Source organism: Amblyomma maculatum, chromosome 9 (assembly GCF_055883805.1).
Source record: "Amblyomma maculatum isolate TAMU_Amacu chromosome 9, ASM5588380v1, whole genome shotgun sequence".
NCBI lineage: Eukaryota > Metazoa > Arthropoda > Arachnida > Ixodida > Ixodidae > Amblyomma > Amblyomma maculatum.
The window spans coordinates 87,362,678-87,434,766 of NC_139352.1; the positions used below are offsets into that span (position 1 = coordinate 87,362,678).

The 72,089-nt window shown below is 46.8% G+C and overlaps 1 pseudogene; it reads right to left on the reverse strand.

Annotated features, from left to right (window-relative positions):
* Positions 1-16,132: 16,132 nt before the first annotated feature.
* Positions 16,133-19,032, reverse strand: LOC146179699 (uncharacterized; annotated as a pseudogene).
* Positions 19,033-72,089: the final 53,057 nt, after the last annotated feature.

The window sequence follows — 72,089 nt, forward strand, 5'->3', positions numbered from 1 at the left end:
GGAAGGTAATTAGGGCCGTTTTGTTAACATTTAGGGTCATTAACCAATTTCGACACCATTCCTCGACTTTTGCCAGACCGGCCTGAAGAGCCAATTTATCATTAGGGTTATGTATGGGACGGTAAATGACACAGTCATCGGCAAAAAGGCGGATATTAGAAGAGATGGAGTTGGGTAGGTCATTAATATAAATAAGGAAAAGAAGAGGACCAAGTACGGTACCTTGGGGTACACCGGAGAGAACAGGGGTGAGGCTGGAAGAGTAATCGTTAGCGAGAACAAACTGGGAGCGGTTAGTAAGGAAATCTTCGATCCAATTAAATACAGATGCATTTAAGTTAATTCTTGACAGTTTTAGTAATAGTCGCTTGTGGGGAACCTTATTAAATGCTTTTTCGAAATCTAAGAAGAGTGCATCAGTAGGAATATTAAGGTCTAGGTTGGAACTAATGTCGTTTAAAAACAATGCAAGTTGCGTGTCACAAGAAAGGCCTTTCTGAAAACCGTGCTGATTGGGATGGAAAAATTTGATGGATGTTAGGAAGTTGACGACATGTGAGTAAATAACGTGTTCCATGATTTTAGAACATACGCTTGTGAGAGAAATGGGGCGAAAAGTGTTACCTGAGCCCTTCTTAGGAACTGGAACGATCTTGCCCACTTTCCAGTCTTGAGGGACTGTGCCAGATGATAAAGACTGCTGAAAAATGTGTGTTAGGATTATGCTAGTTATATGCTTGGTGTTCTTCAAAACCTTTGTGTTGATTCCGTCAACTCCTGACGATGATGTGAGCTTCAAAGAGTCGATAATGTTTGCTATGCCATGAGGTGTAAATGTGATGTCCGTCATGTTCAGATGAGTTAAAATGGAAAAGGAAGGGAGGTTTGCGTTAGTCTCTCGAGTGAAAACCGCACTGAAATTACGATTGAGGACCTCAGCAATGTCGCCATCAGATAAAGGAATGCCTGACTCGTTAGTTAAGAAGACGCGTGTATTTGAACGTTTTGGGTTAATAATCCTCCAGAACTGTTTAGGGTTGTTGCGGATTAATAAAGGTAGTGTCGATGAAAAGAATAATCGTTTAGACTTTATTAGCAGCGAGCGAAAAAGTTTTAATGTAGAATGATACTTCTGCCATGCACGTGGGGTGTTAGTAGATTTTGCCGCTCTGAAGTGTCGTTTTGTTTTGTTTTTTAATCCTTTAAGAGATGATGTAAACCATGGTGATAAAGGACGGTCGCGAATAATCTTCACAGGTACGTACTTTTTGATTAGGTACTGCATTTTAGTTTTACACATTGACCAGTTTACATCAACTGAACGTTCTTTAAACTCAGAAAGGAATATGTCGCAGAATTCTTCGAGCTCAGTGTTGATAGATATGTAATCACCTTTGTCGTATAATGATATTTTTTTAGTTCTAGCGTTCGGACGTTTGCGCATGCAGTTAAATGTTCCGTGGATTACTATGTGGTCGCTAACGGCGTCAAGATAACTGAGGGAAGAGAGATTATCGGGATGCGATGTTAATATGAGATCAAGTATGTTAGAAACGCTCGCGGTGCTTCTAGTTGGTGAATTGACCATTTGTGATAATCCAAATGTTAAACATGTGTGAACGAAATGACTTTCAATGGTTTGCTTCGAGGTTGTAGCTGCGAGATCGGACCAGATAATTGACGGAAAATTGATGTCACCAAACATGAGGATGGGCGCGTTTGGGAATTGGGACGTTACAGCATGCAGGGCGTCGTGAAACTCAGGAAGAAAAGTATTGGTTGTGTCTGGGGGGCGGTAGCAAACACCGATGATTAAATGTGGATGCGCGGCATTGCATTTAATGAAAAGAATTTCCAGCGGAGAATTTATTCGGACACGAGTGCACAGCAGTGTGGGATGAGCACCTATAAGGACGCCGCCGCCTCTCCGGTTGAAGCGGTCGCATCTAAAAATGTCGAAATCTGGAAAGCAGGATTCAACTTCGGAGTAGTTATTAGATGAGTTCAACCAGGTTTCTGTTAGTACTATTAAGTTTGCGTGGGATGTGCTGATAAGGCTGTTTAGTGCATCACTTTTCGGCAGGAGGCTTCGGACGTTAGTAACAAGAAAAGAGATGTGGCCACAGTTATGAGGTTGAGCTAATACGGTTTGCTATGGTAAACGTTCTAATACTTTCTGGCTTTTATGATCAAACTTATAAGCTTTGTCTCCAATTTTTAAGACATCGTGCCGGAGTTTGTAGGTAGCATTTTGGGATTTTGCAAATTGTAGAAGGCGTTTTCGGGCGGAGCGAGTTCGAGGGCAGAAATCTTCGGAGATGCTAACGCCAGATCCCTTGCAGTCTTTGGCTACCCCAAGAACTGACTCCTTATCTTTGAAGTGGGAAAACCTGACGATTACAGGTCTGTTGCTGTCGTCTTGATACTGACCCAGCCTGTGCGCACGTTCGATATCGCGTGGCTGGATAGTGATTTTCAACTGTGTGGAGCAAAATTCGGCGACCTTTTTTTCGGACTGCGCCCATGTTTCGCCTACGGCGTCCGTCAGCCCGAAAAACACCAGACTTTGTCGGCGCGCCCTATCCTCGGCGTCGTCAAGGCGGCTTGTCAAAGCGGCAATTTCATTCGGCAATTTCAAGCGGCTTTTTCATTCAATATGAACATTGAATGAAAAAGGCAAAAATAAGGCCATACAGGTAGTGCCAAGCTGGTTGTACGATCGACTAATATTGGTGTCACCGGTGGACCAACAATGAGAAATACAGTAAAACCGATGAGAGTCAATGTAGGTCCGATATTTACGCCACTCTTTCCCATCCTTAGACCATCGTCGCTCCAATGATGGTGGGCTACTTGGGTCGGTTCGAACCTGACCACCGGCGCCTGTGTTTCGTAGGAGACGGAACGGAGGAGCATCCGTGTGCCGTGCGATGTCAGCCAAATGGTCGAAATCAATTCGCATCCGTCCACTACGGCATTCCTTTCTTCCTGGTTTCTCCTCACCCACAGACTCCCCTTCCCTTAGGGTGTGATTCAGGTGTCTACGAATAATGTGAGATGTGACATCTTTCGTTCTTGTAATCAACTCTTTCAGAGGTAATTTCCAAACTCAGAATTGAATCGCGAATCAGGCTCGGAAATTACCTCTCATAATAACAATTTTAATGGTTCACAGGAAAGGAAAGGCCCAGTGTTTGTCACACTTATTTCTATAGACGCCTCAACCGCGCCGTAAGGGAAAGAGGGAAGGTGGGAGTGGAAGTGGAATGAGAGAAGGGGCTCCCGTAGTGGAGGGTTCCGGAATAATTTCGACACCAGGGGATCTTAACGAAATTATTTATAGGAAGGAAAGGTGCATTCTGTCACACTTTGAGCATGGACACCCTACCCGTGCCATTTAGGCCATTTACAAGCCTGTGTGATCGTGCCGACCTGCCCATACAACCCTCCAGATGACCGATGAAGTGCCAACAATTGAGGGGTGGAAGGCTGCCCTATCTAGCTCTAGACTAGAGGCCCAACTGGTCCATGTCACACGGGCGCTGATAGCAGCGGCAGCCGCTGAAGGCCCGGACTCGGGACCCCCCTAAACATCCCTATTCTTTATCTCTACTGAATGATGTTTTTCACTCACTCATTCAGCACTGCATACGAGAAGTGTACGTCCAGACGGAAAAGCTTTCTTGTCCGACGGGTACAAGGGAGTAGACAACGGTCGTTAGCCATTGAGCTTCGGTGGCGTTCACGGCCACTCCGGAGGAGTTGTTTAATCGCCGGGTCAGCGCTGAACCGTCGTGTTAATGAATTCACTTGCTTGTGAAGCTTGAGCGCAGTTCCAGATCTCAGGTTGGCCCTATCATTACATTGTATGAATTTGTCTTATTATTGTCCTTCAGTACAAAACTGCAGTTTGAAAAATGACCCTTAGCGGAATCGTTTATACCAAGTAAAGGCGCTGTACCAATCACGCTTTTTCCGTCGACACCCAAACCGTCACGTAGAAGATATTTTCATGCCGGACAACTTTTAAACGATCTCGAACGGAATCCTCCTTGCATCCCCAGAGTACATGGTTGAGGGTAGCTCTCTTATCGCACAGTGTGCACTCAGGAGAAAATTGGTTCGGGAAAATATGTGACAAACCTACCGGCGCTGGCCATCTAGTAGGGCAATGTAACTCAGCCCTATATAACTATCCGGCTAAATAAAGGTTTCTTCTGTGTTTCTCTCTCTCTCCAAAACTAGGAGAAATCCTGCATCCAGATGAATCGGAGCCCTGCTGCGCAGCTCGGACCCGGTAATACAAGACCAGATCCTCAAGCGAGCCTATCAGGTCGCCAACAGGCTTGACCTACTGGCCGTCTCGCAGGGCAAGGTAACTCGGCCCTATAAAACTATCCGGCTAAATAAGGGCTTCTTCTCTCTCTCTCTTTCTAACAAAATGGTTTGTAAGTAGAAAAGGCGCCATTCAACCTTTCTTCATGACACCTTAATCACAGCGCTGAGGGGATTTGCAGGCGCTGTTGCCACTGCAGTAAGAAGGAAAAGAAAATGCAAGGTCCTGCTGGTAGTTGATAGCGTGCCTCGATGCGCGCGAGGGAAGTTGCGCCAATGCATCGGCCTCGTGAGGACAGAGGAGCAATTAGAGAAGAAAGACAGAAAAAAACGCGCGTCGCAAAAGCCATCGAAACGGCGGCATACACAACAGGTACAAACGCCGCGGCAAGCGAACACCCGCCTGAAACGAGTGAGGCTCTGGTTATCAGTCTCATAAAACCGGGAGCAGCCACCTATCCAAACGTTATTTCGCCTTCAGCTCTGCATGCAGTACATGATGCAAAACAGTACAAAATGGAGGTACCGCTCCCCAATCCGCCGGGGTGGCGCAGTGGTTACGGCACTCGACTACTGTTCCCAAGGACGCGGGATCGAATCCCGGCCTCGGCGGCCGCTTTTCGATGGAGGCGAAAAGCAAGGTGCCCGTGTGCTGTGCGATGTCAGTGCACGTTAAAAAACCCCAGGTGGTCGAAATTTCCGCAGTCCTCCACTACGGCGTCTCTCATAGCCTGAGTCGCTTTGGGACGTTAAACCCCACAAACCAACCAACCAACCAATTCGCTTCAAAAATGGAGAATACCTCATGAAGTTTACCTCAAATCCAAAGTCTGTGCATGGCTTACCAAAAGCGGAAAGTTTGTAATGCTACTAAGAGTGCCGAATACACTCACTTGTTATGAAAACACGCAGCTTTATTCCATATTCCGCTGAAGTGTGTCAGGCGGGGTAAATTTCATCTCTAGAAAACGCTCCTTTTGGATGGGCTAATATGCTCATATTCTATATAGTATTATGGGGTCCTGTATAAAAAGCTGTGGTGAAAGGTTAACCAGCAAAATTAAACTGGGCATTGCTGGATCTTATTAACACCACGCCCATTAAAAGGGGACGAATATGTGTATGTTCGAAACATTAAGCAATCTAGAGTATCGGTGGCGCCCACCGTGGCTGATGTTTTAACACTCACAGCTGCAAGCACATCCACATTAACAAATATTATTTAACAACCAATGCTTGAGATTTCAGAGCACGTAGCTTACCATAACGCCGACCCCCGAGGGTTTAGTTCCGTCTACAGGGCATTGCACGGCAGGCTGCTTCTGCGCAGTGAGGGACCTCGCTTTCGGCTGTCCTGAAGTGCGCCTTGGTTTCACCGCCCTCTCTATATCGGCGTCAACCTGGAAACAGCTCGACTTGCGTATTGTGCGCGTCGTGTACTCCGGTTCTGTGTCAGGGCTCTTCACATCTTCACGTGTGGCCATGATAACGTCACCAGTCACGCTGCGGGGGTCGGCACCGATGTCGTGGCTGGCTTTTGGGAGGTGTGCTTGGCCTTCGTTCGAAGGTGACTTAATGGCAGATTCTAATTCGGTAAGGCCGAGCACTTCTGGTCGACTTGCAGTGTTGAAGCACCGCTCCGCAGTCGGGAGGTTGGACAGCCTTTGCTCTTCTTCATTCTTGAGAGCACTGTGGTTGCTCGGTGATCCAACTTTCGGTCCCTTGCTAGGTGCTTCCTGCGTGCATGTTTGGCTTGAAGCTTGTTCCCAATGGTCGATGACTTCTTGGGGTCCTTTGTCGCCATGAAGGTGGAACGTTTTCTTACTCCGTAGTCGCTTCTGAGCAGTTCTCGACGACTCATACTCCCTCTCCGAATCTTGCTTTGGCTGGGGCACTTTCTTTTTCGCCTTCCTAGAGGTCTTGGACGACCTTGACATCTTTGTAGCGTCTTTTTCTGCAGAGTCGGGGTCCATGGTCAACCGATTCAAGGGCAAGGCTTCTTCTTCACAGCCACGTGAGAGCCCTCCGCGTGCATTCGCAGCCGCGTTGCTGCCAGGTGCAAAATTCCGAGCGAACATTCTCTTCATCCCTTGCAGGTAGTGACGACGCAAAATAAGAAATTGGTTGGAATGATCATGATGATAAAAAAGGGAGGATGAAGCGGGAAAAGTCGCTTGCCCAAAAGTCTCAATAGCACTGCAAGCCCGATGCCGTTAATCAAGAATAGGATGGGAGATATTATATTGACTACAGGGAATAAGCCTCCTCCTCAAAATAGGAACATCAGAGAGAAAGAAGATGTGGAGAAGTCTCTTGAGGATCAATAACCAGAATATTTGGGGCCGTGGGTTCGTTGGAATCAATGCTGGAAGGCTCCTTTGCTAAAATAGATTATAAACCCTAATTGCATAGACGACAGCAATAGAAGAAGACATGAAGAGGTGGCTGCTATGAAGAGCAGTATAGATGAAATCACCAATCTCATATAAAATGGACAGATGACCCAATAAGAATTTCGTGGTTAAATCTGGCAGTGGAATTGTCGCGGCTTCTGGCGCAAACTGGGGATAATGCAACTGGTTTTATCCAGACTAGAGGGAGGCCTCTCGCTATAGCCTTGCAGGAGGCAGAGGAAAGGTACAAATAATGGGGTGCAAGGGCTACCATGGTTATAAAAAGAACTCGAGAGCTGCTACCTTTGTAACGTATTGTAGCCACAGTAGTGCGTGAGCTACGAAATAAAGATGTGGAAAACGTGTTTATAGAAATTCTTACAGGCAAAAAGGGCGAGTCTAACACTTTCATACTAAACATATATTTCTCGCCTAGGCAACAAAAAACTAGGCTCAGGGCCATTATTGGAAAAGCCCTAAAGGTAGCGGGAAAGCAGCCCTGATAGATATGGGCGACTTTAATGCATGCCACCTTGAGTGGCGGTATGATAAAGACAAATTAAGGAGACAATGTTATGGGAGGTTTATCACAATTTGGGAATAACTCTCCTGACAAATCTGCAGTTCTCGACGAGGGAGGGTAATAATGTATGCAAAGACTCGTCTCCAGATCTTACGTTCAGCAAGAACGCAGGTGAATAGGAGTGGCGCAATACAGCGCAAAACCTTGCAAGTGATCACTGTGCTGATAGTCACGACGGATTTGAAAGGTAATCGTAAGCCCAGGAATGAGGCCCCTTTGTATGTGACATAGTGGGATAGCTTCAGGGAAATTAGAAGCAACAGAGATGATGAGTCCAAAGTTAGACTATAAGCTGTAGTGTGACAACCTCAAGCAGGATGTCAAAGGTGCCACAAAGAAAATTTACGTGGATAGCGCCCCGGATGTTGCAGACAGTCGGCTTCTGTATATGTGGTCGGCCAAGGAGAGCATGGAGCGCCGTCTGAAGAGGCAAGGCAGCCGGAATCGCAGTCTCAAAAGGCTCCTTGGTAGACTCAACTAAGAGATTGAAGACTATGGCTTCGGGCTGTGCGAACAGCAATGGAACAGTAAATGTGGAGAAATGGAAAAGGGCATGAATCACCCTAAAACTTGGAACTTGTTCTTGACCCGGAAAAATTCAAAAGGGAGACAAGGGTACACATGGACAAAATTAGACATGCGTGTGGGGATCTCAGTGATCACTCATTTCTGGAAACATCGGAGGATACATATATAGGGGACACGACCTCGATACAGCTTCAAGACTACGTGGGGGAAGTAAATTTGGAACAGTTAGAAATAGTTAACCTAAAGTTAGGTCGGCACCGGGCCCACCATGGCATTATTAACAAAAATTTAAGAAATCGAGGTGATAGCTCTATTAGGGATATCACTAGATTTATCAACTCATCATGGATGGAGTGGAAAATGGCGAAGGTGATACTAATCCCTAAGCCAGGAAAGAAACCTGGAATAGGAAATCTTCGGCCAATCTCATTGAGCTCGTGCATCTGGAAATTGATGGAACATGTTGCGTAGACTACGTTAACTAGGTTTATGGAGGGGAATGAGCTATGGCCGGATTACATGTTCGGTTTTATGCCGCACCTTAGCACGAGGGATGTTATAATGCTCCTGAAGCATCACATTCTGGAATGTAAGACACCGGTATTTGTCGGGGTATTTGCGGGCAAATGCCACATATGTTCGCTTTCAATGCGGTAAAAGTAAGATCAGCCCAATTGGGGCTGCCTATAAAAGGCCGCAGTGGACCCAAAACTGGCCGTGGGTGGGCTTACCGCTCTGAAATGTCTCCACCCTAACTTTAGGCCACCATTTTATTTATGTTATTCACGTTTTACCGGCCGTTAATTGCCTCTTTTTGAGGTTTCACATAACTGACCTAAGCATACCAATGCCATGAAATAAGACTAATTATTTTACTGTAAAAACTACGATAATAATGCAGTATTGGCAGAAAATATGCAGCAGTAACTCTTCCACTTTACAAGTATGTACTGAACTACCTCCAAATTTTTCCTGCGCCATTTATACAGTAGACACACAACCAAAATAAATATGTGGGCCAGCCCACATTACTCTAGCGTTGAGAATAAATTTCTTTTAGGTTACTGAGTGTAAATAAAGAGCGCTCAATGTTTCACACTTGATGATTAATGAAACTTGGGCAGCCCCCAAAATGTCAGATTCAACCCATGATGCCCTGTACGCGGGCCAGCTTGAAACGGTCTGGTCTCCGCAAAGCCCGCGTCAGTGCAATTCAGGTTTTGGAGGGAATAATCTACTTAAAAATGAAAACCTTGATCAATGGAGCGACACTGCCTGCACAAACGTACAACCCACTAGTGATTCTGGTATGCTACCCTCATTAGGCTATCTGGGCTGAATGCGGGCAGCCCTTATTGGGCTGCGCACACGCACAAAGATTGGGACCTCATCTACCATCCGTGTTGCGGATGGCAACACAGCTACTGTTTTTGGTATCTGTACTGCGCGAGTTAGCATTGCTGGCCGCAACAACCCTGTGGTATTTACAGTCCTCACCAATTACCCTGAAGATGTTATATTAAGCCTCGAATTTTTAACTACACACTCCGCTCTAACTGACTGTTCTTCTGGACTGCTTCATCTAGATCTGCCGCTCTCTCCTGACGAACAAGCTCTTGAAACTTCAACGCTTCGTCTTCGCGCCGCTGCATTTACTTGTAGTATAGTTCTTCCTCATAATATCGTGCACGTAGCCAATAAACACACTTATAGTCCCGTCCCGAACTCCAGCTGTTCTGTACAAGTTCTTCCTGAGGGCATTTAGCTCGCCGAACTGACCCTACTATCTGACTTATGTGTCTGCACTTTTACCTGACACTACTGCTGGAGTATCGACACGAATTGCTGAGTCCCCGCCTACGGAGGCCCGCATAGCAGGAATGGTAGCTCCTGACTTGTTTCCTGATCGTTCTGAAGTACTCACGCGCCTTCTGACTTCGTACAGTGACATTTTTTACTTTGATAACCGACCCTTGGGACAAACGTCCCTCGTTACTCATCGCATCGACACTGGAGACGCAAGACGAATTCACAGAAGACCTTATTTGAGTCGCCATTTCTGAACGTCACGTCATACAGAAAGAAGTAGACAAAATGTTGGTAAAAAATTATTATAGAGCCTTCGAGCAGCCCCTGGGCGCCGCCTGTCGTGCTTGTTAAAAAGAAGGACAATACCTGGAGGTTCTGCTTTGATTACCGACATCGCAACAAAGTTACAAAGAAGGACGTTCACCCACTTCCCAGGATAGATGATGCCCTCGACTGCTTGCACGGAGCCAGTTATTTCTCTTCGATTGATCTTCGTTCCGGTTATTGGCAGATCGCGGTCGACGAACGGGACCGAGAGAATACCGCCTTTGTCAAACCCGATGGCCTGTACCAATTCAAGGCGATGCCTTTTGGCCTGTGTAATGCGCCTGCTACATTCGAGCGTATGATGGACTATCTTTTACGTGGTTTCAAATGGATGACGTGCCTATGCTATCTTGATGACTTGATTGTCTTTTCTTCGACCCTCGAGAGACATCTTCACCGCCTTGATGCCATTCTTGGAGTCTTCCGAAGAGCTGGCTTTCAGCTGAATTCAAAGAAGTGTAGCTTCGGCCGACGTGAACTCAAGGTGCTCGGACACATGGTCAACGCCCGCGGCGTTCAACCCGACTCCCGACAAAATTCGTGCTGTAAGTGCATTTCCTCCACTATACCAGTGACGTTCTTAGTTTTCTTGGCCTTTACTCGTATTTTCGGCGGTTTGTCCCCAACTTTGCGGACACGTCTCGTCCACTCACACTTCTTCTGAAGAACGACGTTCCACCTTGCTGGGGCCAAGAACAATCTCAAGCCTTTTCTGCGCTAATCGCAGCCCTCACCAACCCGCCCGTCCTGGCACACTTCAGCCCCACAGCACAAACGGAGGTACGCACCGACGCCAGCGCTTACGGTATTGCTGCCATTCTTGTCCAGCAGCAGACGGGTCGCACTCGCGTCATTGCTTATGCTATTCGCCTCCTTTCAGCGGCTGAACTTGATTGAATTGAATTTCCTTTATTGAATGAAAAGGCTCATGGCCATGAATGGGGATAAAGGGGAGTAGACAGAATCTTCAGTGTTTAGATGGTCACTCGAATCAAATAGCTCTAACCAGGCCACTAAGCGAGCCATACTTGGCAACTATCTCTGTGTTATCATCAGTTTATAGAAGGGAATGGTAGTTCAGGCGTAAGGATTTGATCTCGGAGTGTCCAGTAGAAAAAGCAGGACAATCCCAGAGTAGATGAGATATGCCGCCGCGAGTTAGAGTCGTACAGTGGGGGGCACGTAATCATTTTCCTTGTATACTGACGCCAGCGGGCCATAATACGTGGCGTGTAAGCCGCATGGGCGATGAGCTTATTCAAAAAGACTTCTTGACTTCATGTGAGGTGGGTTTTTCTCGTAAAAGGTGGGTCTGGTGTGGCCACCTGCGTGCGATGCTGACTGAGGCTACGAAGACTGGTCGGAGGATAGTGCATAAGGGCAAGAGAATGTGTGAGTTGCCCGCCCAAGGTCGAATAAGGATGAAGCAAGGGGGTGGGGAAGTAAATGTGGACATCCCACCTGCCAAGGCAGCCGCGGCGTGTGCCGCCGCATTGCCCTGATTCGTCCGAGTGACCTGGGGTCCAGTGAATAGCGACAGTTCTGGTCGCGAGTTGGTGGCGTTTAAGGAGGCGCTGTATGGCCGTAGCTGTTGCATCTTGCGAACCCGGAGTAGCTATTTTCTTGCAAGTTTCATAGGAATCAGTACGAATACGTATTGAACCAGTTCCAGTGCAAGGCAATCCTGACAAGGCTCCCAAAATCGCGAGGCGTTCAGCATGAAGAGCGGTACCTTGAGGTAGGTGGCAGGCATAAGCATCTGAAAAGGAAAGGTTGTCATCGCATACCCAGCCCATAGATGCAAATTCGCTTGTAATCGATGCGTCGGTGTATATGTCAGTCGTATCAGGGATTCGCTCTTGTCGGTGATGGGCAGCGAGGCGCTCCCGTGGAATGACAAAATCGCGGTTCATAGGTCGGCGATGGAGGCGTGTGAATACTGGCATCTCCCAAGGGGGAAGAGATGCATATAGGGCTTGTGCTTTATCGTTACGCTGTTCATCCCAGGCCAGCAGGCGACGCCCTTGGACAGTGTTCTCTAGACGTATTCGATAACGCGTCTGTGACTCGGTAACAATGGTAGTGAGCGGTGGAAGAGCGGCCAAACGCTCAAGTTCGGCTATAGGAGTGTGCTTAGGTAGACCGGTAATAGTGCGTAGTGTTGCGCGATGAAGGCGTTCGACCTTAGCGAAGTCAGTCTTCGACAGTTGGAGGACGGGTGTGCCGTAGAGGATTTTTCCGACCGCCGCTGCTCTGGCCATCGCACGGCAGGCATGTTGCCGCGCACCGCCGTGCCGGTTGGACAGGCGACGAATAGTATGTAGCAGTGCTGGCCAAAGGCGTTGTAACTGATGAATCCATTTCTGGGGGCTGTTGCAGCTTGATATGGGCAGGCCAAGAATTCGGATTTGCCCATTTGAGGAGTTGATGGTGTTGCCTCCGATGTGAAGATGGATCTGCATACTGGGGTTGGTTTTATGTTTTCCGTCGATACTAATCAATTCTGTTTTATGTGGTGCGAGCTCGAGGCCAATTTTGGTTAGTGTATCTTCAAGACAAAGAAGGGCCGCCTGAAGTTCAGTCTCCATAAAATATTTGTCTACGTAATCCGCTGCATCAGTCCAGACGGTAATATCATCGGCATATATAGCGAATCTTGCGCTTGTGCTGATTTCCAGATTCTTGGCGACGCGTGTCATGGCCAAGTTGAACAATATGGGTCCTAGAATGGAGCCCTGAGGGTACACACATATCCAAATAATAGGTTTTGGGCACCCATACCGGAGTTTTGCCATGTAGCTGAATGGGTCTAGATGTCAGAAAATTGCGTTTGGCGAGTTCCTCCAAGATAACCTCATGGCGAACATTATCGAAGGCATTGTGTATATCGACAGCCAGGAGATAGTCAAAAATTATTCGATCACAGAACGTGAGTGTTTAGCCCTCGTGGGAGCCATTACAAGTTTCGCCCTTATTTGTTCGTCCACCCGCACTCCGTGTATCACTCTATTTTCCATCGTCGTCCTCTTCAATGTCATAAACGCAACAATAATATTATTGTGGTTGTTGTAGGTTCCAGTGTAGTATCAGATAAGCCTTTGCTGTAGGTAAGCTACAATCAGAGGAATGCATAAAATGCATCTGCTTCAAGGATATGTTTCATGAAAGGTATCCTCCGCATAAATTCTTTTGAAGAACTTCTGTTATAACTATTGCCGGTGAAATCATTTTTCTTCAACGTTTGGATGAAATATTGACTTCAGCCTGAGAAAAATATTACAGGAGGGTTTTCTTAAACTTCATATTATGAAGTGATGATACTGTGGGATCAAAAAATGCGGACAAACGCATCCCGACATTTTATTTCCAGAATTTGACAAAAAGCAAGAATTGCGAAAAGTTCTCTATTTTTGCCAGGTTTACTTCCATCACTTTTACATACACTGAGTTGATACTCTTTGTAGCTATAATTGGAAACAAACCATAACACAATTGATCCACATTTGTTACGCTGGAGTTGATCGCCTTTCTTACGTTTACTATGTAATATACATTAACTTATATATTGCTTTTTTAATTTCTTTTCTGTAACATGGAGTTAGAAAAAGTTTTCAATTAAACTAAGTATTTTTGTTTCATTTCTGTGCTACACTTTGTCTCTTATTCGCGTGGGGGCGAAACGGAGGCATTACCCGTAGATTAAGATGATTAACCATCTGAGTAAAACTTCACGAATTCGGAAGCTCCTACTTTAATACTGAATGCTAGAATGATAGTTGCGCCGAAGTCCTAAAGAAAAGAGTTTTACTGCTGCTATATGGCAGAACAGTCAAGACTCCAGGGTATTGGAGAAACTACTGGGCAAGGAACTTTTATTAATCCTGTTGTTTTTACTTCTTCCTTCTTCATATTATGACCTGAACGAGTTAAATTCGTTTTAACACTCCTTTAAACATTTTATACCTAATAAATATGTGGCTCAACACAAACACGAGGCATCAAACATGAAGTGAGGAGACGGGGTCAGAACAGTTCGCATCGTCGCGGTGGGTTCATTCGTGAGCCTAGTGCACATCCGAATGCATCGGAAAACTCAGCGACCTGCCGAAACGGAGCATCGCACAACTCGTCGGCGGCGCCTGGAAGTCAACTGGTCCTCACGCAGCGCACATAGCACGCGGCGAGAAAGAAGAGCTGCTCTGAGGTCAGGAGCTCCAGGCCACGGACGCGCTGGTCCTTTATATCTTTTCGGGCCCGGTACGCATACAGAGCTATCTTCAACGAGAGCGGCTCAAAGTACTGTGCAAGTTTGATGAGGCTGACCTGGGAACAAGAACATTGCATCGTCACACTTCAACAATTTTATCCTTTGTGTTTTATGATACTGACCAAGGACACAGGAAATTTATGGCTTGCATTTTACGTTAGGGTATACCTCAAGCCAAATAGGAATTTCAGAAAGCGCATACATTACGTCTTATACAATACTGCGACAGTAAGCATTCACCGACTTCGTGTGAAAAAAAATCGGAAATAATATGTTTTTGTGTTTGACAAGGACAATCTTCGCTTTACCATGAAATGTACATATACATATATTGACAATATTTGCAGAGCAGCATTTAAAAAACTGAGTTTCCTCAGACAAACTCCGAAATTCTCCATCTGATGTAAACCTTCTGAGCTATCTTTCTTTATACAGGCCTTATCTTCAATATGTGTCCATAGTGTGGTATCCGTACACTACATCAAATATAAAAAACCTTGAAAAAGTGCAAACAAAAGCTATGAGATTCTGGCTTTCTAAATTTTTGAAATCAGGTTCACCATCGGAATTATAACAAATTCACTTATGCACCACCCTGAAGATCAGAGAAAAAACTTTCGTTTAGAATTTCTTTCCTTGTTACTAACCAATAAACTAGCACTTGACCCCTTTAACTATTTCATTCCTTAACCAGCCAGAAACAGTCGATACAACAATACAGCTAAGCGTTTCGATGGAGGCGAAACAAAGTGGCGTCCGTGTGCTGTGCGATGTCAGCGTACGGTAAAGATAATTGTCTTTTTTTAATAATTGATTCACAGGAAGGGAAAGGCGCAGTATCTGTCACACTTTTTTCTGTGGACACCTGAACCGCGCCGCAAAGGAAGGGAGAAAGGTGGAAGTGAATGTGAAGAGAGAGAAAGAGAAGCCATGGTGGAGGGCTACTGGGTAATTTCGACTACCTGGGAATCTTTAACATGCGCTGACATCGCACAGCACATGGACGCCTGTTCGTTTCGCCTCCATGAAACGTAGCCGCTGAGGTCGGGTTCGAACCCGGGTCTCCGGCACAGTGGTCGGGCGTCTTACTACTGCGCCACCCCGGCGGGGCTGTTGTTGTTGTGGCTGTAGGAAGAAGGAAAACAAAATGCACGGGCCTACTACTGGCTCTGTAGCTGAGCCTCTTCCGCTGCCTCGTGCGGACAGAAGAGAAAATAGAGAAGAAAGAAAAAAGAAGGAAGAGAAAGACGCACGCCGCAACAACGGCCGTATTTCACTACCACCGAAGCGGTAGTGGGTGCAATTACGGCCTGCAACAGATACATATTCGGTGACTGGCGAGCCCCCGCCGCAAGCGGCGTTGACCTACCGTCCCAGCCCCATAGGGATGGATGGATAAAACTTTATTTAAGCAAAGGAGTTTGGGACTCGCAGATCCCGGCCCCACTGCACTCAAGAGTTCATGCCCCGAAGGTCCATTACGCTGGTAGCCCGGCTTGTGACAGTGTCCTGGTCAGCCGGGTCCGTAGAGCGCAGCAGGGCCTCCCAGTCCTCCCAGGTGTTAAGGTGCTCCAGGCCCCGCGGGGGAGAGTCCGCCGGGCAGAGTCATCACCACCTAGACGAACTTAAGGCCTCATTGCTCTTCCAGTGACCTCACAGGGATGGGGCCTCACCGTTTTTCTGAGGAGCATGCATGTTTCTTTTTTACTGCGCGAGGATATGAGGCAGCAGCACAGTTGGCTACAAAAGATTGTTTTTACTCAAGTTGAGACATCAGTGGAGAGATTTACACGTACAAAACATTTATTTACATTTCGATTTTTGTAGCACTGTTCTTGACGCAGAATAATATATACATTTAAAAGTCACCAGCAACAAACAAACAACTTTTCACTTCCTTGAAAGCGTTGCAGCTTTTCTTTCCTTAGCCTTTGCATTTGCATCGGCTACATCATCGTTGAGCTTGTGGCAGACGTTTTTGAGCAGAATGTTTGTACTGCTCCACAACACATGCTTCAACAGAAGATCAACTGTGTGCCCATCTTCGCAGGTGTCAAAATCTGATGACTCTTGATCTGCAAGCAGCTCTAATGTGAGTTCGGTGACTAGACGGCGCTGGTTCGGGCTCCTCAAGAACTCCGCTTTCTTGGACACTTGTTCAACAACAACATAGTTGTGGGTAACAGGATTTACAGCAAACGACGCTGGGAAAATGAGGCTACCTCGGTCTATATCTTTCACCAAGTGATAGTATTTTTGAGCTGCAGAGACTGTGACAGTCTTGTCGACTGTCAATGCTGCCCGACATTTCGTGCAGTTTAATTTCTTGAGAGTCGCGTAGACTGCATATCCTGCCACGCATACCAGGACGGGGATAATGTCTTCTATTTTTGACAAGGCATCTCTCGTAACTACAACGTTGCAGTTAGGATGCAGTGCTTCTATCTGTTTTCGCAGATCTTCCCATTGCTCAACGAAGGAGCTATTTGTTCCGCAAGCACTTGCGATTGTGGGCAAAGTATTTTGCAGCCGTAATTTTGTTTCGCTCTCGTAAACTTGCCTAATAGAAACATGATATTGGGCGCCAGCAAGTTGCCTGCATTTCCCGAAGCGGTCTTCTAAGCTGTCCGTCTGGAATTTGCCGAGCAGGACGTATGAAAACTGCAGTTCATCGAAGCAATACCTGCTCACTTCCACCAGTGCATGGGTTGTTTGATGCAGAGAAGCATGAGTTCCATTGTGAGCACCCCGCTGTCCAGATTCTTCTCTTTCCAAAAATCAAGCCAGTCTAAAATTTTCTAGAGAAAAGCCACCTTTATGTCATCCTCCGAAGGAAAAACTGGCTCTTAAAATCGGTCATCCAGTCCTTTTCCTTTCTATGGGGTTTTAACATTTACAACCTTCCACCATTTCGCTATAACTTCAATGAAACTCGCTGTATCTTCAGGAAAGAGTAAGTTGTGTCTTTCTCAAAGAGCACGAAGCGCTGGTGGCAGGGAGTCATTAAAAATCTGCAAGGCGAACTTTACATTCTGCCGCTCAAGGCTAGACGGGTACAAGGCTTTTTTAGAGAGCGAGTAACCGTACCTCAAAAGCTGATCACTCTCCAGCTTGTAAGCTTCTCTGATTGTAGCAAACGATGCTGTGCGCATGCGTGGAGGTTGGTTGCAATTTTCATTGAAGTCAGGAAAATAGAAGCATAGTTGGTCGTTTTTTTGGTTGAGCCAATTATTTCGGACGCATTTGAGTATATGCACTGGATCAATTACAAAAAAGAGAGGCCTTGATGGGTCAGAGGGGTGCGGATATAAAATTGCATTTGTTGGCGGCGTTGCAAACTGAGACATTGCCTTTATGTTCTCTGAATGATTGTCACTGACTACACATAAATCTCTGTAGCCAATGTTTTCTAGCCCACATATCACATCTTTCAGTAAATTGTGCAGAAACTCCCCATCGGCTTTGTGCACTGGGACGATGTGGGCCTCTTCCTTGAAAGGGCATGCGATGCTCTGTACCATTTAGACGAAATCACTGGTAGTGACTTCCGATGAATTCAGTGCTGCAGTAGTTATATTGCCCCCTTTGTAATCAAAATATGGTTTAATAAGGACTTCATCGACCATCAAGGTAATGAAGCGCTGGCGATCATCGAGTTCCGAGATCCTCTTTGTAACATAATTCAGGAATGTAGGACCATGATGTTCCAGCCTTGGGTTCATACCGAATGACGAACATATCGACCGAATGGTCATAGGGTGGGGCAGGGTGACATATCCATAGCTGCGGATGTACTTATATGCGTGCGGTGATACCGTAAAAAGAATGCAGCAATGAACCATGAATTCAACAGAGTATCGTCTCCGCTCCTTCTTCAAAAAAAGCAGGTTCAGCTGCTCGCTCAGGAATTCTATCGCTTTGGCTTTGTCGTCGGCTGGTGTCGTGGAAAACGTGTTCAGCATTTGCTTCTGGCTGCACTCGAAATGGGCAAGTTAGGGCCCAGTCTTGTGAGCGGCTTCTTCACAAAGAACAGTGTGATACTGAGGTCTGATTTTATTACAATTGAATATTTAATCCACGGAGCTTCGTCCTCTACGATGTGCACCAACAATAGACGCTCACTGGCCTCAATTATATGCCAGAACTGTGACTTATGGCTTCTGACTTCGCTAGCAAGATCCCTTAAGGTGTTGATTTTGTCCGCTTCCTCGGCATTGCGAAATGTCTGAATTGACTCAGAAATTGCTCTTTGCATTGAAGCAACTTCCAGGCGTGTTCGCTTCGCCTCTGGCTCCTCTCTTACGGTCTTTGTGCTTGATAGGTAACTAGGGCAGCCTGGAAATAATGATGGAATTGCACCTGACCGAAGGCGCAGATGCGACAACTCTGCTGTCGTCACTCGACCTGTAGAATCGTCGACATATGACGCCTCTCGTACGATGTCGTCGTCTGTGAAGTGATGCTCACATACCTAAAAAAGAAATATTTGTCTTATATAAGTAACAGGCTGCTACAAATAAGAACACGTAATCAAATATTAAATACACATTTAGAAGGTACCCAAAACGTTTTGAACGTTTGGTGGTGCTACAGTTTCAAGCTACAAAAGAGAACGAATGGAAAAATTATTCATCTCTTACCCTGGAATGCTCAGAAGGGAGGAATGTTTTCCGTGGAATGCCACGTATCCACGATTGCTGCAGCACTTTATCTTGCGGGAACTTAAACACATGAACCTTTGGTCCCGTTTTATAGTTACCGCAGCTCTGAGGCACACATTTGTTCGGCATTTTTGCATTAATGTGGAAGCGTCATCACAGCACTCGCGCACAGAAGAAATAGACGGCAGCCAAATAAGCCGTGAGCACACCATCGGACACGAAAGGCGACTAATCGCTCCTGCCGGAGCCACGTGCAGTGGCTTCCCGGATTCCCCTCTAGGAATTCAAGGAAGGCATGCTTGGAGCAGACCGGTTTCTCGCGCCCTGTCGCGACTTCCACGGCAGAGGAGCAGAGCAACACCTTCTCGACTTTTACAAATCCTGCTCCAACACCACCTAGACGAACTTCTCCCAGCCGTCTACGTCACGCTAGTTGTCCTGTTCTCCCAACAGCATTAGCGTTTGGACGCAACATCGCTCCTGTCGCGTGGCGTTCCTTGGCGAGCGTTCCAGTGTGTAATTGCAGATGGCAGGAACGCTCATGTCGCGTGGCGTTCTTTGGCGCGCGGTGGTGTTGGTTGAGCCAACACCACCTCGACTACTAGTCTAGGCGGTGTTGGTTGAGCAGAGCCGCGTCGCGATACCGGCCTCATCCTTCTGACGTTGCTGTGACGTCAGCTCTCAGCGCAGAGGCCTTAAGTTCGTCTAGGTGGTGTTGCACCTTCTTCCCTTCTCTTACGGCGCGGTTGAGGTGTCCACAAAAAACAAGTGAGACAGTTACCACGCATTTCCCTTCCTATAAGTCAATCTGGGCGATAATTACAGACCAAAGTATCAGTGGCCTCCCTCTCCCAGGGTGTCAGATGCTGCGTGTGTCTGCTTACGGGGATGACATTACGTTGTATCTGAGCGATGAAGCAACTATGCTGCGCTGCCTTCATCATACGGCAAGGTGTCTGGAGCTACACTCAATTTTAAAACGAGTAAATATCTTTCAATTGGCAGGCCAGAGGCGCGCCTTATTGGTGGCCTACCATTTACGCGTAGTGACACCATCCGCATTTTTGGCATTGATTATGAGGCACGTGAGATAGCAGCTTCGGTGTGGACTTCCGTCTTAAACAAGGTGCGCAGCAAGGTGACTACAGCCAGTTCCTTTGAACTACCCACGTTGGTGAAACGCTACCTTGTCCAGACTGTTTTTTGCGGATGAATATGGTACCTCGAAAATTTAACGCATCCGCATCCACCTTCAGAATTTTGCGTTCCCTTCAGTCCCTTGTAAGTTGTTATTGAGCAGGTTACACAGAACTATACTCGGGAACAACTTTCTGTGGCAATGGAGCCAAAGCTACGGGGGGCGGGGCTTTCCTAACTGTGTTACTACGCCATGTAGTTCCGCGTATCGGACCTCGGCGCGGTCTCTGTTGTTGTTGTTATTGTAGGAAGAAGGAAAAGAAAATGCACGGGCCTGCTACTGGCTCTGTAGCTGAAAAAAACTGATTGATTGATTTATAGGAAGGGAAAGGCGCGGTAACTGTCTCACTTGTTTTTGAGGACACTGCAACCGCATCGTAAGGGAAGGAAGAAAAGTGGAGCGAAAGTGGAAAGAGAGAAAGAGGAGCTGTAGTGGAGGGCTACGAAGTAATTTCGACCACCTGGGGATCTTTAACGTGCGCTGACATCGAGGGTGGCAGTTCCTGGCCCTACGGGGCTGGGACGGTAGGTACACGCCGCTTGCGGCGGGGGCTAGCCAGCCACCGTATTTTATCTGTTGTAGGCCGTCATTGCACCCGCCACTGCTTCGGTGGTGGACGACGGCTGTTGCGGCGTGCGTCTTTCTCTCCCTCTTCTTTTTCCTTTCTTCTCTATTTTCTCTTTTGTGCGCACGAGGCAGCGCAGGTGGCTCAGCTACAGAGCCAGTAGCCGGCCCGTGCATTTTCTTTTCCTTCTTACAGCCACAACAACAACAACAACAACACATCGCACAGCAGACGGACGCCTCTTCGTTTCGCCTCCATCGAAACGCAGCCGCCAAGGTCAAGTTCGAACTCGGGTATTCCGGACAGTAGTCGGGCGTCTTACCAGTGTACCATCCCGCTGAGCCACCTCCGCTACTTCGTGCGGACAGTAGAGAAATACTGATTGATACTGATTGATTTACAGGAAGGGAAAGGCGCGGTAACTGTTTCACTAGTTTTCTGTGGACACCCATACCGCGCCGTAAGGGAAGGGAGGAAGGTGGGAGTGAAAGTAGAAAGAGAGAAAGAGCAGCCGTAGTGAAGGGCTACGGTGTAATTTCGACCACCTGGGGTTCTTTAACGTGCGCTGACATCGCACAGCACACGGACGCCTCTTCGTTTCGCCTCCATCGAAACGCAGCCGCCGAGGTCTGGTTCGAACCCGGGTACTCCGGCGCAGTAGTCGCTCGTCTTACCACTGCACCACCCCGGCGGGGCGCGGATAGTCGAGAAAATAGAAAAGAATGAAAAAGAAGAGGGAGAGAAAGACGCGCGCCGCAATAACAGCCGTCGTCCACAACCGAAGCAGTGGCGGGGGCAATGATGGCCTACAACAGATATAATTCGGTGGCTGGCTAGCCCCCGCCGCAAGCGGCGTTGACCTACCGTCCCAGCCCCGTAGGGCCAGGAACTATCACCCTTCACCAACTCCGCCCATCACGCACGACGTACGCTGTCAAATAGAGAAAAACAGACGCTCGTTACGAACGCGTGCCTACACAGACGCGCGTTATGAACGCGCCCAGAAATGACCTGAGTAAAGCGGCAGACGCACCCCACCCTGCCCCGCGTACGCTGCTTGCGCTTTGCGAGATTGCCGGCAGGCCGCGCAGCTATCAACATGAACGCTGCGTATTACACTCACGCTGTAATTGCTAGTACTGTAGTATAAGCCTGATACAATAATAAGGTTAATAGTTCCATAATTATATAACGTTCCAAAGCATCCCTTGCGAAATTTCTGCACGCCCTGGTGCGTTTGGAGAGCTCCACGTTATGTTCGACCCGCTGAGAATATTTAACTGCTACTGAAACTTCGGTACTTGACTATATTCGCTTGTTACATCCATCGAAATGTCGTCGCTATGGCCATGATCCAAACCGGCCAGTCATATCAAGCAAAAAACAAAACCAATGAAGAAATTAAATTAACAAAAAAAAGATATATTCAAAGACAAACAAAGGCAGCGTATATTGTTTCCAGGTCCACGAAAGGAATTTTATCTTCGACCAATTACATACAGCCCCACTAAGGTGGTGCAGCGGTTAGGGGGCTTGACTGCAGTGCCCAAGGATGCCCGGCCGCGGCGGCTGCTTTTTCGATGCAGGCACCCGTGTGCTAAGCGATGTCAGGGCACGTTATAGAGAACCTCAGGCGGTAAAAATTTCTGGAGGCCCCCACTACGGCGTCTCTCATAGCCTGAGTCACTTTGGGACATTAAAAGGCATAAACCAAACGAATTACATACGCTTTGCCTAATCCTGTTATAAGATCACCAATGTAATTGTAATCTCTCTCTCTCTCTCTTTTATTCCTGCAGGTACGTACCTCTCCTCTTCAAGCGGCATGGGACAATAACAGTTTGGATTGTTGACGCCCTTCTCGGGGGTTGTACTCTCGGTGAGTAAAAAAATGCGAAGCCTTTCACCTCTTCAAACACTTGTGGCATAACCAGTCCGCAGCAGCCCGTGCGAGTCTCCGACAACAAATTAATCTTCTGAAGTATGTGATTAAAAAGAAGATATAAAAAAAAATTGAAGAGCGCTTAAGCTTCGCCTTTAAGAATAGAACGCGATAGCGTTACCACGCCCCGTTCGCACCGTCTACTCATTTACTTGTCGCGCTTTTGAGTGACACAAAGACGTAGTTCGCTGCCTTAACTTGTCCAAAGCATGACTGTTTGGCAATTAGTTGTTCTGAAACGTGATTCTGATATTATACCAGAAGAGAGACCGTAGTGCGCCCGGCACTGGTAGACGCAACCGCTTTCATTACACGTCTCACAAAAGCGAGCTATGTTCCGACGCTTCATGCCCTAGCGATGACTTAATCGCTTCCCATAGCTGCCTCTGCGAGAGAACTTTTCGGTTTCAGTTCGCGCCTACAAAGGTTCCTTCGCTTACAATGCGGCTAAGGCGTGCATTGAGAAGGGAGGCTCTGTTTCGAATTCCTATATACAGGAACTTGCTAAACTTATTTTTATTTAATAATCCTTCCGGGACATAAAGCGCTGCCAAGCACCTTGCCGAAACGCGCGGGCCTCAAGTTGCGGTCGTAGTTCGTCGGCAACATCGTTGCCGATTCGAGCCGACGCGATGAAGATCTCGGGGGCAATGCCCTGTCTATTTTATTCCGTGCGCCACACGCATGATGGCATTACGTGCACGCCAAGTGAAGAGGAAGTACAGCGGAAAAGTAATTTGCAACTCGCTTAAATGCGGGTTCTGTAGTTCTGTAACTTACATGCTCATAATTATTATTATAGGCCACAATACACTTCTCTAAGGGACATTCTTGAGACAACACCGCAATCAATAGACGCGCCTTTGTCCATTTCAAACCATCTAGCTGGCGTGGCCGAGTGCCAGGGGCTGGCTTCGTCGTTCTAAAATTCCTTTATATCCATCAAAGGTTCTATCTTTGGAAACCACTCAGGATTACCATCGACAAACTTCACAATCCCGATAAACCAATGGACAGCCTCGTGGAAAAAAATTCGCGCTGGACGAGCATCAGGATCACAGTGATATCCTGCCATGCGTGAATGCCATATACTGCGGAGGCCCATTAGCATGATTGAATCATATGGAACCCCCTCCTCATTTTGCGTGGGTAAGTACCGTATTCCGTAAGGATTAATAGGTAAATCTTTCTTTATGGTTCTTTAAAGTGCGTCCCAAAAATAAACCCCTTCCCAACAGTGAAGAAATACATGATCTATCGTTTTTGGCGGTTTACAAATTAAGCAATGTGTACATATTATATCAATGTCTTGCGTGTGTTTGTGTTGTCGTGCAAAAGTAAGGCAATAAAGAAAAAAATAAAAGCTGGCGTGGCGGAGTGGTTGGCGGGCTCGTCTCGAACCCCGGAGGCCCACGTTCGATTCATCAGGTCGGCAATTTTTCCTACTCGTTTTTATTTATTAATGCTTCTGGGATTTTTCGCTCACGGCCAACGCCGGACGACGCGGGACAGCGGCCGCCGCCGACGACACCGACTTTTCTGCGACACGGGGACCTTAACGCTGTCGCTTTAAAGTCCCGTTCACACTTGCGATTAGCAGCGGTCGTGCGACCGTTTTGGTCGAAAAGCGGCAGTCGTAAATGGTCGCATTGGTCGAAAAGCAACTGCCACGGGCCGGTCGGGCACTGCTAGAATTTCTAGTCGCGCGACTACTAGTCGCAAACCATTTGACCAATCAGCGAGGTCCCGGAGTACTCCTTCTCAATGCAATTAAAAAATACCCCTACCTTTTCAACAAACGGCACCCGGAATTCAAAGGCAGGAAGCAGGATATGGCCTGGGAGGAGATTGGAAAGATATTCGGACTATCCGGTAAGTACCATGAAGTTTTGAGAAATGGGTTTTTCACGCAGGCGCAACATTTTATATTAACACAGTCTATTCGTCGTCGGCGTACTCGCCTGAAAAAGCTGAAGTGTCTGGCAAGCGGCTGCTACCGACGTTCGCTGTCATCGCCCTGCCGCTCTCTTACTCCCAACTCGTTTTTCGAGAAGGCGACAGTCGCAAGTGTGAACATCGGTGGTGGCGAGCTCCTCCCCTCTGGTCGCGCGACTACCCGTCGCGCGACTGGTATGTGAAATAGACTAGAAAGTGTGAATAGATCTTAACACTGTGCAGCATGAATAGAATGACACGTTCGGGATGGCACATACAACTTGCATTTTGCCTCTCATTTCGCGACACCTTATTAGATAAAGTTAGGCAAAGGTGTTGGAACGAAGACAGGGACATTCATGGCAGAGGCATTCCAAACGCGCCAGTGATGAAACACAAAGGAAACACTGCGCAAAATATTATTACAGATGTTTAAATTCCTGTTAAAAAGTTCGAAAGACAATTACCACAAACATGAACAGCTATATAGCTAATGATTTTAGTATATTTCTCAAAAATCTAGGTCTCTTTTTTTGTAGGCCCGATAATAAGAGCTGGGATAACGACGGTTCTATATATTATTTCATTTTTCCACCGAAATGGTATGTTTAGACACAAATATTGCAACAGTTGTTACACTGAAAGGTAAGTGCAGCAGCTGAATGACTGCACCGAGAGCGCAACAAGGAAACGAGGGCACCAGAAAACAGGCTTACACTTCAGCGTCGTGTACTTCTACCGATTGCGCTCTCTTTCTTCTTCTACTTCTAATCCACGTGTAACTGTCCCCTCCTCTGGAGCATCGCCCGGATGCGGTGTTAGCGTCAGACAGGGGAGAAAAAGCGTTCAAGAGTTGCACAATGAGATTGACATCACGGAATAGATGACATGCAGCCTGAAAATCAGTCGGGGGGGGGGGGGGGGGGGGTCGCTCGTAGTATGGCTTCATTCGCACCACGTGCACAACGTCGCTGCACTTGCTATTGTGCGCTGAACGAGCTGGCGAGACTGGTGCTTGGTTGGTTGGTTGCACAACTTTTATTTCCATAGGAAATGGGCGTCCTCTTCCCCGCCCCCGATACGCGTGCCGGGGAAGACGGGGAGTCGTGCGCCCGCTGATTAGAGGCTGGCAGGTAGTCCTTGACTTGGTGCGGCCTCTTCCGCCAGATGGACGGTGCGATGCTGAATCGCAGGGTCCGCGCTTCTATGGTGGCACGCCCAACGAGACTGGTGCAACTTCGTACGTTACGTCACTGAGGCGGCGGACAACATAGTAAAGGTCGAAGTACCGCCACAGTAACTTTTCTGACAGCCCGCGGCGGCGAACGGGCGTCTAGACCCACACATAGTCGCCTGGGTTGTAGGTAATGTAGCGGCGTCCAAGGTTGTAGCAGTAAGCATCGACCTGCTGGTGACGTTGAATGAGGTGTCTGGCCAGTTGCCGCGCTTTTTCCGCGCGCTGAACATAAGGGGCGACGCCGATGTCAAGTTCACTCTCACTGTCAGCGGTGTCCAGGGGTAGCATAGCATTCAGGGGGGTGGTAACCTGTCTACCGAAGACTAATACAAACAGAGTGAACCACGTCGTTTCTTGCTGCGCGGTATTATACGCGAATGTTACGTATAGAAGAATTTGATCCCACGTTTTGTGCTCGATATCAACATACATGGAAATCATGTCGGTCAAGTTCCTGTTGAGGCGTTCCACTAAGCCATTTGTCTGTGGGTGGTAGGCCGTTGTATGTTTGTGGCTGGTGTGCGAGAGCTTGAGCACAGCCTGAGTGAAGCGGGCCGTAAATCCAGCTCCACGATTGGTAACGATAGCTGCAGGAGCGCTATGACGCGGAAGATGTTGTGGACAAAGAATTCGGCGACTTGAGCAGCAGTACCGTTTGCAAGTGACATGGTCTCAGCGTACCGTGTCAAATAATCTGTCGTGAACAGAATCCACCGTTTTCCTGTGGACGACTTCGGAAAAGGGCCTAGGAGGTCTATGCAAATGTGCTGAAAAGAGGTCTTGGAGGGTGCTATGGGCTGAAGAAAGCCGGCTGGTTTCAGAGGAGGAGATTTGCGCCGTTGGCATCGCGCATGTCGCTACGTATTTACGCACTGATGGTAGTAAACTGGGCCAGTAATACTTCAGCCGAATCTTTGCCGGTGTGCGACTGACCCCCAGTTGGCCGGCGGATGGTTCATCATAGCAAGCGCTCATGATTTCAGAACATAACGGGCCTGGCACAACAAGCAGGAACGTCTTCTTGTTGCTGCTAAAGTTGCACTTGTAGAGGACTCCACGCCGCAAAATAAAGGACTGTAGTCCACGGCGAAACACACAAAATACACTAGCATTAAAATCCTCCAGATACTTAATGAGTGGCGCCAACTCAGAGTCAGTTCGTTCAAGCTGCGCCATACAGGAAACGCTAATGGCACAGAGAACAGGGCAGTCTTCGGTGATGTCTTGCGTAGCCGGTTCCACGGGTGGTCGTGCTAAACAGTCCGCGTCTTGGTGCTGCCGACCCGATTTATAGACGACCATCACATCGTACTCCAGCCACAGGAGGCTCTATTTGGCCAACCGGCCAGAAGGGTCTTTAATGTTGGCTAGCCAGCATACTGAGTTATGATCGCTAACAACACGAACGGTCGTCCGTGGATGCATAGTCGGAACTTACTCAGAGCCCTGATGAGGGCAAGACACTCTTTTTTTGTCGTCGAATAGTTCCGTTCTGATCGAGAAAGTATGCCGCTTGCGTAGGGATGACTCGTTCTGCGCCGTCCTGCCATGAGGATCGCTCCGAGGCCGACATTGCTGGCGTCAGTGTGGACATCAGTCTCTGCATTCGCGTCAAAATGAGCTAGTATTGTTGGACTTTGAAGGCTGCAGCGGAGTTCTTCGAAGGCTTCTTCTTGGGCACTTCTCCATACGAAGGGTGTGCCATCTCTAGTCAAGGCTGTCAATGGCTAATTTAGGCAAGAAACGTCTTTTAATAAAGCGGCGGTAATACGAGCAGAGGCCCAAAAAAACGTCGGAAGGCCCTTTTGTCGGTTGGGTGTGGTGGTGCTCTCTGATTGGTCGACACCTCTATGACATTTTTTCGCCTCTGCCAATTAGAGCGCCGCAAAAGTGGGACACAATTTGCCACTACAGTACGAGACTTTCGCCTTAAAAAACCTGCTGCTACCGGCTCCATTCAGAAGCAGTGGTTTGAGCGCCGGTTAAAACGGCGACCTGTTTTGTGCGGTGAAGTTTTCTGTCTCCCGAATAGTTTCCACTGGTATTAGTACTTAGGTATATCCGGAGATTTCTGCAGCGAGCCTCTTTTTGTTTCGTGCGCCGTTTTCCCAGTGACTCATTAAAAGAAACCGAACAGACATTTGAGGGAGTTGGTACAGCTTCAAAAACTTTTCCAGCGCTGCAGCAAGGGACAAAATAGAGAAGGAAGGACAAGCGCTACTAACAATGAGGATTATTTGAAATATACATAGGTAATATACTCACAAAAGAAAACCAGAAGCGCATGCGCTCCACCTCCTCAAATAAATAAAAAGCAGATGTTAGGAATCCAGATACAAAATTTCACAGTCATTTATGTTTACTGGAGAACTGCGTACACACGCGTTGCTGTTCATCTGAAAATAATTGGCTTCACGCAATTTTCTTGAAAATATTTCTTGATGTCTAAAAATAACTTTCGTCTGTTCAAAAGAGAAATGCATGCTTTTTTGACACATTAGACAAACTTGGATTTTTAGGATAACAGTCTCCGTAATGAAGGACCAAATTTAATGGAGTACCATTCAAAGACGTTTTGTGTTGGCGTAAGCGCGTGTTAATGCATCTCCCGGTTTGGCCAATATAGTCTTTGCCAGATTTAAAAAGTATGTCATATACAACTCCCTCCGCACAGGGCACAAAACACAACTCATGTTCCACTTGGTAGGCATCTTTTTCTTTTTATACTTTTTTGTTATCATTTTTGGCTTTTTTGACAACAAAAGCCCAATTTTGTTTTAGCTTATTAGGAACCGAAAATAACATACTAACCCTATTTCTCGTGCATGCTTGTTTAGGCCTATCAGATAAATGATGCATGTATTGTGTCACTGCAAACATTTTAATCCCTACTTGAAGGCCCATGTGGATCATGTCTGCCAAACGACTTTGTCTTTTGCAGGATTTTATCGCAAGGCAGTTGTGTTGTGTTGAGTTGTATGGCACATAGACGACTCAGGCCATCATGCGCCAAGAGCAAGTTTTGAAATTAAACAGTTAGAAATTTTACAGTGTGATCGCGTCATTCGGGAAGCCAGATAACCTCAGCCTCTCGACCGCGTATTGCCATTCACTGAAAACTGCAGCAACAGAAGTGCCGGTAGGCGTCACTAAAAAATAAAACACAGCGAAAAGGAAGGTAATAAAACTATATGTTTTTTTGAGTAAACATTGCAGTGCATAAACAAAAATGCGTACTCAATAAAATGGTTTGTTGGATTAAAATTGCTTGCAGTAATCATCTGATCATGCCAGTTGCATCCGTAGGGCCATCTTAAGTGTGTTGAATAAAAAAGAATAAGAGGACATTTAAAGACCATTCTACCCGTCGCTTCTGTAGCGCAATGGATTCACCCCGCGTACCTGATTGCATGACTTGTGTGTTCGATTCCCATAATTACAACTTTTATTTTTATTCACAACATTCAAAGAAAATTACGACCATATTTCCCGGGGTATGTTCCCCTGTAGGTTGGATAATACCATTTTTTTTTTCCTTAACAGCAGCAAAACCAGCCGCGAGAGCAGCCAGGATGTGACGGTATGAGAGCGGTTGCACTATTCAATTACCTTTACCGTAACCAATTCCTGTCTTCAGCGAGTGTATGTTACCTTTAGGTTGCGTTCAGCGACAGCTCTCACCAACAATCGCCTTTTAACATGCTCTAAAGTGTTTTTTAAGGATTCGCACCGCGGCGATTTTTCAAGTTAACTTATTCAACGTCGCAAAAATGGCGCGACGGACACCACCGATGTATTACGCTGTTTACATTAAGTAATTTAAGTCCATAAAACTATTTTATTAATATCGAATTTCAGTGTGAGTACTGCGATTCATGCTCCAACTAAACGTTAAGTTGTGTTTTATTTTTCAGTGACGCACCCGGCACTTCCGTTGCTACAGGTTTCGGGGAACGGCAATACGCCTCTGGACCTGCAGCTTGAAACTTCTGTCTATAGTGTTGACGCACGATTTAGTAATTGCTGATGCACTTCGAACTATCTTCGAATGTCCTGAACGATAACTATTTAAAGACTCTTCGGATCTTTGTAGAAAAGACGGATAAATGGGATCCTCCTCCGCTTCCATTATAATATCCAGGAATTGGAGCTTACGTCTTTCCGTTATTTAGGAAGTAGATTTGAGACCATAGCCACTGTCGGCAAAAGTCCAAAGCTTCATCCACCTGTCTCTTGATGTCATTGGCTTTAACAAGCAAGATATATTTGAAAATTTGAAAAAAAAAATCGAAAAAACATTATTTCCAGTAATATACAGAAAATGGGCCTCGGGCGAAAAGCTCCAACGATAGCTTGAGAAATGGCAGAGAAACAAGGTGTGTGACATTAAGGCGAAGATATACATATATAACATGAAAATTATGAAGCACAGAAAGAGCACATATATACAAATGAAACAGCAAGTAAAAATCATCACCGTAAATTAACGAACCACAATAATGTAACAGTATGCACGAAACACGGCAAAACGTAATGAAAATGAAATAATGAATCTACATATCTGAAGACTTTCTTTGTTTCATTGCCTAAATTATAATTGATGGTCCAATCCACATAGGAGAGAAAAATGTTATTGAGAACTGGCCCCACTTTTGAACCAATGTACACCCCTGTTTTTTAATTATACAGTTTGCCATCTCATTCTACAAAAGTGGATTGTGATAAAAACATGGAAGCTACAAAAACGACCTCATGGAGACATCGCACTTTGAAATCAATGCTTCTTCCTCATTACCTTTTTTTTTTTTTACATTTTTGAACACTCAGTCGGAGCCTATTTTGCGCTAAGGAATAGAACAATTGCTGGAAATTTATACTAAACATACCACAGAAATCTTCAAATAATCCATAATTACTCTGGAATTAGACACAAGGAACGGGCCTTCTGCGTGAGTGAGCTTAAACTGCCTTGCAAAAAACTTCAAAGAGCTTGTTGCGTTCGGTAACAATGCAACCGAATGAAATGTCACTTGTGTGGGTTTCTTAAGACAAAATAAAAAAAATGCTTCCAAAAAAATTCCTCTTGCAAATGAGGATGAAGATGGACGCCCGAAGTAGGCCTTCCAAATTCATTCCTCCTGCCAATCTTAGCGCCTCGCGTTTTTGCTGCCTAGGGCTTACAATCGTTAAGTGAAGCAAGTGCTCTCAAGCTACGTTTAAAGGACACACAGCTATACATGTCCATACTTGCTCTAGTTAGCGTAGTTAGCGGTATGAATCATGTCTTCGTGTTATAGCAAAATTTGAGGCCGTTACAGGAGATAGAATGTGCAGTAAAGGAGACATGAATAGTACGCACGAGTACAAACTATTTCCACATGTTTACGCAACCTGCATTTTTCATCTTGCTTTGCCCTGTGGCCGGGGTATGTCTAGAAATGAGCGGTTATACTCAGATACCGGAGGCAATATTAACTTAAAAACGAATGGAAAAAGAAAAAAAGCGTACGTTCAAAAGCAAATTTCGTTTTAACCGCTTCCCAGGAGAAAATAACTGAGAATTTCAAGGAATGATTTTGCACAATTACAACACCTTTGCCAATTGTTCGATGGTTGGATGTTGCAAAAATCTTCTGATCAAGGCTCATTTTCAAGCGGCAATTTGTGTGATGCGTTTACGTTGTTGTTGCAAGAAAGAATTGTTCTAAAGAGCTCCGAGTTAACGATATGATTATTATTATCTACAGGAAACTGGTGACACTGAAACACAGAAAACTTTCTAAATTACTCACCAGGATTTCTCAAAAGCCTTATGCGCATTGCTTTAATAATGCTAAACTCGTAATAGACATTACAATAATAACTGTGTGCGATTTTACTATTTTGGTTACTTGCAGACTTCTTTTCATTTCAAAATTCGGAAATATGAACACGACATATAAAGTTTTGATATATAAAAATTTTCATTATTCCTTAAAAGTAGCCAGAACATTGTGACTTTATATTTCGAAGTATGCATTTATATTACCAAATCAGTACCTTGATTGTCACAATGAGTCTAGGTTTCCTTTTTCTTGTGTTTTTGAGATCAGCAATTTAGTAGTTCTTTCATAGACACAATAATAATTGTGGAAACATCGATCCCCCAGGGTTCTTTAACGTGCACTGACATCAAATTGTGCACAGGCACCACTCTGTTTAGCCTGCATTGAAACGCAGCCGATGGAGGCAAAACGGAGCCGTGCCCGTGCGCTTTTCAATGTCGGTACACGTTAAAGAGCCTCAGGTGGTCGAAATTTCCGGAGTCCTCTACGGCGTCTCTCATAGCCTCAGTCGCTTTGGGACGTTATGCCCTACAAACCAAATCGAATCAAACAATAATATTAATTTAAATGATGCTCAGACATATCTGTTGACAACCGATGTGCAAATGCAGTAAGAAGTTTGTGTGAAACTTGAAGTTGCTTTGCATAAATGAGGTTGAAACTGATTCTGCTGGAGGTACGGTGTGCGTTCCTTTGAATTCTCGTTGATTAGGTCGTCTTGAAGTCTACAAGAATAACACTTGACCATACAGGGGAACGTCTCCATTATAGGCTTCAACAAAAAAAGCACTCGGGCGCAGGTTGAAAACCGCACAAAAGAGAGAAAGAGAGAGAAATTGATTTAGTGAAAGGAAAGGTGGATAGGTCAGCCGCGGTGAGACCCTGGGTGGCTAGGGAAGGGGAAAAAGAAAATGAAGGAGAGATAGGAAGTGAACAGAGAGCAATGATGTCACAGTACTGAGAAATTATTTTTGCTGGTCCAAGTTACTGAGAAGACCTGGCCGACACCCGTCTCACTTTATAGCGCTGCGCCACAGACCCAAGAAATAAATATTAGAAGCGTGGTTATAGAAACGTCATTATTATTCATTTCCGACGCAGCAGCTTCATTGAACAATTAAGAAAAATCGTGAATGTTGAACGACTTTTAAAAGGGGTTGCATTGTCTCATTAGATATGAACATCAGATTTCAGCCACGAATGGATGATGGACGTGGTTTTCTTCATCCTCCGTAGATAATGAGTTCTGATCGTTTTTCCTGTAAAGCGTGCTCTGTTGTCACTGTATGTTTATTGAGGAGAAGCCGAATTCAATAAGCAAATGGGCTGTGGGACGAACATTGTGGGCCTGGAGACAGCGCTATACAGCGCTGTAAGTCCTCAACAAGCACAGTGCGCCTGCTATGTGTTTTTAGCCGTCCACTACTCCCAAAAAGCCGCCAATAAGAAAATAATGGCAGTGTCAAGCTTTTGGCTCAGTCCTGCAGTCGGTGTGAGCTGACTCGCATTTGCCGCCGAAATGTTTGGAGTTGTAGAAGGTTACAGACCTTGGCCAGGAGCAGACTGCAGGCTGCGCCCTCTGTATTTGTTCTTTGCCACAGGAGTATGAAAAACTGTTGGTGCTTGTAGCAAGGCTGTCCAAGCGGCTGCGGCCACGCGTTCAAATGTTGACCTCCGTGAGCAAATGCCTGAGTCGACCTACTTTGGTGACATGACATGCGCGTAAATGAATGGTGATGGTAATGGTGACGCACAGCGCGCGAAATTGCCTGTTTAATATGTCATATTAGAATGCGGCGATGGCTTAGTCGCCTCATGCTGCATCAAGGCAAGCCGATCTCCACCCTTCACCTTTGGCTCAAGCGATCATCACTATCGGGAATGCACAAGTACCAGGCACGGGCACGTAATTAGATACTCTGCTTTCATGTGTCTGATTTGTCTCTTACGAGCATGACCAGGATGTGTTTGGGAGGTGTTTTGGGGACGAGAAAGTACCACTGGTGCATAATTTCTGCCCTGTCAACCAAAACGCATTTGAATCGTCGCCCCGCTGTCCCCAACGTTCCACCTTAGTGCATCGATTCTCTCTACATCCCCGACGTTCTGGAGCGCCCAGTCACGCTCTGACTCTGAGCGTACGCAATGGGTGGGCTGTGCCGGAGTAGGAGCGGCGATGGCTTGCTCTCTCGAAAACTGCGGCGCACGAATTCTCGCTCTGGCGTCGGCAGCGCACTCTGGGTAGTATTCGAATAGGTTTAGCGGATGACAGGTGGCGGCAACAGCAAGGCAGTCTACTCCGTGTTCTCCGCTGACTGCGCAGTCCTACTTGGACAGAAAAACGCGCCTGATTACCAATGCCGCCGGCAGGAGCAGCGCGCCGGGCCTTTTCGCGCTGATTTTGCTTCGCTGTAAGCTTATCCTGTTGCTCCATGGTAAATAAGCACCAGTATTCCCATAAGGACTATTTTTGGCGCAAACATATGCGTGTGGTGTGAGCTAAAGAGCGTGCCTGCTTGAATTTGTGCGTGGTATATGCGCGCCTATTTTATTTATTTATTCTATTTATTCGATACTACCAGCCTTGATAGGCCCAGGCAGGAGGGGCACTACAAACCAAGGTAACACACACACACACACACACACACACACACACACACACACACACACACACACACACACACACACACACACACACACACACACACACACACACACACACACACACACACACACACACACACACACACACACACACACACACACACACACACACACACACACACACACACACACACACACACACACACACACACACACACACACACACACACACACACACACACACACACACACACACACACACACACACACACACACACACACACACACACACACACACACACACACACACACACACACACACACACACACACACACACACACACACACACACACACACACACACACACACACACACACACACACACACACACACACACACACACACACACACACCGGGGTGGCGCAGTGGTTACGACGCTCGACTACTGTTCCCAAGGACGCGGGATCGAATCCCGACCTCGGCGGCAGCTTTTCGGTGGAGGCGAAAAGCAAGGCGTCCGTGTGCTGTGCGATGTCAGTGCACGTTAAAGAACCCCAGGTGGTCGAAATTTCCGGAGTCCTCCACTACGGCGTCTCTCATAGCCTGAGTTGCTTTGGGACGTTAAACCCCACAAACCAACCAACCAACCAACCAACACACACACACACACACACACACACACACACACACACACACACACACACACACACACACACACACACACACACACACACACACACACACACACACACACACACACACACACACACACACACACACACGCGCGCGCACACACACACACACACACACACACACACAAATTAGCAATTTAAACACTGTTTACCACCAGAACTCAGCATAAAATATTGAAAAGTACTTATAAATAACTGGCAATGCTCTCAGCGGGTAACAGTGCACTTAAAGGAAGCTGGTTCCACTCCGTTATTGTATGTGGAAAACAAGAATTTTTAAACAAGTTGCTTCTGGCAAGATAAGAAAGGTAAGATGTTAAGGACTGCGCGTGACGATGTCTCGTGGTGTAACATTTTACAGCATGATAGCAATGAAATGGAGCGCAATTCTGATGGTGGGTGGAGTTGCCCTTTTTGAGCACAGGGACTATACGAGGCGCTCGACAGTCATCAGGAAAGATTGGCTGACGAAATGGCGCTCGATAAATAACGACTAAGAACGTTGATAACATTTCAGCGTAACGATGCAGGAATATATTGGGGATGTTATCTGCCCCTGGATGTGATCGCAGTTTTACGTTCGGAAGCATTGCACGAGCACCAGGTAAAGACAGCAAGTCACACACATCATCGTTTTGTTGTCGGAGGACATCGTCTGCGCTTGTCTGACTGGAATGAAAAAAAAAAAATACTCTGGAAATAATAATTAAAAGGATTCGCGACAACTTGATTATCATGAATGATAGCACCGTCATGCAGTATTTTATCTACTGGCTTTCTCTTTTTTGGATAAATGGCTGCAGAATTTATCAAGCATATTCTTTATAAAGTAAGACAAAGTAAACTGATAATAGTGCCGCTTGGCACTGTTCACAGCTTCAGCAAGTGCGGTTGTTGTACGGTCAGTGATGCGCTGGCAGGCGCCACTTCGTTTCAAACGCTTCAGTTTCCCTTTTCTTTTGTAAAATACATCGTGCAAATCGAAGGTGTTGGTTTTGTATGCGTCCTGATTTTGTTTGGGATAAATTTGTCGAGGTAATGATTGCATATCTCCATAAACTGGCTCCATAGTGAAGTGACGTCATACCTGTGAAAATCACTTAGTCGAAGATCAAGGTAGTCTAGCACGCTTTCGTCGCTTGCACATGAAAAATATTTCGCAGTTTCCCGTTGTACAGACGGTAAGTCGCGAGTAGCACTGATAAGACATGAGATGAACACCATTTTGTTATCAGATATGCCAGGCTCAACAGTCACTGCAAAATTTTCAATTGAGCGACAAAGACTAGATCCAGTACAAAACTAGAGGAATCAGTAATACGAGTAGGCTCTTTGAATACTCGTATTATGTTTTTAGCAAGCATTATGGGAAACATATACTTAGAATGACTGTTCAGAATGCTGTCGCAGGGAAGGTTTGTTTCAAACAGTGCCAGGCAAGCTGAAATCTCCTGTCAATATTCTTTTGCCGCGAGTAAATGTAGCCATATGTTAACACAAGTTATTCAAAAATTGGAGGTGAGAATCGAGTGCTCCGTATTCAACAAATATTAAAATACTCTATCCACAAAAACTGGCTTCTGAGATGATACTCTCATGATCATGGATCTGTTGTAAGGGAATTGCAGACCACGGTTTTTTTACAAGAATGGCAACTCTGCACCCTCTCGACTCTCGATCACGGCGAAATACGCCAGAAGTGCTAAAATAAACATCGTTATCAATATCCTCATGTAACCAAGTTTCAATTATTACTACTATATGTGGGTTATATTCTAAGCAAATAGCTTGCAGTTTTTCGCTTTTATTCACGACGCTTCGTGCATTTAGGTTCAACAAGCGTAAGTCTTTAGATTGCGGGGTGACACGTCATTGATTAGGCAAGGTGCTTTCAGTTCTGGTCAGTTTCAGGTCTGGTCAAGGAAAGGCGCACTATCTGCAAGACTCCAGAGAAGAAAGATGAAATCGGAAGCGGACACCTCGCACTAAACACTAGAATGTGCTGCAAGAAAATGGATGCAGACCACTTTTTTCTCAATTTGGATTTTAGCGATCGTTTTAAAACCGATGCTTGCTATTTATGTTCCAGGAAGGTGCCCAGCTTGAACGATTGAAATGCAAGGCCTCCAGCTGCCAGCGGCTCGCGTTCCCTCTTTCCAATAGCACCGAGGTCATAGGCCCCGCAAATATTTGCGTACAAATAGACCAGTTCATTGGATATGTTTCTGCAGCCGTCCGTGCGTCTTCTCTCGCGACCGTCCTCGTGCTTTTCGATGTATTTCACCGACTCTCAGTCCTTAGCTATTGCAAATACCGAGACAGCACGAACCGTGGGTGTTGTTGTAGAGCAGGTTCGAGGGAAGACTCGAGACTCCTTTATTTTTGGAAATAGCTAAATGTTCGCGTCTTGCCAGATTACGTAACAGAAAAAGAACAAATCCTATTTAACACGTGCCCGTACTCCCCGTCATATAATTTCGCCCCTTCTTGAAAACTATTCGTTGCGCAGGTTTTCAATGTAGCGAATACCACCGCTAGACAGGTGGAATTAAGGTACTTCAAGCTTGGTCGAAGGCACCGGAACGGCGCGTCGCTAGCCCTAGACTCTGATGATTTCGGGCTTTCTTTCTGTTCTTGTGGTGATGCCTGATAATCTCTGTTGCCTGGGCTGGACTGAGCAGAGTTGAGCGCTTGATTTTTGGAGCTAGGATTTACAACCGATGTTAAATTAGGTCAAAATGACGCAAGGATGCCCCCCCCCCCCCCCCTGGAATATCAGCTGTCACAACCCTATAGCCCTTGATGCCTTTGATGTCTGCTGGACACCACCTCCTCCCATGGGCAAAGTTGTTTACCCATACGGATTCCCTGCACTGGAAGTTGGAAGGAGGTATAGACTTTGAGGGGTTGAGAGCAGACATGCATTTAAACGTGAACTGAAAACTGAGCAGAATTTTTCAGATGGGCTTGTCGCACTAAAGAAAGAAACACGTGTGAAGCTGAGGAACCCATGCGTCATAGTGGTTTCATGATCGCTCTCCGCCGACGTCTTTAAGGGTGCGACCAGCGCGCTCTGCGAGGTCATGGGATGTCGATGATATGGTGCGATGCGTAAGTGTTTAACGGTTTCATAAATGACGAACATAGAGAACTCTTCGCGGGAAAATTGAGGCCGGTTGCCCACAACAAATGTTTGTGGCAAGCCAAATCGATCGAAAATTTCACGAAACCGCCGATTGTGACTTCAATGGTCAATGACTGGACAGGTGATCCCTCGCTCCACTTTCTATGCGAGTCGACGACTATCAGTAGTGGTGCATTGGTGTGGCATAACTGATGTGAAACCATGAAAAATTTGTTCCTGCTTCTGGCTAAACGATGGGCGTCTCGTGTGGTGCCATTGTCTGCGCCTGTACGCGTGCGATTCAAGAAAGTGCCAGTTTTAAATCTCACCGCGAGACTCAGCCCACCACAATAGTGTATACGGGGTCTCTTTTAGACACACAAGGAATGTCGCATACTATGTATAATAACACACAAAGCAGAAACGTTTTTTTGATTTCCGGTTCTTGACAAATTACACACTCCAAACTTATGCCCGCATTCACATTTTGCAAAGCATACATGACTCACCATCTTGACATTAGCACTTTTCTCAAGCACTTCTATATATACTCCTCCACAATGGTGTCCTGGTATGTGCAGGCACTAGACAGCACATGATCAAAGCTATATAGAATAACCTCGAATAGTTATTTACTTTGTTTGCAGTACAGTTAATCAGGGTCACTTGCAACATTCTGACAATTGAGCCTATGCATTCTTTTGTCGGCAATAAAAATAAAGGGATTAATTAGAGCTGGTTTGTGTCCTTCGGAAAATTTGGGCGCCGTGTGCTAATTGGGCACCACGAAGTTGGACATCGCGATAGTTGAGCGCCATTTTTAACTGTTGCAATTGACATATGTTCTTTTTGCGAACATGTGATTCACATTGAACTTCACCTCTCATACCATGTTAGTAAGCGATCATTATGCGCTCTGCTGGCTCGCCAATTCAAAAGACCCCTCCGGTCGCCTTACTTAAGGGGCCACTGTCCAGGGAAGGCCCTTTTAAGCAAAAGACTCCAGTGTTTCGATAAGGTACCGGAGATAGTCTGTGCAAAATGCTACAGTGACACGCGCGCCGCAAACCAACGAAAATTCAAATCAAAGCTCTCTCATGTTCTCCTTCAGGAAGTCAGCTTCTCCGTTCTCTGCGCTGGCCCGTCGAGCCGCAGTTATGACGTCTTAGTCGAAAACGACGTCCATTGGTCCGTCTCGCTGTATGAAGGTGAAGGATGGGTGTTTACCGCTCGCTGCGCGCTTTTCTCTCGCCACGGCCTGACTGCATCCAGCGACGCGGGCTCCCTCGCCCGTTTTTTTTTTTGGCGCACGCGGAGTGCCACGCCCCACCTCCCGCCAAACGCAGAGGAAGAAGGGAAATTTGTCTTGCGGAGGCTAGACGACCGGGCAGGAAAGTGAAAAATTTCGAGGCCGCTCCCAAGCGCGTTGCTCTGAAGAGCCGCGGACAGCTGCTCTCCGCTATCGCGGCGCTGCTTCGCCGCGTGCCTCACCGCGCTCGAGTTGCCAGGGTATGTGCTTAGAGGGCGTGAGGCCTCACTTCGATGGAAACGCGGGTAAAGCTCTCTGAGGCGGTGACGAATGTGGACACCCACCTCCTCCACCTCTGAGAAGCCAGACGCAGCATGGTTAAAAGATGGCGCAGGCAGAAACATAACCGCAAGCTGAAAACCCGAATCGCGGCGATAACGAAAGAGGCGGCAGAATACGCGGTGCAACTCGCGGACGCTAACTGGGTAGAGAGGTGCAACGCGGTAGCTAGGCAGATGTCTGGCAAAAACACATGGCGTCTCTTCCGAGCTCTCATAGATCCAAACCAGACGCGTACCGAGTCGCAGAAACACCTGCAGAGAGCAATACACGCGTTCCAAGGAAATACGGCCTAGTTAGCGCTGAAGCTCCGAGAGCAGTACTTAAGCACGACCCAAGACAAGAGGGGTGAAGCTTACAGGTACAGTGGAGACGAAAATGTTGAGCTAGATGAACCTTTCAAACTATATGAGCTCAAGGCAGACCTTCCTCTCCTCTCAGACAGACAGGCCTACGTGAGGATCCAGAAAGCAGACCACGGTCCCTTTCTATTAGGCACGAGAGGTACACCACAGGGAGCGGTGCTTTCCCCGCTTCTTTTCAACATGGCAATGAAAAATCTCCCGGTCTACCTGGAGAAAGTCTCGGGTGTGCAGTACGCGTTGTACGCGGACGACATCTCCATATGGGCCGCGCAGGGCTCTTTCGGAGAAACGGAGGCCAGCGTGCAGGAGGCAGCCACCGCTGTAAATGAGTACGCGAAAAAATGCGGCCTTCAGTGCTCACAAAAAAAATCAGAATTCCTCCATATTCGTCCCTCCAAAAATGCACAGACAAGATAGAATTGCGACTTCGATCAGAACCAATGCCCGAGAGAGAAGAAATTGGAGTACTGGGCCTTTTCATTCACCAGCGTAAGCTAGCGACGACCACGCTGGACAAGCTAAAAAAGGTGGGAGACCACGTGGGCAGAATGGTCCGCAGAGTCTCAAACAAGAAAGGGGGACTGAGAAGCAAAGATGCTCTATGGCTGGCCAATGCCTTTGTAACAAGCAGAATCCTGTACTCGACCCCCTATCTCCACCTCAAGAAACACGACGAGAACATCGTCGAGGTGATCACGCGCAAAATAGCGAAGAAGGCCATCGACATCCCTATAACACGTCGAACCTGAGACTCCAAGGTCTGGGTATGACGAACTCGTTCGAGGAGCTGAGAGAAGCCCACCTCACGACCCAATACACGCGACTATCGCAGACACCGTCGGGACGTCGCCTATCAACCCGTCTACACATACAACACACGACTGTAACCGAGGAAAGAGTAAGGCTTCCCCAGGAGTGGCGATACGCCCTGCACGTAAAACCACTGCCCACTAATATGTCCAAGGACGACCACGAGGGTAGGCGCATGGCCAGGGCAGAGGTTTTAGCTCATCACTACGAAAGGAAACCCGGAGTGTACTATGTGGACGCGTCCGGCCCGCACCAAGGCGGGTGCTACACGGCGGCAGTGATCCACGAGTCCAAAACGGTAAACGGGCTCACATTTAAAGCCCGAAGCGTAAACAGGCAGATTAGGTCGCCATCGCGTTAGCAGCAACACACTCTGATTCCAAAACAATCATAACGGACCCGCGAGGGGCGTGTAGGAACTTTCAACAGGGCTGGGTCCCGTACCTGGCCTACCGGCTACTAAAAAACAGCTCGGACCTGGCCTACTGACTACTGCAAAACAGCTCGCACGTGGAAAGTCTATCCCGCCGCTTCATAGTCTGGGCTCCGGCCCATTCTGGACTAGAAGGAAACGAGGCAGCAGATGCCGCCGCCCGCGCGCTTTCGAACCGGGCAACCTCGTCTCCTTCCTCCTCAGAAGAATTCACACCAGCCTACACTTTCAGAGAAATTACGCAGCTGTACAAAAACAGACACAATATTTACCCCCACCCGTGTAATAAATAAACAATAAATAAATAAACAAGAGCGGAGGAACGCGTGTTTCTTCGCCTCCTTACGAATACCATGATGTGCCCGGCGTCACTTAAACACTTTGACAGTGCCTTCTCCGGGGAGTGCCCGCACTGCGGGGAAATGTCCTCGGACCTTTTTCACATGGTGTGGGCGTGCCCCTCCAACCCTGCCTTGGCACCTAACCCAAACACCGCCCGGGAGGAGTGGGAGGCGACCCTACTCGCCTGCTCCGACCAGAAAGCCCAAAAGGCCTTGGTCAAAAGAGCAACGGCGGCAGCGAAAGCCACTGGGGTCCCGTACTTGGGACTCCACCTAGTGTTTGTGAGGGGAAGGGCACTAAGCCTGACCCCAGAGCAACCTTCATGTAACTCCATATTTTAATAAACGTTTTCACCACTACCACCACCACCCTTAGCTATTTTGACGTCTGATTAACTGAATTGACTCTAATTAATACTTTTCGGCGTACAGCAAATTTTTTCCTAGCGAGGTTGTTTTATTCTTTATTTGAAGGAAGGGGCTGCGGCTTTGTCAAGCTGTATATTTACAGCTTTTTCTGCAGCTCCTCTGTCCATATATCTTTGAGGCAGAAATAAAATTTATTTATTCTTATTTATTTATTTATTTAGTGCAACCATTCGTTTTCTTATAACTCGTTTCGTTCGAACGTAACCCGGCCGGCTAACTTCTAATGACGACCTTGAAAACATGTCCGACATTTGATCGACTTAATTGGCTCTAATAGATTAACTAATTACTCTGCATGCACAAAATGTTTCTCAGCGAGTGTTTCATCCTTGCAACCATTCCTAGTTAAGAACGCTGGTTTTGTCATCCCTCGTCTCGTACGAACGTAGTACTACCGACAAAGGTCTGATGGCACGACATTGAAAAGATACACACTTAATGCTTATTTGTTAAAAACGCTTCAGTAGCTGCGCTCAAATATCGCATTAGTGATTATCGTCATCCCCTTTGGATATTTTTATAGCATGTTCATTTTTTTTTAAATTTAATACTTCCCTTGCACCGGTACAATGCGCTTATTCGTTTATTTTTTGAATAGCTCCTTCTGTTATGATCGGGCCATTTGGATTGGAGGCCGTCATGTTTTTGAGGTTTGGTATTCAGGTCTCGAAATTAGGTGCTGCCGGTAATTACACTTTGGGCTCATTTTCGTATTACATGGTTTGAGTAATTGGTTTAACATGACGACGATGACACAGGCAATGAGTGACGCCGAAGTAGATAGCTCTGGAAATGTCGACATCTTGAGGTTGTTTAACGTGCACTCTCATCGCACAGAATACGAGCGCCTTTCTTTCCGCCTCCATCAAAAAACGACCGCCATGGCCGGTAGTATTACCCAAGTAAAGCTTCCGGACTGACAAACTGAGGCCAATATAACTTCAGAAATAATTAGCATTGGGAAGACGGCTAGCGAAAGATAAAAAGGGATGAAGAAGATTTTCTGCTCAGCATTATGTGCCTGGCAGCCGCGCGGCTGAGAATGCACGCGGAGGGTTCTCACGCGGCTGTAAAGAAGAAGAAGCCTTCCTCAAGAATCGGTCGGCCATGGACCACGACTCTGCGGAAAAAGACGCTACGAAGGAGCCAAGGTCGTCCAAGACCTCTAGGAAGGCGACAAAGAGAGTGCCCCAGCCAAAGCAATATTCGGAGAGGACTGCTCAGAAGCGACCAAGGGGCAAGAAATCATCCGAGCCTCATGGGGACAAACGACCCAAAGAAATCAGCGACAATCGGGATCAAGCTTCTAGCCAGGCGGGCACGCATGAAGAACATAGCGAGAGACCGAACGTTAGATCACCAGGACACTACAGTGCCGCCAGGAACGAAGAAGATTCAAGACTCTCCCAACTACATGCGGATAGACGCTTCGGCCCTGCGAGCCAATCAGAACCGCTCGGCCTTACGGAAATAGAATCTGCCAAAATGCCACCTCCCAACGAAGGCCAAGCGCAGCTCCCAAAAGCCGGTCACTACTTAGGTGCCAACCCACGCAATGTGACTCATGACGTCATTGTGACTGCGCCTGAAGACGTGAAGGGCCCTGACAGAGAACCGCAGCACACGACGCGCACCATACCCAAGTCGAGTTGTTTCCAGGTTGGCGCCGATATAGAGAGGGCGGTGAAACCAAGGCACTCTTCAGAACAGCCGAAAACGAGGTCCCTCACTGCGCAGAAGCCGCCTGCCGTGCACCCCCCTGAAGACGGAATTAAACCTTCGGGATTCGGCGTTATGGTAAGCTACGCGCTCCGATATCTCAAAGATTGGTTGTTAAATATTTTTTTTTGAATGGTGGACGTGCTTGCAGCTGTGAGAGGTAAAACATCAGCCATGGTGGGCGCAACCGATGCGCTAATTTTCTTATTGTTTAGAACAAAGAGAGCATCGTCTATTTTTATGGGCAAGGTGATAATTAGATCCAACATTTCGCAGTTAAAATTTGCTGGGTAACACTTCACCATAGGTTATATGAAGGGCTGGATGATATTATTTGGAATGTGGGCATATTAGCTTAGCCAAAATGAGCGTTTTCTAGAGATAAAATTTACCTCGCCTGATGTCCTTCAGCTGAATGTGGAATAACTTGCGTGTTTTCATAATAGGTGAGTAAATTCGGCAAGCTTAGTGCGTTACCAGGCTGCCGCTTGTGGTAAGTCATGTACAGACCTCAGATAAGCAGTAAAATGACAAGGAATTAGCCATCGTTGAAATGAATTAGGAAGCGGTAGCTCCATTTTGCATTGTTTTGAATCGTTTACTGTTTGCTTTCAAACTTTATTTCTCGAAATCTTTTCAGCTATATATGCAGACGTTGAGTTAAAAATTCAATTTCTTCACGAGTAACTAATTTCGCTAAATAACGAGGACCTGCGATCAGTGTACTGCGATTAATGAGACATAAGCTATTCAACTATAGGGACCGGGCGCCCGTTGTGTGGCGCCACCGTCGCCTCAGTGGAACAGCTTCGCCCGCGTCGAAACGCTCATCAGCGGAGTGCCGAGGCAGCTGAGCGGCGCAGTCGTATGTGTTCGGCGAGGCGTTTTTGAGCATGTCCCTCCCCGTCGTTTCGCGGTGTGTCTTTGAGAGCTTTGAGCTACTTTGAGTTATCGCAAGGAGTATTTGTCGTCCGGGAAATCTTGAAAAAGGAAAGGGCCGTCCTCGGCAGGACGTGCGTTTTTTTTAAACCACCCCGCGCATGGTAGTTTTGTTGTATACTCGAAAATTGTAGCATATAAAGTTTACATTTTTATCATTTTCCGAACAGCTGTTTAAAACACGTGATTAAAAGCTTCAATTATATCAATATAAGCCGCCCCATATCGTACTTGTTTCGATATGCCGTGACTCGAAGCCTTGCCACTGATGTTACGCTAAAGCCAAACGGATTCAGTCTGCGGTGCTTGCGTTTTTCATTGAGTTGAGCTCCCGGTCTAGAAGCTCGCGCAAGTGTCGGTTTTCATTTGCAGCTGCGCAGCTTTGTATGGAGAAAACAGCATAAATTGGGAGGGGGAACGAGTAACGCTCAATATTTGAGGATAGTTAGGGATGCTATAAATCAACCTGCAGGATAACGCGAACTTGTATGATGGGTTATTCTGCTTCATGCAAGGAAACGTTTGTGGCCGAGTTCTGTGAGCGTTTAAAGGTGAAAGTTTTCGACCGAAGCTCCGCTTGTCACATGAAGAACTGGTGGCCAAATAAGCTTGGATGGATGGGTGCTCCCGACACTACGGGGCTGGGAATCAGGTGCCCCCGTCTTTTGTAGTGGGGGTTCATCTGCCATCGCAGTGTTGTCCCCTCTGTTAATCAACGGTGCAATGATACGCTTACCTGCTCTGTAGGGTGCGGTCGATGGGGTGCAGCATGCGCTGTACGCCGACGTCATCACCCTCTGGGCCACGCAAGGGCGTCTGCGAGAAAGATTGAGACCAGTCTGAAAATGGCTGCTAGCACAGTGGACCGCTATGCCCGCGGCTGTGGCTCACCGCAGAAATCTGAATTTGTGCATTCGTGTCCCTGGCGCTCATTCTCGATTCAAATCATTCTCTCTGTGCTAAGCGGTGCCATTCAAAAATCTAAGGAAATCAGAGTTCTTGGAATCTTAATACACAACCAGCGACAATGCGACTCAACACTCGCCAAGCTCCGACAGCTGGTGGACCAGGTGGGCCGCATGGTCCGCCGGGTTCCCAACAAGCGCAGCGGGTTACGATGCAAAGACGCCTTGCGGCTGACGAACGCATTCGTGACCGGTCGAATCTTATATTCGGCTCCATACCTCCACCTGCGGAAACAGCAGGAGGATACTCTCGAAGGTATCCTCCGTAAAATCATGAAACGAGCACTGGACCTCCCGGTCTGTCCCTCTACCAGCCGTCTCATTGTGCTGGGTCTGAGGAATACTTTGAAGGAGGTCCGGGAAGCCCACCTCACGAACTAATACTGTCTGACAAGACAGAGTCGCGTAGCCGTCTTCTAGACTGAATTCACATTCAACTCACCCAACTCATGCAGGGGAGATGTCACATTTCCAAAAAATGGAGACGCGTCTTCCACGTGCGGACTCTCCCCACAAACATGTCCAAAGTGGATTATAGTGGTCGGTGCCTGACGTGGGCGGAAGCCTTGGACCACCATTATTGAAGCAGACCAGGATTTTTTATGTGGACGTCTCCGGCCCGAACCCGAGGGGGGGGGGGGTGTTACACAGTCGTGGTCATTCACAAGGACAAAATAGTGGACGGCCGTACGTTCAAGGCCCAGCCACCTACACACGCAGAAGAGGTTGCCATTGCCCTTGCAGCATCTGACTTTTCCTCCAATAAATAACCGACCCGCGAGGGGCTTGTCGGAACGTCCAGCAAGGGTGGACTGCTGCCCTAGCATACCGCATCTATCACAATTGTATTCGAGATTCGGATCCCGCGTACAGATCTCTCGTTTGGGCTCGAGATCACCAAGGTCTCTATGAGAATGAGGCAGCAGCGCGTGCTCTCTCCGGGCATTTCCCACGGGACCCGACGCGGACCAGAATTTCGATTTCAGCCCAGCTTACAAATTTAAAGAAATATGTGAATATTATAAATCCCCGCACCAAACTCTCCCCGCCCCGTGCAAAGTGCTTGGGAAGGCTAACAATCGGGTGCTTCTGCGCCTGCTCACCACTAGAATGTTGTGCACGACAACACTTAAACATTTTGATCCCCAATTCTACGGACGGTGCTCGCACTGTGGGGAAGTGTTTGACACATACCACATGGTGTGCGCCAGCCAGAAGAAACCATCCCTGCCCTCTATCCCCTACCCCACCCGAGAGAACCCAACACCACCCAAGAGAACTGGGAGGCGACCCTGTCCGACTGCTGCACCCACAAGGCCCAAAAGGCCTTAGCGCAGCGCGCCCAGGCTGCAGCAAACGCCCATGGAGTGCCTGTCCAGGGATCCCACATAGTGACTCTATCTGTCTGTATATAAAACAATGTTTTCCCCACCACCACAGCTTCGATGGCGGTCGATGGTTGTTGCGACGCGCGTCTTTTTCTCTCTTTCTTCTCTGATTGCTCCTCTGTCCGCACGAGGCCGCGGTGGTGGCTCAACCATGGAGCCAGTTAGCAGGACAATGCATTTTTTAGAGCGCAGCTCTTTGGCACCCGTTCGTGCATTTCGCGTCTTCGTCGGCCTGTGATGTGATGTGATAACAACTTTAATTTTCTACCAGATAAGGAGGCCCCCAATCCCCGCTCTCGGCACGCAGGCCTAAGGGACGGGAGCCAAGACCTCCGTGATCAGAAGCAGGCAAAGAGGTCTTGGCTCGCGGCGCCTTCCGCCAGGCGGATGGCTTGTTGCTGTGAAGCAGGGACCTCGTTCCGCAGCAGGGCTTCCCCGGCTTCTCTACAATTTATATTTGTTTTAGCCCCTGGGGAGCTAACACATTCCCAGATGGTATGGTCGAGGGTCCCTCTCTCCCCACAGTGCTTGCATTTATCGTTTTTTCTATCGTCCATTTGGACATAATATGCCCAGACCGGGTTTACAAAGTTCCCAGCTTGTAGGCGGCCCCATGCGACTACTTCCCTATTGTTTAGACTTTTATCCGGTGGTGGCACCAGTCTCCTACTTAACCTGTAGTTTTAAAGAATCTCCGTAGAATTTTGCAGACGCTCGTCCATGTTCCGGCAATCGGGCGGCTCCACAGACACCCGGAAGTAGAGAGCTCGGGCTAACTCGTGGGCCGCTTCGTTGCCAGGAACGGACGTGTGTGGAGGGGTCCAAACTAGGCGAATTTTCCTGTTTAGTCGTCTACTGGCCAGAATCCTTGCCGCTTCCAGCGAGACCTTACCCTTTCCAAAATTCCGAATAGCTGTCTTGCTATAGCTGATTATGAAATTCGCTTGCGTTCCAACGCAAGCGAGCGAACGTCTTCAGCCGTTTCGGCGTTGCGGCTTTTAATGGTGGCGGCATATATCGGGGCACCTCGGCCGTCGACAACCGAGGCGACTGCGGCTCCCTTTTTGCCACTTGCCGCATCCACGTACGGAACCGACTTGCTGTCCATCGAATCGCAGCGTCTGATTAGTGCTTCTGCTCTCTTCTCCCTCCTCTATGCGTTGAATATGGAATGCATGTTACGAGGGAGATGGGGAATGATTATATTTTCTCGGGAGTCCTGTGGGATAGTTGGTTTTTCTCGTAGTCCCCTATCTGTCTGCAGGCCGACTATTTCGAGTATAGTTCTGCCCGTGGTCGTTCGACTTAATCTTTTCAGCTGCGAAACTCTGACAGCCTCCGCTATTTCGTCCCAGCTATTGTGCACTCCGATAGAAAGGAGCCTTTCTGTGGATGTGATAATTGGTAAGCCCAGTGCCCTCTTTATGCACCGTCGAATGAGAGAGTCTAATTTCTTCTCCTCTGACCTGATACTTAAGAACGGCGTGGCATAGCTCGCGCGACTTATTACGTAAGCTTGGGTTAGTTTAAGCAAGCTTCTTCCCTTGAGGCCTCGTCCTTTCAACGCGATCCTTCTAAATATTCCAATGGCTTGCGTGGCGAATGCCTCTAGCTTTTTGATTGTTCCATCATTACATCCATTCTCCTAAATGAATAGTCTTAAGATTCTGATTTGATCTACCTTTGGAACTGGTTTCCCTTCTACTTTAATGTCAAATTCCCAGCTGCTCTTGCATCGGAGTGACTTTGGGGTATAGATGAATAATTCCGATATTTGCGGCGAGCATGATAGACCCCTACTGGCAGCGTAGTCTACAACAGTGTCCGCCGCAGCCTGCAGGCTCTCCTCAATGCTCGCCTCACTACCCATGGTTAATCCAGAGATTGATGTCAACCGCATAAATCCTGAAATTTAGTCCCTTTATGCGCCTCACAGTTTCTGGAAGACCCCTCATCGCCACGTTGAAAAGGAACGGGGAGAGAACCGAGCCCTGCGGCGTGCCTCTGCTCCCTAACTTCACTGTGGGGGCGGAATGTCTTGAAACTTCATGCAGGCAGTTCTGTTTGAAAAAACGTCCTTGATGTACTCTTATGTTTGTGCACCTACTCCGATTTCTTGGAGACCGTGGAGAATCGCTTCATGTTCAACTTTGTCAAAAGCCTTTGTCAAGTCCAAGCCGAGAATCACTTTGGCGTCTCTAGAACGAGAGTCGATTATGTCGTATTTGAGTCGAAGCTTCACATCCTGCGTGCTCAAACGCGGTATAAAGCCGACCATCTCGTGAGGCCACAGGTCGGGTTTCTCCATAAAGTGCGTCAGTCGGGTCTGGACTACATGCTCCATCAATTTCCCCATGCATGAGGTTAGAGAAATAGGTCTTAGATTTTCTAGTTTTGGGGGTTTGCCCGGCTTTGGGATTAGAATTACGTTTGCCGACTACCACAGCCGAGGCAGGTGGCCTTTAGTCCAAATTTATTGCATATACTCAGTAAGAGCGCTGATGGAGTCATCATCCAGGTTTCTTAACATTTTATTAGTTTTCCCGTCAGGGCCTAATATTTCTGCCCTGACTGCCGCCTCCGTCATGAGTGCGTCCAGCTCCTCATTGGGAGCTCCGTCATAATCTGGGAGGGGGGCACTATGAGTATCGCCAATGTACATGTTGATTAGTGCATCCACAAATTCCGTGTCTGTAGCCTTAAACGCGCGCCTGGCTTTTGATAATCTAATTACTGATTGGGATTTTGAGTTGGTCGGATCTAATAGGTGTCTCAGCAGACCCCACGTTCTGAAAGGCTCATGCCCCCTTCCATCTCGTCGCATCTGCTGCACCAATTCTGTAGCTGTAGGAGCGGGTTTGTAGCTGGCGCCAGAGTATCGCCTGGGCCTTGCTTGATGAATTATGTGGGGGAGAAAAGATGCGCCTTCCCAGGCTAAAATGGCGAACTATATCATGGTACAAGAGCAAGCCCACCCTCGCGCCCTTGGGAAAAGAGGTACTCACCGCCCGGCCAACGAAACCTCGGGCATAATCGTCAGCCTTCTCGTTCCCGGAATTGCCCGAGTGAGCCGGAACCCATACCCACACGATGGCGAGGCACTTTTTTCAGTGGCACAATAAATGTCCTATGTCTTCGACAACGAACGACTTGCGTAAGCAAGTACACGTTGTTGACCCTTTTGGACCGGAACTAGGATAGAGCCCAAATCAAAATTACTCGCATTGGTGTGTACCTCCATATCAGCGTGATCATCAAAGTGCGCCAGAACGGGTGTTGACTGTAGGCAGCGTTGAAGGTCCTGAATGCCTGCTGCTGCGGTGTTTTCTATTGGAACTGTACATCTGCCTTGGTGAGATACGTAAGGGGCGCGGCGATTTTAGAGAAATTTGGCACAAAGCGGGAGTAGTACGCACATAACCCGAGGAAGCACCAAAGTTCCTTCTGGTCTCGTGGTGGCGGGAAATTCTCGATGGCAAGTTTTCTCGGGATCAGGAAGGACCCCTTCCTTGTTGACGTGGCCTAAAAATTTCAATTCTTCGTAGACGAAGTGGCATTTGTCTGGCTTTAATACAAGGTGGGAGGACTTTATAGCTTGCAGAACCGCCGCGAGGCGTCGAGTGTGCTCTGCAAAACTTGGGGCGAAGACGATTACATCGTCCAGGTATACGAGACAAGTCTGCCATTTCAGGTTCGCGAAGGCCGAACGGCATAACCTGAAACCCGTACATCCCGTCTGGAGCATTAAATGCAGTCTCCTCGCTGTCCCTTTCGTCTACCTCGATTTGCCAGTACCCAGAGTTGAGGTCCATGGAAGAGAAATACTTGGTGTTGCATAGGCGATTTTAAGCGTCATCGATTCTGGGCAGGGGATAAACATCTTTTTTAGTTACATCGTTCAATCGTCGGTAGTCTACACAGAACCGTAATGTGCCGTCTTCTTGACAATGACGACAGGTGCCGCCCAGGGGCTCTAAGATGGACGAATAACGTCGTGATCAAGCATTTCCTTAACTTGAGGGGTAATTGCGGCCCGTTCTTTAGATGAGACACGATAGGTTGAATGTAGGAGTGGTTGTGCTGTATCATCCGTAATAATACGATGTTTTACAGAGTCTGTTCGACCGACGCGCGGCAACTACGAGAACGCAGCTCTGTAGCGATTGAGGATGTTTCTCAGGATACCTTGCTCCGTCTACGGCAGGGCCGGGTTGATGTCGTACTTTAGGTCGGCCACTTCCTCTTATTCTGGTCGAGAATCACAATTTAAACTGTGCACGCACCTAGTTTCAGCGATGGCATCAATATAAGCGCCATTGTTCCCTCATTGAGATACCGTTGTTCGTTGGTGAAATTGATGAGAAGTAAGTCAACTTTGCCATCTTCGAGGATGACAACAGCCCGAGCAACAGCAACGCCGCGGTCGAGAAGCAAAGGCGGTTTACTCTCGATGACACCTTCGGTGTGCGCACCGACGGTCACCATTGCACCGGAGCGGGGAGGAACAGCCACGTACTCGTCGAGAATGTGGAGTGGCAGGACGCAGTTAACTACCAAGGCATTCTCAGTCGAAAACTGAACCGACTGAGATTGCAGGTAGATGATGGCGCCTTTTTCCACCAGGAAGTCCATATCCAGCATAACGTCTCTGGAGCAATCCGCTAGCACAACAAACGTTGCCAGGAAAGTTCGCCCTTGAGCTGTGACTCGCGCTGTGCACGTTCCTCTAGGCGTAATAAAATGGACTCCAGCGTTACGTATCTGTGGGCCGTCCCAACTGTCATAACCTTCTTGAGCGCCACGGCGAATGATCCACAGAGCATGGAATAATCGGCCCCAGTATCTACAAATGTGGTTACGGCGATGCCGTCAACTGAAGGGTCTAAATCAGCTGGCGGTGACGTGTCGCTGAGGTAATGTCGAGGTTTCCAGTCTCAGCTTCGGTGCGTCGAAGAGGTGCGGTGTCGTAGAGAAGCAGTCGGGCTACGCAGTTGATTGGGTTGTCGGCTTGCCGTTAACTTGGGCGGCTCGGTAAACGTTGTCGTCGTCTCTGGATTTCTCGGCGTCGGCGAAGTGGTTTGCGTCGTTGGAGGGTCGTGTACATTTCGTCATCGAGCAGCCACACCTCCAGAGGCTGCTGCGTCGTTTCTCCTACGGGAATTTCTAGACTGGTCCCATGGCTCATGGGAATCGTAGCGGCGGTGCGAAGGTGATTGGTGGCGCTGGACTGATTCCAGGTTAGAAAGGTAGTCGGAAATCTCCTGTGGGTGCTCTCTCGGCACCGAAAAGGAACCCGCGAAGACCGATGTCTTTTTACTGGCAGCGACGCCAGACATGCCCAGCTTCGCCACAATGGTAGCACAGCGGCCAGTAGTCCGCTGTTCGCTAGATCTCAGTTCGGCGGCGCCTGGGTCGCTGGAGGAAAGTCGACTGGGAAGGTGGCAGTGGCATTTTGGGAGCGGCCGGCACAGGCGCTCGTAACGTGGTATTGAAGTTGGCAGAAAACGGCGTGCGACGGCAGCGTAGCTCATTGCAGGTGGTTGTGGAGGTCTTGCAAGAAGCGGCGCGGCACCCAAAGCTTTTTGCACTTCTTCGCGAGCAACATCGGTGACCGATGCAACTTGCGGCTGTGCCAGCGTAGGCAAAAGTTTCGCCAGCTCTTCGAGCACAATGGCTGGAATGGTCTCCCACAGTAAGTCTTCTGATGACACGGTGGATCTCTCGGTACATGTGGACAGCATCGACACAGTTGTGCGCTCGTACTGCTGTGCCCGCATGTCAAGCGCTCTCTCAATGGAAATATCTTCCGTGGCAAAATCATCTGCGGTCAGCGGCGGACTGCGAACGAGGCCAGCGATGAGCGGTTCTTTCACACCTCTCATCAATAATCGCACTTTCCGCTCTTTCATCATATTTGGATCTGCGGAACAAGAGCTTCATCTCTGCGCATACCATCACGCTTTCGTTCGGATGCTGGTTCGATTTTGAAGTAGAAGATCGACCTTTTCTTTACGGAATGTGCTAATAAATGCCTGCAGAAATTCTGCTCTGATCGTGTCCTATGTTTGCAGGCGAGATTCATGATTGACGCACCAGGTCCTCGCCGAGTCCTCCAGATAAAAGTAGACATTGCGCAACATCGCGTTCGCGTCCCAGGCATTAAATGTGGCCACCCGGTCGAACTGGTCCAGCCAGTCCTCGCCGTCCTCATGGGGAAGACCATTAAAGCAAGGGGGGGTCTCGGTGGTGAAGCAGGAGATTGGCAGTTATCTCCTGTGTGTGCATAGTGATAGTGTGTGTGCTTGTAGACCGTAGATCAGGAAGCGGACCGAATTCGGGAGATAGGCGACGTAGTCGCCGGTTGTCCTGGTGAACAGGCGTTTTAACCCTGGGAGTGCGTCCTTGGCTGCAGTCGAAGCTTGTCACGGGCGTCCTGTACATGCACCCCGCACTTCTCTACCAGATGTAACATTGACAAAAAGGCGTGTGAAGGCCGCAGAGCCGGTAACGCAGAGAGCCCGGTGTTGGCGAAGTCCAGGGAAGTACGGTCCGAGCGAGAGACTGGGAATTCGTCGTCTTCTGCTTCTCTTCCGTCTTCTTCATACTGGCATCAATATTTGCGGTCGTCTGCTGCTGTCTGTTGATTCATTGTGGAATAAAAGGCTACTGGTAGATAACGACAGATCACAACCTAAACTAATAATTAATTTGCAGGCTGTTTTATAAACTCGGATGTCCTACACTCAAAAACCTACCGCCAATCTATTCATTTCCTTGCAGAATGAACAAAAATGATCAAAATTACGACTTATAACTACTTCACAATCTGCTCTGTAGCCTGAGCCAAGTAGAATGATAAAATTAGTACAACACCCTGCTGAGTGCTGATCTCATGCATTGTGTGCACAGTATGCGTTATTCCAATCGTCAACTCATATATCAGTGATACGCCAACATTTTCTAACATCAGTTACGCTGGCCACCAGTATGCACAAAAACATCTTAATCATACCATGTTATAACGTTTTTTCGCGCGATTCGGTGTACGGTCGGTTCGCGTGTTTTTTTAGGAACCAAGTGTAATATTGCTACGAAGACGACGAAGCGGGCAGTGGCATGGGGCGGTGTGCTCGCGCTAGGTACGCTGGCCGTTAAAGCATATTTCATTGTCATGTCATCACGTCGCTCCGTTTCTGTTGTGTCGCCGTGTTCCATCGCTCGTCATGCCACCATGCACGTAACATTTGGTTGGAGGTGTGGTTCATCCCTATCGTCGCCTTGCCCCGTCGACGCCAACCGTATGCCAGGTCCATTGGACGAAAGCGCGTCGATATTGGCAACCCAGCTCTGCCCCAGTTCTTGCTGCTCAGACCCGACCAGCCGCTCTCCCCAGCCCTGAACACAACGCATGACGACCAGGAAGAGTCCGAAGCCGACCTGACCAACCCCACGAAGAAGCGACCTCACGACCACTCAGCGAAGTCAGCACCCCCGCCCAAGCCGTTCGACATGTCCATGGACCTTGGCCTCCGGCAAAGGGTGAACATTAGAGCTGATGCTCCGGAGCAAGGATTCATCCCATCTTCGCATTCATTGTGGTGGCAAGCATTTCAACTCCGAGTCCCCCGCCTGTGTTCATGTGTGACATCATGCATTGGATTCCAAGATATCGATCAGGATGATCACTTGGTGGCCCCGGGTCATGCTTCGAAGATGACGAAGCGGGCAGGGGCGTGGGTCGGAGTGCTCGCGCTAGGCCCGCTGGCCATCAAAGCATATTTCATCGGCATGTCATCACGTCGTTTTGTTTCTGTTCTGTCGCCGCGTTCCATCGCTTGTCATACCACCATGTAACAATATATTAAGGATGCATATGAATACCGACTGTACACACTAGCGAACGGCAGAACCGAAGCTCGGTGGCTGCAGCGATGATGTGTACGCGTAGAATGCCATTAACCTCAAATACCTTTGTCACAAATGTCATGAAATGGCTTCTAGATTCGTGTTAATATGCATAGATCTGGAACCTTGTGTTGATTTGAATTTTCATTGGACAAAATTTATTTCGCGAAAAAATCATATCCAGGCTTTCAACGTGGCACTTACAATATTGGGAGATCAGGGTCAACTTGTTCCACAGAAGGCGGTTTCTTAAAACGGCATGACAGGTGTCAGAATAATGCGAGACAAAATTTGCCATTGCAGCCACTTTTTAGAAACGGCACCGGCAATATCGGGAGGACAAGATAAAGGGGTACGATGTTGTAGGTTATTAGAAACGGCGCGGCCAATATCGAGAGAACATGAGACAAGTTGGTCCAAGGCCAACAATGCCTGAAAACGGCTGTTCCGATATCGGGAGGACATAGGAGAAAAAGTTGTCCAATGTTGCCAGTTCCTAAATACGGCTAGTCCTATATCGGGCGGGCAAAGGACTAACTGGTCCAATGTTCCAGGTCCTAAATCGGTTAGTACAATATCGGCGGAACACAAGGCAAACTGGCCCATTGGTGACAGTATTTGTGAATGGTGGTACCAACACTGGGGGAACAGCAAAACTTGGTTCATCATTTGATGTGTAGCGCGATGGAATGATCTACATTGGGAGATCACCGGGAATGCTGGACCACTGTATGATCACCGTTTACCGATATATTCCCAATATTGGACCAGTGACTTGTGCTGCCTGGGAAGTAGCTGCTTGCGCCGCCTTACAAATGCGTTGGGAGGAAGGTCTTGATTTCACGGTATCGTGACATCTAGTTGGGCGCTCTCTGTGATTTTGGCAGAGAACAAATACTTGGCGATCAAAATAGCATAAAGATATAGCATCTGTCCCGGCGTTCATTATGAAATTGTGGTAGTAATTTTATCAAAAGAGAAACGCATTACTTTTCTGTTTAAACCATGTCTAGAATCACCCCAGGGCTTTTGTTTTTTATGGTAGCCTGACCTCGAGCTGAAGATGGTTGCAGCACGACAATTTTAAAGATGGTCTGAGACTATTGGGATGATGTGGGTACGGTGCACTCCCATAGTAAATGGCCTATTTTATGGCATCACAAACATGGTATGTGCATCACCCTGATTGGTCCAGCTGCCGCTGCCTTTTCTTGTGATGTAAACATCTTGTCAAAAGGGGCACAGGGAATTGTTTTCGCCTGTCTTGGCGAGTGGCAGTGCAATCATTAATCAGAAATGCTGGCAAAAAAATGGTAGTCTATTCCGGGCTACAAGTAGATTATTCCACTTTATAAGTGCTTCTTTGTTGAGACATGTTCTGTTGCCACAAAGTGCAGATTTTGAGGAAACGAGGCGTTAAGGACGCGTGTGCTTTGTGCTGTCGCGGACAGGACAGCGGTAAACGGCATGTGGTAAAACAAGTAAAATGTAATTCGTGCTGGTTACATCGACGTGTCGTGCGATGATGTAATCAGTGCCAGATATATCCTCCTGGCATTTGGTCTTGAGTTGGATTATTAACAATTCCGACTCCAACTAGTTCGCATATGAACACTGGCAAAGACTGAAGTTTTAGCGTCGCGTTAAATAAAGGCGTCACAAATGATTATGGGAGCGTCACATGCCTGTGCAGTGCTTGTGTGCACACTCGCTTACCTGCCTGTCGAGGGCTCTTGCCCGCACCTTACAAAGGCGTTCTCGTTTTCGCTGACCGTCGACACCCAGAGCAGACGATCTCACTCGTTTCCGAAGGCACTCTTCGCATTGCTCTTCGTGGTTCAAAGCTCTCGCATGTCATTTTTGAAGGCGTTATTACCCTTGCTCCTCTTCTGTCCTCAAAGCACGCACCTGTAACTCACGAAGGCGATCGCAATCGGCAGCAGCACTCTACAAAGGTGGACGCCAATATCTGAGGTCATAGCGAGTTGGCAGTGGATGAATTGAGGTATCTGAAAGGAGAAAACGGTCGTTCAAACACAAGCTGAGTATACGGCCACTTTTTGACGTGTGGCGCCATCTGAAGTCGTTATTGCAATTCAAACAAAATTTTGGTGTGCAATATGTGCGCCACATGGCGCCCCTGGTCGAACCAGCCACAAGGTCGACCATGCCATCAGGACGTGCTGGCTAGAACCTGTCCCAAACTAACAATCGTTTGTCGTCGCAATGTCGTTATTGGACGTAGGAAATAATATTTTGTTCACAGTGAGCATGCCTCCTTTTGACGTTATTTTGAAGTCACTAATTACAATAACGCCCGAGTAATTCGAAAAACTTCTGCGATAGAAGGTAGTGCACTTCTTGACATCGTTTTGCTTTGGTGGACGGAAACGCCACTAAGAGATGAAAATGTAGATATTAAACGTATTACTGCAATAAAACAGTAGCGTATCCTGCTGCGCGGGGCAGCAGTTCGTGCTGATAGCGTATTCACAAACGTAATAGTTTCTCTAATAATATTATAATGTTAAAAAGAGGTATGATAAATGTCACCGCTGCGGGTGCTGTAAAGCGCTCAACGATGCCCACGCTAAGGTTTCCAATGATCAACCAGCGAAGCTCCATTACATATTCCAGCCACCCTGATCCTCCAGAGCACCGGCACATAAATAAAACCTGCTAGGCGAGGAATTCAAAGTAACTGTAATGGCGCTTACACTGGTGCGTCACTTTCCATTCTTCGGCAATACTGCTTGGCCTTACGTGCTTTTGTTTGTCTTTGAAATATATTTTTTTTTTTATTTTAAAAGAGATAAACCAGCATGTTTGCCGAGTTCTTCGCTAATAACCACGACAGGTTCTGCTGGTATCTGAGCACCAAAGAGTAAATGCACGATGAAATTGTTACTGTGGCAGGGTCGCCGGAAATTTTAATAGAGCTGGTTTGACGTGGGGCTAGTCACTGAGATAAGTCTATTTCTGTTGGTTATTTTGTTTTTCACACTGTGCGTGATTTTTAGGACCGAACGTTTACGAGTTGGTCTGTCTAAACAAACGGTTTAAAGAGCCCACCGGCGCCGGCAATTAAAGATATCATCAGCCGCCTCGCGTGCAATAGGTCTGTGTTTCGAATCCCCTGCTCTTCGTAATTCTCGACGAAATAAAAACAGTCCACGTGTCAATGATGCTGTGTACATGGGTTTCAAATGGATCTTGAAACGGCGACACCCACAGGGAATGAACTATCGCAGCAGAACAAGATTTAGCCTCTTTGGTGCATTGATAGAATAAGAACAGTCGCAGATTTTCATCACAGTACCTGACAGCCTTCTATAGAGGCTCCTAGACAATGAGTCAAATTCACATGCATCATCAACCTGGCAAAGGAGAATGCCAAGATTACTACAGATGTTAACCTTAGGTTACAAGAAAACTTTGGAATCAGTTAAACCTCTAAAAGACATGCAGGCACTGGAGAATAAGGGGGGAGAGAAGCCATGCATTTGATGAAGGCACATACTTCTTAATAACACAGCGTGTTCGGCACGGGCTCACGACATCTATTGATTCGCCACTTTCTGAGACGAAGCATTCAGAGTTTTGGAGTGAGAACAGTTAGGGATAATTTGTAGTGGACGATAGCTTAGTGTTCAGCAATGCATCGTTTACATTGCCTTACTACAAGTAACTCAAGTGACAAGAAATGCTCAATTCCTAGACAGACAAAACAAGATTGCCGGTGTAAAATTTATATACAGAAAACTAAACTAATGTCCAACAGTTTCGAAAGGACGAGTAATCTTCGGAATATGAATTTAGATGCTGGGACTTCATATATTTAGAACAGACACTGACAGAAGGTCCGGAACGATGGATTTTATGTGAATAGCTGTAAAATGGGAATCAGAGGAGAGGCATTTTGGTAAGCATTCTGAAATCATTAATGGCCCTTTACCACTACCTCTAAAGATAGTCTTTTAACAGTAGAAACGTACCAGTGTAAAACTGTGGGCTAGAAGTGGGGTGGCTAACGAAAGCTTCAGCACAAACTAAGGACACGCAGCGTGGTATGAAAAGGAAGGTGATGTGTACAACGTTAAAGGCTGCAAATGAGCATAGTGGGTCACGGAGCTTTGCGTGTTGATGTCACCTTAATTGTAAATCAGAAGAAGAAATGGACATGGGTAGAACATGCAGCGTAATGTAATCTCTAAATAACGGCTGCAGACTGAAAAGTCAGAAATGGATTATAGAGAGGTAAGACAAGACAGTAGGCGACAAGAGAGAAGGCGGGAATTACCATTGCAACTAAGATAAGATTGGCAATGTGAATGAAATATTCTACATTACCTCCAGAGTAGCTGAAGTAGACGTGAAGATAATGAATAGAAAAGTTATGTGCAATCAGATATTGCTTGTGTAGCAAAAAGAAAAGTAAGCAGCCTCGAAATGAAGTAAAGAACCCTAATGTCACACTCATCTGCGCACTACTTGACATTATGGGGAGAATAGAGAAATGTTTTTTTTTCTTTTTCTGACTGAATCCCGATGTGTACTCGTGGAGGTCGAACCTACTGATCGCTTCAATAGATTAGCGGTAGTTCTTTCTTAACGGGAAGTAGATACTATCACGGAAGAACGGAATGAAACGTTTGGACAGAAAAGGTTTGGGGCCGCCTCAAGCTGGTAACAGGTGCAGGTTTTGAGGTAAAAAATATTAAAACTTACTGGATGAAACGTGATGTTATACTTGCTGGTCTCTAAGCGTACGTGAGTTAATGTTGCTGTGGTTGATATACTGCGCATCTTAAGGGCATAAAATGGCTAAGACAATGACGTCACGGTGTGGTGACAATAAAACTCACCAACAAGAAAAAACCACGGGAACTACAGGCTCCCTGACACACTATTATACATATCATGAAAACATGGGAGAAAGGAGAGAACGGCGCCCTAATTATTCTCCCTGTGGCAAACTCTTTCAGAGCCCAGAGGTCAGCAAGAGGCCCAAGTATATACAATACTCTGCCGGGATTTCCATTGTCTTACTGACCATCATCGTGACGGTGTTTTCGGCACTGCGACGTCACTCCCAGGAACGCCACTACGACACCTGCGACACTCTGGCGTGCTATGCCTACTCGGAGCGGCTGCGAGAGTCTATCAACGCTTCAGTGAACCCATGCGACAGCTTCACACACTACGTCTGCGATGGCTGGAGCAGTCGCAATGAGATAAGCGTCAATGACGATGCGCTGCTGTCTTCGCTGGCCCGAATGTCCCAAATGGTTCGAGATATGAAGGTGCCCAAGAGCGGACAGAATCTGATGCAACGCGCCGCAGCTTTCTACCGAAGCTGCGAACGTATTGGCAAAGGCGACAGCAATCAACTAACAGACGTTGTACTGGCGCTGAAAGCTGCGAACGTCGTGTGGCCTCTCAATGCGCACCGTCCAGACTTCCTACAGACACTACTACACTTGTCCATTAAACTTCGCTGGCCCAGTATTTTGGCCTTCAATGTACTGGCTACTCCGTCAAAAACGCGCTTGATACAGGGGCCAGCAAACGAATTTTTCATGTTACACCAGCGAGCAAATGAGCAGCTTCATTTGCCCGGAAGCAGGCAACATTACTTCAATACGCTGAAAAAAAACTTCGTCGCAGCAAGCGGACCAGGAAACCCCGATGATTTAGTGACGTTTGAAGAAACTCGAAAAGCGGAAGAAAATATATTGGATGAACTCTGGCCTGGGAGCGGTGTACATACGTTGCTGAATATTGATGCAGAGTTTGAATTTTTTGTCCCCAAATCCTTGGCGCTACAATGGAAGGAAACTCTGGTAGAGTATTGCTTAGGGACGCAAAATAACACCGATATCGAGTTGGTCACCGATTCATATGCATTTATCTTCATCTTCTTCGATTTGTGGGTTAGGTACGGAGACGATCAAATGCATCTCCTGCTATCCTGGTGCACGGTTCAGGTGGCAGCATTGTTTGCTAACCACGAGCTGCTCGTCAACTTCTACGGCACAAACCAGAAGGTGGAGCTCGGCCATGCCGCCTTCTGCTTCAGCAAAACTTTCGTCGCTACCGGAGACGCACTGCTTTACAGGTTCGTTCCCGTGTAAAACGCAGAAGCATTTTACATTACATAACAAGGAGGCACAGTTCGAGCTTTTTCTTTTATAGAGCCCGCAACATGCATGTTCTAGGATGCGGAAAGGCATGCTCCTGAGCTCATTCTTCTTTTTGTCCAGGAATTTAGGCGGGTACAATTCAGGTCCGCAGTGAACACAACAAAGCGTTACCCTGTGTGAAAAGAATTGCGCTGTTACCAATTTTTACAACGTGAAAAGGTATCGCAAGACCAAATTTATTGGGCAGGAGTTTTATTTGTTTCCTTTATTTCTTATGGCGGAACATTAATATGTACATTCCGTTTCTTGTTGAGATTGCTCGAGGGCCTGACACAACCAAAACTCATTCTTACCAACTGCTGTTTGTTTCAGGATGTCCTTTACAATAATTCCTCATTCCACTCTCTGATAGCCTAACCAAAACTTATTTCAGAACAGCTGGTTGCGTACTTAAAAAAAATGACAGTGTTGTCTGCATCCGCCAAGTTGGGCATTTGTTTTTTTTAGCATGAAATAAAATTACTACAGCAGGCATTAGTTTTCTATAGTGTCTTTGTCAATGCTGACTCTCGGCTGACATTTCTGTAATTGTCATGGCGCCCCTCTCTGCACCAGTGTGCTGCATTTAGAGTATACAAAAACAACGCAGTATTGTGTTCATTTCAGCATGCATCCATTTACGGGGTTAAAAAAGTTCTTGGCAGAGTAATGTCACTTTCCTTACCCGTTTTTGTTCATGCTTTCGAAAAAAGACACATTAAAAAGAAAAGAAAGTGTCGAAATATATGCTGACAGCGGCTTTACTCGGAACCGGACGCGTGTAATTAGTCGCGTTCAGTGGCATCCAAATATTCGAACGAGGAAGCACGAGACGGACGGGCTTCTCAGTAGTTCCGGCACGGAGTCTTAGCACGGCCCGTATAAGTATACAGTCGACAGCTTCTTTAGCGTAAAATACACAAGGCTGCAGGTTTGAATTTCGTTGAAAGACTGAACTGAAACACTGCTCGCAATTTCAGGTTCAGTGAGACCACCCTTCCTGGCAGCCTTCGACAAGAGGCACGAGCGCTCATTATGGACGTTCGCCAGTCTCTGCAGAGGCAGATTCTAAGCTGGGAATACCGTGATGATAATGTGACTGTAGTACACGACTGGAACTCTACCTCTGTTGTGCTGCAGTACTTCGAGAAACCTGTACAAGATGACGGTGAACCAGGCATATACGCGCGGGCAGCTGCCACAGAATACCACCAAAACCGATAGCTGGGGTGGTTTGTAGGTACCTCGCATCGTAATAACTAGGAGCACAATCCGCAGAAAATAAATTGACTTGAATTTCAAAGTATTTAGAGTGTTCTCCGCCTCCAAAATAGTGCCAGGCTGTCTGAAGTACACGTTCTGATAAATTACTTCACACTACAGATTCATACAAATATCTCGTCTTATCATACATTGACTAAATGGAAGATTCTTGAACATCTAGATTTTAGCTTTCGCATGCTATGCGATGTCTGTGCATCTTAAGGAACGCCAGGTGGTCCTTAGACCTTAGGTGATAGTTGGCAGCGGACACACATTTTACGCATTCAGACAAGCACTTTTGAGATGCTCTGAAACATGCAAAAAGTGAGAGCTTGTGAAAAGATCAACTCCTTTTCCGTCCACAAATATTTTCATATTTAATTTTTATTCTGTTTGGTTGGACGTATATTTTAGAGTGAACATTGCAGTAACTTCTCCCAAGGAAATGTTCGAATGGAGAAGGACTTGCTTACGTTACTACCCGCGACCGGTGATCCTTGCTGTAGTTGATTTCGCATTTTAAGAAAAGTACAATAGGGTGGATTAAACCAATTGCCTAAGTGATAAGTGATGCCTGAGCAGAAAAATAGTATTGTTGAATTGAATTATGCGCGTACCTTAAGACTAGTTTTGAAGTTCCTGCACGGAAACGAGGAATCCAATATTTTGCACCATAGGGTTACTATTACTAAATCTATTGAGCGCGCCTGTCATATATAAGGCTGATGTTTTTATATGAAATGTCTGATGAGGAACAACGGGGCATAGTTCTTTTACCGAATCCGAGCCCCAACGCAATTAACACGATCGCCAGCGTATTTATCCTGGGTGCCAACCAATTTAACCCATGTATGTAAAATGAATACGATAGAGGGCTCCAAATCACGAAACATGCATTCCAGAAATAAACTGAAATTGAGATCATTTTTCACACCATGCGAGAGCAAGTGAAGCATCAGCTTATGGGATAGCTTTCGTCAATATTATGACAAATATTGCCTTGATGCAAGTGTTTCAAAAAGCACAGACACGTGCATTCACTAATAAAATAAGGCGTACTTCCTTTTGCAAGAAATCGAAATGTTTTTGCAAGAACATAAAAATGAATCATTGCTCAAAACACAGAAGACAAGAAAGTTTCGAAGCAGGCGGCAATCTTCGCGCATCCGTTGTGTGTGCCGCATGGTTGTCCGCATTTGCACAGTGGAGTGTAGCCGGAAGGTGACGGTGCGTATTCGCATATTATAAGCAGGTCGTAGTTTGAATGTTTTCATTCATTTCGCATGAGCTTTAACACGCAGTATTTTCTTCCATGGAAGCCGATGAGCAGTGCTCTGACATCCTAATCGGATACCGGAAACGGGGACCGCCGTTCAAGCCTCCAGGTGCACCGAGAAGAACAGCAATGTCTCCGAGCATGACAGGGCCAGAATTCTCGAAGTGTGAAAGCGTGGAGATGTGAAAAAAAAAAAGAAATATGAGACACGCTGGGCATCAATTTAAATACGGCGATCCCACTGCAGCGACATATAGAGAAACGCTGAAGACGGAATATCGAAGAAATTCGGAAATTCGGTTCTAACGGCTTTAAAAAGTATTTTGGATAAGAACGCTGCCTTCACGCTGAAGCAAATAAAGAAAGCGGTGGATGAATTACCAGGAATCGTCACCAGCACAAGTAGCATTGATAGCTTACTGGATTCGCACGGATACTCTATGAAGTTGGCGACTGAGGTCGACTGACTGCAAGAGAGACGACGTGAAACACAGCCGCAAATCATGCGAGCAATGATTGCAGTGCGGAGCAACTCGCTTGTGCATGTTTTACGTCGATGAGACGAACTATAACATATGGTTTTCAAGTTGCTTCAGCCGTGCAGGTAAGGGACAGCCTGCTGTGCAGACGACCACTGGCACAAAAGGAGCAAACCTTAATATTGTCACGTAGTGGTGAAGTCGACGACACAAATGAAGGGGCGATGATTGCGCTAAAGGAACTCTTTATTTGGGCTGACTTGCGTCCCCGCAAAAGAACTAAGCAACTCGGCGGCGGCGATAGAAACAAACGTGCTCGTCGATCGTCGAACAAAGAATGCTCGTCACACTCGTCAACGCTCAATTTTTAAGGCTGCACAGAACAATCTAGATAACGTCGCAAACAGCTACCAGTACGGGCTGGAACATTGTGGAAAGACACACGAGTGGCCGGAATCTTCGAGATAGATCTCGGTGCATCTTGCTCTACAACGAAACTGATAAAGGTGTGACTCGCGACATCGAGCATTAACAAAGATTACGGAACTGATACGCGATCCAGAATCAGAGTAATAAGCCTGTATGCCGGCGGCTGTTAAAAAACAACAAATACAGTTTTGAAGGTTTCGCGGCAATATTATCACCTGCGTGTCAGCAAATGGTGTCATATAATGGACGGCCGTCGACAATGTTTACTGGGTAGTGTTCAATGAATTCTTGAGTGACATATCAGCCCGCGTCGAAAGTGAAGAATATGGTTCAGAACGGTTTTATTTTTGACAACGCTTCTGCTCACAGCCTGGCGGGACAATCAAACCTGGCCAGTCAGATGCACTCGATCAAACGGCTGCCTTACAGCACGTGTTTTAACACTATAGAGGTATTCGAAGTTCAAGTTGGAAGTCAAAGCTGCTCCCGTCGAGCGGAGGGACCTGGTGCTCATCATTCCTCTTGGAATGACTAAAAAGAACCATCGGCGCAGTTTGTTGCTCGACGTTGCCCGATACTCTATGCAGCAAATAAAAAGGGTAGAGTCTGCTGCTTTCCACCGCCATAACTTCTATTTTATACGGGCAGCTCTGCGTGAAGACGATATGTAAAAACTACCTTTACACTTAGAGCTACCTAATATGTCCCAGCAAATAAAATTGCATTTCAAAGACAGCCGCCCTTGTTCTTGTACAAGCCTACAGTTTGTTAGCAACCTACACCGCTAGGATTTCCACCTAGGAAAATTAAGCACTGCTGCTAATGTGACTATAGTGAGAGGCCAGAAGGTGTTCCTGGTCTGGGTTTTAAGCTCCGCTGTGCATAGCATCACTACCTTTGCCGTGTCACGGCCAAACTGAATGCAGCGGCGCACGCTCTCTTTCCGTGGTAGTGGCCGTATCAAGATGAAAAAGCGGTGAAATGAGGTAGTGTTTCTCTCGCTCTAAGTCTTCTCGCCTGCACCAAATCTGCTTTACACTAATTCGTCTTTTCTGCTAGTGGTGTTGAATCATGATTGGAAACACAAATACTTTTCTGCACCCGTTGCAATTTCATACAGTACAGGTAAGATGCAACTGTTGTATACTTTCCTCTTGAGCGATACCGGTGAGCTGCTAGTCATAATCTGCGCGTGCTTGCCAAATGCGATCCATCCCAATCTTATTGTGCGGTACGATGTCAGTGCACGTTAAAGAACCCCAGGTGGTCGAAATTTCCGGAGTCCTCCTCTACGGCGTCTCTCAAAGCCTGAGTCGTTTTGGGACGTTAAACCCCACAAAAGCAAAACCAAAACCAATCTTCTTGTTATTTCCTTTTCATGGTCCGGATCTGCGGTTACTACCTGCCCTAAGTAGACATATTCGCCTGCTACTTCAAGTGGCACGCTATCTAATGTAAACTGCTGTCCCTTCCCGAGGCTGTTGAACATTACCTTAGTGTTCTGCATATTGATTTTCAAGCCTACCTTTCTACTTTTCCTGTCTAGGTCATCAATCATAATTTGCAGTTCATCCCCCGAGGTAATTAGCAAGGCAATGCAATCAGCAAATCGCAGGTTACTGAGGTATTCTCCGTCTACCCTTATGCCTAGCTGCTCCAATTCCAAGTCTGAATACTTCCTCTAAGCAAGCTGGGAATAGTACTGGCAAGATCGTGTCTCCTTGCCTAACACCTTTCTTTATGAGAATTTTGTTACTTTCTTTATGCAGAACTATGGTTGCTGTGCAGCCACTATATATATCTTCCAGCACTTTCACGTACGGCTCGTCTACCCCCTGATTTCGCAATGCCTGCATCACCGCAGAGGTTTCTACTGAGTCAAATGCTTTTTCGTAATCAATGAATGCTATGTATAAGGGCTGGTTATATTCCGAGCATGTTTCTATCATCTGGGTGATGGTATGGATATGATCGATAGTAGAGTACCGTTTCCGAAAACCTGCTTGATCCTTTCCTTGATTGCAGTCTAAGGTTGTCCTGATTCTATTAGCGATTACCTTAGTAAATACCTCATACGTAAAAGACAGTAAGCTGATTGGTCTGTGATTTTTAAGGTCCTTAGAGTCCCCTTTCTTATGAATGAGGACAATGTTTGCATTCTTCCATTGTTCCGGTACCGTCGATGACACCAGGCACTGCGTATAAAGGGTGGCCAGTTTTTCTAGCACGATATCCCCCCCCCCCCCGCCGTACTTTTCTGCGCCCGTTGCAATTTCATGAAAACAGCCGGCTGTTGTGTGAAGGCCACACTTGCCATCAGCATGCAGAATCAGTGCCTATGACAACCCATAATAAGGAGTGCCTAACAAGGCAATTAGAAGATGACAGTCATATTTATTCACTTGTGCACCTAGGCTAAAACGTGCAAGAAAGGCTTCACAAACTACGGTTTTTCAGCTGCGTGTGGTTCTTGGTTGTTGCAAGATTTAGAACAAAGCCAAACAGGGCATGCAGATGTGACGCTTAAGCGTCGCATTGTCGGCAAATTGATCTCAATTTCGATTTATTTCCGGAATTCATGTTTTGTGCTGTGGATAATTGGTTTGCAACCGGCTTAATACCGCTGGCGCTTGTATTAATTGCCTTGGCAGTTGGAATAAATTGGTTTTTGCTGGAATTATTCGAGTTTGAGCTTGAATTAAATATATTGGCGCTTTGATTAAATGCTTTGCTCTCGAATTAAATTACACGGCGCGCTGATTATGCTTGTTACCACGGTGACAGGATAGCTGCGGTGCTTCTGTTATCTCGTGAGGCGGCGACATTCCATGGGCGCCCAACGATGTATATGCAGATTTGGCAGCCTAGGCTCCCATAATATTTTTGTGATGACGTCCAAAGTTTCACCCTTGTGATAACGTTCTGACTACACTGTATTCTATTTCGCGACCTATAATTCGTTTTCGCATTGTACCACAGCGGAGAATGCAACGCCGATTGACTACACCGATAAATTGAAATGTATACAATGAGGGCAGTTCCGCGCAGTATAGGCTAGTTAGGTCCAAATAAGACGTGCCACTAATTTATGCCATTTCCGTTGCCGGCATGCAGAAGCCAACAATGTCTTCGACGAAGGCGCAGTTGAAATGGGGGACTCTCTGGTCGCTAACTGGCACCTGGCATCTAACGCTTCGTTCCTGAACCCATCTTCCCGGTATTTGTCAAAAGTCATGCAAGACATGGGCTTTTACCTAGTGCACACGGAAAGCTTACTACCGGACTTTTCCCTGCTGCCATACGCCTTCGGCTTTCCATACTTCGACCACGGAGCAACACGAGCGCTAAACTACGCAGGGATTGGCAGCCGTGTAGCTGAAGCGCTCATCAAGCTCTTCACCAATGTATATATCTTCTCCCAGCGGACAGGAGGTGTAATTGCGGCGCACGCTCAGTGCATGGCAAACGTCTCATCAAGTGAGGTAAGAGTGCAGACAAGCATTCAGAGTTATTAGCAGCCTGCTATGTTTCGCCCTGGCCGGTGCCCCAAGTTATTTTTCTCTTTTAATTTACCCCACGTGGTTACGTTGCAATACACGCTGACCAGCAAGAGGGCAGATGCGGCGGTGTAGCCTTATTTCTTCGTTCATATCCTAAATATTCTAATACCTGCTCTTTACAACACTGAGTCAATTTGGTGCAAGCTTTGTTTAGAAAAACAGACTGTTATTATTGCGTTTCTTAGCCTACTCACAGCTAACTTTTATTCAGGAAACCAGCAACTTATACAAAACAAGCTGGAGAAATAACGAAAAAAATACAGAAAAGAAAAAATCAAGCAGGCGCTTCAAGGTGCACAAATTCTTTTTGGTGGAGAACCACCTTTGGATCAGCAACAACGCAGTTTAGGTCATTTTTTGCGATATGATATGCTTCGGATATCTCCCGAGTGAGTTGATCAGTGTGAAGAAATAAAGCGATATTTTCTAAGCGATTTGTTCTAAGCGATATTTTCCTTTCCAAAGTTGATGTGACCATTGAAAAGAATATGTGCGGCCTTCCCAAAAAACATTTCAGGTACGTTGATTTGTTGAACGTGCCAATTTCGCTCCACGTTGTCAGGATGTGGCAAAAAGTTTCAAAGAAAATTGGTTTTGTCTTGAATTCGCCTATGAAACGCCCTCTAACGATGGTTTGCAATTCCTTGATATTAATCTCCGGTTCATGGATTACCGCGTTTGTTGAATGTATTCCCCAGGTAAACCACTTTTAGATTTTAAATCCAGCCACTACAAGATAGTAAAATGTGTATTGCGGTAGCCTGTTTAGGTTTTTCATTAAATAAATCTTGTCATCACTCAATGCACGATATCTTTACAAGTAAACAGGCCAAGACGGGCGGGGTTTCCTCTTGTGTCCATCGCTTCTCACTTCAATTGAAAAATGTGGGCAACATATATGGTGTGAGAGTTTTATTGCGAAAGCGACACTACTCGCAAATTTCAAGCCTGCGCGTGACCCGGCCACAGTTACGTTTTACCCACGTGACGCTGTGACATCACACCCCACGTGACACACAGGCTGGCTCGGTTTATCTGCTCCATCCCGTCCGCCGCCCTGCATAGTGGTTGCAGGCCGATACTAAGTGATACTGGTGTTTTATTTCGTCCCACTGATCAAATAACTAGGAAGATATCAGAAGCATATCATATCGAAGCAAAAAATGACCCAAACTTTGTTGATGATACAATGGTGGTTATCGACTAAAATGAATTTCTGCACCTTGATGCGCCTGCGTGAGTTGTTCCTTTCTTCCTTTTTTCGTTCTTTCTTCAGCTTGTTTTGTATAAATTGCCTGTTTCCTGCATAAAAGTTTAGTTGTGAGCAAGCGCTTGTGGTGTGTTTTCTTCCTTGTCCCGTGTCATGTGCGCTGTTTAATTTCCAAGGTGGGATGTCTGTTACTAACTTTAGGTCTTTGCTTTCTGGCAGCCAGGCAACTATCACAGAACATGGAGCGTCTTTAGTATTACTATATGCCCTAATGTTTTTAACAGCTCGCCGTAACAAACACTCTTGAATGCCTCTTTTATTTCTAGAAATATTACCATTGCCATCTGGAGTTTGTGTAGCGCTGAGTTAATATGCTGAGAATGTGATGTAACCACAGTATTTGTTCATTCACCTGAAACAAATTCATGCTTCTTAGCAGAGAGTACATTATTATCAAGCAGAAACTTTTTATATTGTACAACTTTTTATATTGTACAATGGATCGAAAACAGTATTGGTTACACTGAGCACAGGGGCCTGCAATGTTTTTATTGGCACAACTTTCCCAATCGCCAAAATATTGGATATTTGCAACTAACAATTTCGTGGTCAATTATTTTGCAAAAGGGGGCCAAATTATTGAGATTGTATTTAATATCTTCGCTGGTACTCCGACGTAAGCTCACCAATCGTTTCTTGCAGTGCTTTGATTACTGACATCTTTTCATGTTGAGTTACATCTGGGAAAGTTAAAATGTCATTTCTCTTCATGAGGCGTTGTTGCAGGGAATGCATTTAACAAGCTTCTTCTGCATTCGACGAAATTGTTACTGAAAATATTTGTGATCCGCATCAGAGATTACTTCAGGAAAGATGTATCATTTTCTTATTTCAACATCACTCGCAGTTCTCATATCTTTATAATATTTCATTTCTGCTGCTTAATTATGCTTGTGTGTAGTATCGCTTCTATGACTTTATCATCTCTGCAACCGTCGTAGTTCGGTAGTACCTCAAATGTGCGAGGTAAAAACCATTAGTCCGATTATTTCTCCCCTTGTGATAGTAAGAATCCTTTTTCCATGACATCACCTGTAGCTGCTGTTGTCCAAGGGCTTATATTATGGTCGCTTAGTTTATGTAGGAGTGGATAAATCAGTGGCATCTCTTATTGTAACCACCAGGTTCTGATATTGAGTCTGTGTCGCTATCTCACACGCCTTTACTTTATCATGCATGAATTAACATGTTGAGTGTATGGAGAAACATTTCTCGTCCGAAAATATCTCTTTAGGCCACAAATATCTCGAAAAACATTATTTGAGGAAGTCAACAACCTCCTTATTATATTTTCAACGTGTCCTCATATTTTTACGGTGCGTTCCCGAGCGATAAGTCTCAGTTCAACATCAGAAAGTACCTCCAGAACACCACAGCACACCAGCACAACAGCGTCAGCTTCAGTGTTGTCGTCGTTCGGGACTGCGCACAAAACATCATCGCCGTCTTCTATCTCGGATACACACCATGACACCACCCTCCTCGGGGCTAGCATGGTCCCGGTGTTTGCTAAACCGAGGTGTGAACAGATTGCGGAGGTGGTGCAGTAGAGTAGCGTGAGAGACAGGGCGTGATCGTGTAGGTCACGTCACTGAGTTGCTGCAAGACGCGATAGGGATCCACGTAACGGGGATGAGTTTCTCGTACAGGCCCACACAGCGGGCCGGGAGCCAGTAGATGATGGATCCAGGCGAATAGCGTACTTCTCGATGGCAATGATCGCAATGATGTTTGTGGTCCATCTGGGAAGCCCTGAGGCGATCCAGAGTAATGTTTCTGGCGGTGTCGGCGCGTGCTATGGCATCGGAAGCATGACTGCTGGCATGGTCTACAGCAGGCAGCAAACTGTCGAAAGGGAGCAGAGGGTCACGGCCAAATAGGAAATAAAAGGGTGAGTAGCCTGTAAAAGAAGAGACATCTGGGCGAGTTGGTATGGTGACATGATAGAAAAACAGCGCAAAAGACGTGCACGGAGGAGAAGAACGGACAGGACAAGCGCTGACTCACAACTGAAGTTTATTGAAAAAAACACACAGATATATAACCCAGCCAAGCAGCACCAAACCGCACATTAAACAAGAAATCATGATAACCCCCCACACACACCATGTTCAAGAAACTCAACCTCATTATCTGTCAAAGCGATTGACGGTTCACTAACGCAATTTGCACCCAATCGAATAATATGCCTGGCCTCAATGATTTCCCGGTTAATCTGTGCCGGATGGGAATCCAAAATAACTGTATGTGTTAGATAAGGTTGGCAGCCGTCACATCTCTTACAATGTACAACCAGATTAGATCCTCTACCAATCTCTAATGATCTCTCGTGCTCTCGTAACCGGACATTGATACATCTGCCTGTTTGACCCACATACACTTTATCACAAGATAACGGAATCTTATATATCACTCCTACTTTGCATGGAACATAGGAAAAGTTATGCTTCACCCGACACATGTTTCTTTCCCGGACTTTTTTCGCTGCTTTATTCTTAACAATGCTACATATTTTTGACAGTTTATTTGGTGCCCAAAAAACCACACTAACATTAAACCTTCTGGCTACATTTTTCAAATTGTGTGAAAGATCATGCACGTATGGCAGGGCCACAAATATTTTTGTATCCCTCTGTCCAGCCCCTACCTGCTCCTGTGAACCCGCGCACGACTGTTTTACTTTTGTGATTAATTTATCACAAACTCTTAATATGACGTGAAC